The sequence below is a fragment of the Pinus tabuliformis genome, chromosome 7, assembly GCF_031772625.1.
Source record: "Pinus tabuliformis cultivar Carrire ecotype Pingquan chromosome 7, CPIR1, whole genome shotgun sequence".
NCBI classification, from domain to species: domain Eukaryota; kingdom Viridiplantae; phylum Streptophyta; class Pinopsida; order Pinales; family Pinaceae; genus Pinus; species Pinus tabuliformis.
The window spans coordinates 197,819,147-197,891,235 of NC_142293.1; positions in this window are offsets into that span (position 1 = coordinate 197,819,147).

The following is a 72,089-nucleotide window of genomic DNA, read 5'->3' on the forward strand; positions in this document are numbered from 1 at the left end:
CCGATCTGAAAAATGACGCAGCTAGGGCTACCGGAAACCTTTTCGCGTGAAATGAAGGGGTTCCTCACTAGAACAGATGCTCCGAACACAACAGAGCAGTCCTCTCGGCCCGAAAGCAGTCATAAACAGCAGATCTAGGGAACGACAGCCACATGCAGTTCTACTGGCTTCAGATTTGGATCACCAACGGACGCGGCCCTCAAATAGCTCTGATACCATGTAGGAATTTACAGGGTAAGTTCCTCAGAAATAACACCAAAGGGACACCGCTAACAACCAGATCTCAAATCAATACACCAGTATTTTTGACGTGGTTAAAACCTTCAAAGTGCTAGGAGGGAAACAGTCCACGGCCTGTCCCAACGTGGGTACTACAGGCAATTTATTAATCAAAGAATGAAAATTTACATAAGCTTCTCTCATGCATGTATTACCCGAACAATGACCCTCCATGCGCTTTAAATAGAACTCATGGACCAATCGGGTGTCAAGCCACGGATCAAGTTTCGGTAATACCGAGGTGAGAGTGAACCGTCGGATCACTACATATCGTGACCGTCGGATGGTAAGTTACAAAATGTACAACGGTAAAGAAAGACACTTTACCTAACTCTATACTAGACCAAGTTGAACTTAACTATATCCTATGTGTCGGAATATCCTAACACGGCCTCTACCTGAGTTTTTATCTTCTGTTGTGACAACGCACTTCTTAGGTGTGGTAGTAGCAAAGACAAAAACCACTCGCAATGCTTTCCAACTGTCAAATTTATGTTGGCTACATGGATCGTACATTTCAACCTCTGATCTAGTTCCCAAGGTGTCTCACCTGGTAGCATCGTGATCTCTTCGAATCCAACAATCGACTATGCTTCAGATTTAGGCCTAGTAAATTCCCTATTCAATGTTGCTTCGATGTCCGCTACTCTAGAATTCAGGTTATCGCTAGAGTACTTAATATCCCAGGTTAGCACGCGATCTCGTAGAGCACTAACCAATGTCTCTTTCTTTATATGGTCATCTACAACATCTTGAAATTCCCATACAACCCTCCCAACGAATGAGAATTGGTTCGGGTCCTCATTTCCCAAACCTCTAAACAAAGGAAACTTCACTGTGTTTGCCATATTGAATTCCGATGGAGGCAGAGGTGGTATGGGTGAATTTGAAGGTGATGGAGGTGAAGCTGGTGGTGGTGTGGGTGGAGGTTGAATTCATAGAAATACTTGTCTTATAAACTGAATAGCACTTCAAGGAGAGACCTTCACAATCCCTTCTTCGTCCCCTCATGGAGGTGAAATCAAGAGGCTATGCTCTAGACCCTTATTTCCTTCGTTTCTGTAAATTCTTCCACTTCTTGTAGACCCGAACATCAAGGTAGCTACATAACCCGCTTTTCACACAGCAACATTTTAATCCAAGTATTCAAAGATTTTACGTACTTACCTCGCGGTCCTTGGAAAAGCGTCGTTGTGCATCGCTATGGCTGACTAAGGTGTTAACCATGAACTCAGTCATAAATCCTCCTATAATGTGATCGAGCCAACGATCGATGATGCACACAATCTTATCCTCCGATGCTTCCATTCTTCACACTAGCTTTGGGGTCCACACAATAGGACCATCAAGTTTCCACCTTCCTTGGCTATCTGCTAGCTTCGTGACCCACTCATATAGCTCAGTAGGGAAGGACGCGAAAAAGATTTCGTAGATCTCCATATACATGTACCTATCTAGCCACTATTCTTTTAAGAGTTGTGAGTTTCTGTTTTCTTGTGCCATGAACTCATGAATCCTTCTATCCAACCTACCTTTGATTTCTTTCTTAGTTGGACTCCAATGATACGACATCACACATCTCCTATGCAAATTCCGGTCCCAGCAATGAAACCATTTGTTGGCTTGTGGGGGCCTGAGCCACATTCAATGTTAGTTAGCCAAAAAAATCCCTATACTACTGGCCCTTTCGGCATCGGCCCACAAAGCACAAACTAAAGTCTTGCCCGAAGCAGTATGGGGGGATGTTGGAACCAAGCTTCCGCACCCTTGAGATGGTTGTGATGTCAGTTTATTCTAACTACACATGCCTTTCCGTAGGTTGCTTATCCCTCTTCTCTACCATTCAGTACCTTCGCGAACTATTACGATCAGCTTCTGTGCACCCCTAATCAGGGGCTAAAGTCCTTTCCCACTGTTAGGGCAACAAACTGTGATATCTCCCAAACTAAGCTAAGTATCTTACTTATATTATTAATAGATCTTATTTTTTCCGCATAAATAGATGTTCTTCCTTGCGTTCACTTAGCCAATACAATTTTACACATTCGTGGATCATATAAGCATTAGAAGTGAAATTCATACGCAATATAATAGATTCATAAATAGGAAATAAAGACACATAAGTTATAGAATGCTTCTCTTTATTGCTAATTCGAGATCATTATAGACTCGAATCGTCTTGCGCCCTTAGTTCCAGGGGTCTGCACACTCAGCTGCAGAATTCTAGGCCTCTGCGCACTCAACAAGAGAGCCTCTACCTACGCTACAACCCAACCTAGACTTCTGCTCCAAAGATATGACTCAATTCTTCATCATTGATTAGTTTTTTTTAACTACTTAGAGTTTAGTTCTATTTATACAATCCCATGCTCTGTGGAGCATGGATATATTTTCTACAGCCGATGTTACATTTTCAAAATAAGGGCAGACAACCTTATGACTCTTTAAAAACTACGTGCTCCATGACCACAAAATGCAGAGTCTTTACATTTGAATTACAAAATTGCAACAAAATATGGGATATTAGCCCCAAAACTTCCTTTGGGAGATCCTGCGCCCAACAAAAGTTGAGGAAAACAATAGTTGATCTAAATGGTCAACAAGAAGAGGCTAGCATATTTAATGGAAGTTTAACCATTCAGCTAGATGAAAGACAAGCTCACTGTAAGAGACTAAAAGTTGTAGTAGTATCATTGAGACATGACTTAGAAAAGTCAAATAAAGAGTTATCTCATTACCATAAGCTTGAGGAGAGCACAAAGGCTTTGAATGATACGCTTGTGAAGTATAGATCTTCTCTCATTAAAGCTAGTTTAGGTTACAAAGAAAAAAATTCTCCAATGTTGTGAAGGTTGAAGGGTCAACTTCCCACGTAAAGGAAATTCAAGGTTCCAATAACAAAAAATCGAAAGAAGTTGTTGTCCAGCAATGATAAGGGAAGATAGGGGAACAAAAATTCATAAGAAGAAACAACAACAAGAACAACAGAAGACAACCAAGAAAGTGTTGATTTGGGGTAGCGTAGGATGTGATATAGCCACAAAAATTGGTGGACAGGCTAAGGATCATGAGATCTCCGATTCCCAGAAAGGTTTTGGTCAGATTCTAAATAGTTCATGAGATATTAAAATTCTTAATATTTTTAATGGAGTCCCTAAGTCTAAACTTAGGGAAAATAAAATATTAATGTGAATTAATATAAAACTTTGTTAGAATGGTCCAAAAGTCATGGATCAAGCCATATCTAAACTTAGCCTTTGATTAGGGACTTAATCTCGGTCGTTGATTTGTCAACGAGAAAAGTATAAGACGAGGGTTGAAGGTGACATGGAGAACACACGAAGAGATCAAGATTTTGACTTTTTGGGGCTTGGTTTGGTGAGATAGTTGAGAGAGTGATCATATTTGCAGCTCAGGGGCAGTGAATACATAATCAAAGTGGCAGAGATAGCACCGGGAGGATCACCGTAGTATCCACATAGATGGATGCAGAACCAGCCAAGGGTTCATGCAGAGCCTGCCAGGGCTCACATAGAGGCAGCCAGGAGCTTTGCAGTGCCTCAGAGGGCCAACATGGGTGACATAGATGGCGCAAGGACTGATACAGTGCCTCCAAAGGCTAACGCAGGCTAATCTAGAGTGACATTCGGCTAATGTTGGGTCAGAAAGAGCTGACGCAGTCCTTAGAGGCTGATGCTGGGGTTTTGTGGGGCAGATTGGAGCTGTGGAGCTGCCGAAGTGTTTATCCAGGGTTTTAGCCAGAATATGTACTTCCAAGTTGAGAGGTGCTACTACCGAGTTTTCTATTTATTGGGTGAGCCAGATTTGGCACCCAGATTGTATTCTGAAACTGCTTAATAAATCAAACCCTCAGATAGTTGCACCGATTTTCCTGCATTTTCTTTCTTTGGGGACATTAGTCCAGAAACAACGGTCTCACTTGTGTGCTTGTTTCTATTTCCTTTATTTGATGATCTGTAATGTGTTGAGCATGTACTTGTATTTATTTCAAGTATTTACATGGTAAATAACCTGTTAGTTAACAAAAAAAGTAGGTAGGAATAAATCAGTAAACTGCATGAAGGGTTTCTAACGTGTGAGACTTAGAAATTCCAATAGAAAGAACAAAGGGTAATGAAAGGAAGTAATGCAGAATGCCATGGAAGACACATGAGAAACTAGCAAAGCTCCTTTCCCATTCAAGGACAAAGCTATCAAAGAAAATGTTTCTTCAGTGCTCAAACTCGTTTTTATGGGTATTGTTTTTATTGCAATAATTTTGGGCATAAGCCATAGACTGTAGATGACATGGAAGAAAGTGGGATTCTTTGGCTAGACTCAACCTAACAATGCATAAAGATGATAAGAGAATGCATCTTAACAGTAATAGAAGTTTTGAAAAGAGTGTTGTCAAGAATAGTAACTTCTCTTCCTTGATATTAAGCCAAATCGAACACTACAACTATGGCAGCTTTGGACATGAGGCAACACACTTCATATATGGGGAGAAAAATAATTATTCTCAACATATGCATGCAAGTGTAATAGCTCGGGATTTGAAGACAAGAAGAAATAGTGGAGTAGAGGAATACAAGTTTATCTCTAGTGCTCAATATTAAAAGAGAAAGATGAATAAGAAGAAAACTAGGAAGAATGATCCTCTTACTCTTGTAGTAGAACCTTGTGTAAGAAAAAAAGGACGCAAGAAAATGTCGGTTAAGAAAGAGGAATTGAAGGAGAATTTTCCTCTAGCCATGTGCAGCCAAGAGAAATCCCAAGAATGGGAAAAGAAGAAGTTGAAAAGTAATTCTCCTCTCATGACTTGACCATTGAAGGTTTGGAAGAAGGAGGAAGATGATCTTCTTAGGTGGAGTAGATCCTATGTTTTTCTTGAGTAAATAAAGAGAATGGCCTCAAGGGAGGTCGAATAAGTCAGATGCATGATGCTAGAAAGAATAGACATAAGGTGCATCTGCTTATTTAAGGTATGGTCAAGTCCCCTTGCTGATTAGAGTAATGTACTTGTTTATTTCAAAAGTATAAATATTGAAAGATAGAGGAGGAGTGAAGCCCGCTAGGTTTGAGGGGGAATACACAACAAAATTTTATGTTGTGTAAAGAAAATTAGCTACCACATAAGGGTGGAATGACAAAAATTGCTAAAACAAGAAATGCCCACAAGATCAGTCCCCATGTAGATGCTCATGAGAAGTGAGCATAGAGGATGAATTAGTAGTGACAGTGAAAAACAATCTCAAATCATCACTAATGATTGGAATTTGTAGCGACAACCATAGTGAGAGTAATTTTAGTTGGTATCAATTTCTCTTTAATTGGTGAAAAAGATGGATTGGAAAAAATAGTATTTAGCCACCAACCATATTGTGTCAAAAACTATAGGAATTAAAAGCATAAGTCATATATGTTTAGCGGGAGCATATCACATATTTCTAGTTTTGGAGAAATAACATCTATTAACCCTTGAAGAGAAGTCTACAGAGCAGAATTCACAATAGAAGATAGACCCTCATCATCTATAGTCATTGATTAGATGGGTGAGAAGAAGTATCATGTATCCATTTTCCATTAATGTTAAAAGGGGGGAGAATCTTATTGGAGAACAAGTTGTGATGGCCCAAGAAGAGGATAAAAATCCAAGTATCATGTATCCCTTTTCCATTAATGTTAAAAGGGGGGAGAATCTTCTTGGAGAACAAGTTGTGATGGCCCAAGAAGAGGATAAAAATCCATTGGTGTCTCATGCAAGTAGATGTGTGGAAGTAGAATGATCATTGGCCTTCAATGTGGAGAAGTGAAGAGGTGTTTCCATCAATGCCAAAGGGGGAGATTGTTGAATAGTTGGCATTGCCTATCTGGCTAGTGGTAGTAAGTGTGTTGCCATTGATGTCAACAATCATGCTCGGAGATCAAGTTGGGAAGTTTATATTAGGAATTTCCTAACAATTAGCAAGTTTGTTGGCATTGATGTCAATTGAGATTAGCATGGATGTATGTGCTAGCATGATGTTAGGAAAAGCAACATTGATTTCCACCATGGGAGCTATGATAGTAGAAGATGCTAGCATATATGTTCTTGGTGTATCAAGCTCGTGGGGAGTCCCATGGTTGGTGCAGTGTTATGTAGAGACATCATAGTAAGAGGCCTATTGGAGTATCCACAAAATTATGACTATGGTGGTTGAGAGTCCCATGCTTTAGAAGATATTATACCTCACGAGAGAAAACTAAATACTCTTGGAGATAATATAGGTGGTTAATCCTCAGAAATAGATTCCCAACGGTACGTGGAAGTCCAGAAATGGATCTTGGGATCAAAATTTATTGATAACCAATGTAAGGAAATTTCAAAACTTTGGAACTATGGAGGGTCAGAGTCTTAGTCAATTGGAAGCAGGCTAAATATCAGATCCCTAAATCATGGAACCTTGGAACATCAGAGGGCTGGAATCTCAGAGGGTCAAAGTATTAGTAAATCAGAAGCATGCCAAATATTAGATCCCTGAATTTCGAAACCTTAGAAATTCTAAGTGTGAGAGTTTCAGAGGGTCACAATCTCGCGATGATGGAATTTGAGGATGTCAGAAGGGAAAAAAAAATTGATGTCAAAAGGTTGGAACATTGGAGCTTCAAATTTATATTTGAAAGAAACCAGAGATATCATTTTTTTTTCTAAATTTAGACTAATTCTATTGATAAAAAATATGGTACAATCAAGAGAGACAGAAAACCGGCAACCAGAAATGATAGGACTATCAACCTCGGTTCCAGAGAACGAGTGAAACAAGAAAGAAGCTCCAACAAAAGGCTGCAAACAAAAAACATAGGCTTCTCCCTAGAATGGGAAGAAGCCTCAACAGGAAGTTTTTTCCCTTTTCTTTTTTTGACTTCAACCCAACCATGCTGGGGTGAATGCGCAATAACAACTTGAAGATTGGGGATCTCCACAGGGAGGCCCTCCTTTTCTAAATCAGAGGACGAGGTCAAATGAATGTGCTTATGGGGAATGGCTGAATTGGAGGAATGTGACGGACCATTTGTGGAGGGGACCACCGAAGGAGGGGCTCGATCTATTTCTGCATAACTATCTTCATCTTGAGAGCTAGAGGAATTAGAATCCACAACTGGAGGTGGAGAGAAAGGAGCCCATCGTTTGTAGTTGGGCCTGGAGAGGTTATCCATATTATTTTTTGCCAACAGAGATGGCCATAAGTTATGCATATGCCATGAATGGTGGCAGTGGCGGCAACAGAATGCAATGTTTTTGTAATCCAGAGTCTGGGTCCAGACAAAGTCGTTTATCTTGAGATTGATTTTTTCTGGAAGTCCTTTGCTCAAATCTGGCTCCACACATATTCTGCCATATGTGTAGAGACCTTGACTCGACCTCCATGAATCTCCCATAAGGAAACTGCCCAAGGTATTTCATATCTCTTTATAGACTGCCCAGTGCCATAAGTGGGTAGGTAAGTTTGGAAGCCTGATCCATACAGGTGTCCTGGTAATGACAACGGTTGCTGGATCAAAATCTGGGAACCAAGGAGTCAAGAAGAGCCCTGCAGTTCCCATGAACCACGGGCCTTCTTCTAAAGCCTTTTCATAATGCTTATTGTTCTCAAATAGAACTATGAAGTATCCTTTTGAGCAGAAACTGATCTTACAATGATGAGTCCAATTTTCATGGATCCATGCATAGAGGTCCTGAGATCGCGGCCACAATCCGTTAAATCTGCAAATGATGGCTCTTTCTGCAAATTCTTGAAGCTGGTTTGCAAGACCTTCATGGGTGATTTCAATAGAGGCAACTTCCTCTATCTTGTCAACCAAAAAAGGCTTAGGTTTAAGGGCCTTTGGGGCTTTGGGATTCTCAGAGTGAACTGCATCTTTGTAAGAGAAAGGAGGAGCAAAGGATGACTGTCCCCCTGCACCTCCTCTCAAACGAAAGGTTAACACAAAAGAGATATTTCTGGTAATGCTGTAGTAAGAGAGGGGAAGAAGGTCTTCAAGTTGTTTACCTTGAAAAAGAAGTCTCTGAAGGCTTGAAGGGAGCCCAAACCTCCTTTCTAAATCTAGTTTGAGACCCTACACCAAATCTGAAGAACTCCCCATTGCATGATGGTTCTGCCAGTAGGATGAGAAATTTGGATCTGAAAGGAATATAAGAAGAGACTAGACACAGTGCCATTGATTAGTGGTGTTGTTTTCCTCCTTGTGGATTCTACAATCTCCTCTTTGATGTTCACATGGCCCTGAGGGAAAATATCAGTTTGACTGATTCCCGAGTGGTCGTTTCCCATAGTCCTTAGCCCGTAGAATTCTGAATGCCCCATGTACAAAGTGTGACTGGTGGCCACCTTACAGGGGAAAGCATCGCAGATAGGCAGGACGCCCATGCCATCACCCCTACAGAACCCCATTCGCTCGAAAAAATCATGGGAACTGGGATGTGCAGGTCCCTTCCAGCACTAGGAGTGAAGTTCGACAACTACCAACCCTAAGAGGAAAATCACAGGGGTGCCCATAAGGGCCTCCAGTGAAAATCCCACACCATCGGCCGCCTCGGTCCTATCACAGATCATTACCTCCACGACACAAGTCTTTAATAGGTCTTGAAATCTTGGAGGGAGTTCATGAACCGTCTTACACCTAGCCCAATGAGGGGCCACCACAAACATATGGGGATCTTGAGAATAGGGCGCCTGCAGCTTAACTGCTTCACCAGATCCAAAGCCTCTCTCTTTCATGGCCACCCCAACCAGGGCCCCAATCCTGGCGAAAAAACCTGCATCATGAAAAACCACACCTACAAGTTTCGGTGCCTAATCGAGAGTGTTGACTCTTTCATCAAGCCAACAATACGTAGACCCAGGCCAAAAAAAGATAGCAGAGTCTTGAAAGATGAAAGTAACGTCCAAGTTCTGTGTTCTTAGAAGTGAAGAAACCCTAATCACCATTTTCCCTTCCTCTTCGTCTCGAAACCCGAGATAGCATTGAATGAAGGAAGGATGTTGAATTTCAGACTGCAAACTTTGGAACCTTAAAACCAGGGAAGGTACGAATTTTAGAGCCTTGAAATTTTGGAACTTCAAATTTTAAAATTTCATAACTTCTTATAAATTGATTTTTTTGAAAATCATGGAGGGTTTTGGGGAGCAGAGATTTATAAAGGAAATCGTTTGAAAAATAAAGGATTGAGGTACCCTTTTCTCCCTCATGGCAGATGACACATGGCAGTTTTTGATTGGCCCTCAAGATCTAATGGTGGAAAATGACATCAGCATGGCATGAATGTAAGTAGGACAAATGGTAGTCAGTTTCAACATTATTGAGTGGCCTAATACAGAAAATAATGGTGACATGTTTTACCACTAAGGAGATGCCACATGGGGTTGATGACATGAGAATGATGTCACCCTTGAAGTATATTGTAGATGGAAGATTTCATAACTCCTTAGTAATTGCATTTTTTAGAAAGTTTCGATACATGGAGCTGTGATTTTATTGGTGTTTGGTCATGAAGCAAAAAGAACCAAGGGCATAGAGAAAGTCTTAGCACCTAAATTCGATAGAGATGCCATGTGTGAAGTATATTTTGGAGGTTGGAGTTTTTGTAACTCTTCTCTAATTGAAATATGAGAAATATCTGAAGCAAGGAGCTTCTGATGATGTTTTCATTTGGTCGTTGAGCAGAAAGAACCAACGATGTAGTGCAAGGCTTAGCACCTAAGTGTTTTGGAGATGCCACATGGGAAGTTATTTTAGAGGTCATATTTTTGTAACTCCTCTCTAATTGAAATTGAAAAATCTTTGATACAGGAAGCTTCTAATGTTGTTGGCACTGAGTCATGGAGACCAAAAAACCAAGGGCGTAGAGAAAGAAAAAAAGGAGATAAGCCCTTGATAGGATCCTAAATGACCTAACACCTAAGTTTTATGTCGTTGGCCACAAAACCCGGTCCTATGGTGGAAAAACAAGAAGAGGCAAAGAAAAATGGGCTAGAGGCCACGACCAGAATTTCAAAATCTCGAATTTTTGTAACATCATATTAATAAAGCTACGATATGTGGGGCTACTAAATTATAGCACAGAGGTGTCTAAAGGATGAATAAGTCAACAACTAAGATTAAATGGGCACAAAATATTTGGTCGTTGGAATAATGACAACTGCAAAAACTTCCGGCTTGAAGAACAGATAGATCCATGGTTGCACAAGATGAAATAATGGAATTTGTCATGAGCTAAGACAAGCCAGCCCTGAGCTTGCTCCGAGGCTATGAGGAATTCAAAGAATATCAGAGCCTGAGGGACAAGAGATTTACTCAGAGAAAGAACAAAAACCTTGTTGGACGGTGCAAGTTGACTTAGGATTTATGTTTCAGCATGCGAACACAGAGGTGCACGTTCTCATGTTCAATATGAAAACAATGAGTGAGAGAACAAAGCCCATTACTAGTAGTTAATGAGGCTGTAGTGAACATGTATTAGACAGAACAATAGGAAGGAGTGTTAAGTGCAGAAGTACACTTCGGTAGCATGAATGGAAAAATGATCACTCAGAGATAAAACATTGGTCATTTTGTTTTAGTGAAACAAAACCAAAGATTGCAGTTGAGCAAGAGTGGGGGAAGCAACATTTTTTCTAGTGAGCTATGTGGAGAGCTCTATTGGAATGTGTGCATGGATGAGAAGAGGCCAAGTCCACCAAATATAAAAAGAGAGGCTGAGAGTGCTTATGCAGAGGAAAAAGCTCCAGAGTGAGTCAGTGCTACTATGTGAGATGCGGAGAGAGCCTATAGAATAGAAGGGTTGACAGTTGAATGTATGTTGTTGAGAGAAACAGGCCAAGAGAAGAAGTATAATGTTGCAGTAAACACAAGGTATTGAGTGGGTTGTGTATTAGTGAATGATGTTGACTAGAACAATGGGTTGGTTCAGAGTTAGTAGAGGACATAAAATGTTGAGTGGGATGTGTATTAGTGAATGTTGTGGAGTATAATAATGGGTTGTTGAAGAGTGATCATAGGACATAGAATGATGAGTGGGTCAATACAAAAGAAGAAAAATAAGTTGGAAATAGCCACAAAGGCTACCAATTAGAGTGGCAAATAAGTTTTCTTTTGAGTGTGGGTTGGAGCATACATATAGGAAGTTGGTGGTTTCATCTCTAGTTGGTGCTTGAGAAGGCTTGGTAGTTGGTGCCTCCAGCAAGTTGGTGCTTGAAACAAACCCATGAATTTGGTGCTTCAATTGGTGTTTCTAATAGGTTGATCACGTGTCTGAAAAAGTAGGGATTTGGTGTTTTTTGCTAGTGGGCGGCAACAAATAATCAAAGGGAGTTGGTGCTTCCTTTGAGTGGTGGCTCACAAATAGATTGAAGTAATAGAGTAGGTGCTCTCATTTTAACATCAATAACAAGAGCAACCTTTGGTGGTTTTTTTCACGGAATTGTTTCCGTGTTAAACCTTCATGTCTCATTTGTTTGTTTCTCAGGATCTGTATGCTTGTATCGGTGGAAATGGTTGTTGTTATGGTTTTTTAATGGTTACTCTCATATAATAGATGCCATTTTTCAATGAGTAAATATAAGTTGGCATAAAATTTTAAATTAGCCCTAATACTCATTCACGCCCCTCTTAGTATTTAAATTATTTGCAAGATTTATAGGCTTGCATATTCCTTTGATGCTTTCTCAATTTTCCTATGTGCATGAATTTTACCTATTACTAGAGCTACGGTAGCACACGGAACAAGATCATGGATGGTGTCTCTACACTCAAATTTTATTCAAGGGTACAAGATGGGAACTTCACATTTGAACGTCAATATATCTCAAATGAAATTTCCACACTTAAGGGTCGAAATGAGGAAACATATCCCTACTTGGAGAAGTTTAAATTTCATGGTTTCTCCTATTCTAAAATCCCCACCAACAAAAGGCATCTTAATTGAAATTCTCGTATGGAGTTCTTATTTGGTCTAAGATTATGTATTTATAGGTCAAGTTATGCTACATGATGGTTGTTATCATGATGAAGAAAATTAACTTATTTCTAGAAATAGAATGTTCTTTAGTGAAGAAGTATTATATTCAAGAAGCTTAAGAAGCACCAAAGTGAGTTCAGTAGTTGGTTTGGAGAATGTCTTCAGGAGAAGAAAGAAATAGTAGTGCTTGAATGCAATATGTAAAGATTTTTTAAACATAAGGATGATCATTGTCTTTCTACAAGTTGAATTTATGACGAGTATATTTTAATTTGTGAGTAGTTCCTCTCGAGCCAAATTTCTATGTATTTTACAAATCTCTTATATTTTTTTCTTCTAAATATGTCTAAAATCTACTACTGTAACAAAATGATACATGGAGGCACTAGCCTCTATAGTTCTTAGCCGAGGTTCATGGCATATTGCATCCAAAACATAATGAAGACTTCCTAGAAGAGGGAAACCAGTCTAGTCCAAAATAGATTTGCTACTCTCATAGGGGAAACCAACATGTGTACATAGATTGATATTCTATTAAAAACTGCTTCAAAAGTAACTATTTTGTTCAAAAATGCAAAAATAAACCCATAGGACTAGGTGTCGGGAACCTGAAACTTGAAGAAACGTGCTAGTTTAATCGTCATTTGGTGTTGACAGGTGTTCTTGAAGAATTAGACACCTGTAGGCATCGAGGTCATCCGTGTCTTTTGGCTATTCACCCATGTTGTCCTTCGCTAGATTTTCTTGCTTCTACTCTGCTACAGAAGGCTTGCCCTGAGCATTATCCTTCTTCTTTATTGCATGAGTGGGACATGCTGCCAAAAGCTTTCCCTAAACAATATCCCTCTTCTCCATTGCGTGAGCGGAACGTCCTTCTTCGATGGAGGGTTCCTCCTGAAACATGACTGTAGTGGTGGCCTTGATAAGAGTTCAATCCAGAGAGTAGTGTTAAGTGAATTGAGCTATATAATTGGATTTCTGAGGGCTAGGAGAGAAGTAGCTGTAGGATAGGTTTGCGAAGGCTGGGAGTGAATAGTGCGAGTGTGACCTCTGCCACTGCGTGTATCACGATAACGAGCCGAGAGGTAATTTGATGAGGGGGAGGATGAGTCAAAGACCGTTGAGGGTGAAGAATGGGGCATTATACCTCTATTGTTGCCCCTCCTGCTACGCATTCGCTGGCACAGCCAAGGCATAATTGCGTAGGGTGAAAGGGATTGACTGTGAGGAGTAGGCACTGGGTAGAAAGGGTTCATTTGGGTGGTGTTATCAAAGGCGGAAGGCTCAGAAGTGATGGTTAGATCACATAGCAAGCTTTGAGAATAGTGGTTGCCCTTCCCAAAATCTAGACAATAAAGAATATTGCATCTCCTTCCTGTTTTCATGTGAGTGCTTGGCTCCACGACAGCCAGGGGGGCACTTTCAATTCAGAGGCGGAGGAGCATGAGCAGGCCGAAGAGCATCTGAGGCTTCCATTTTGCAGAGCCGAGGTGGAATGGCGTTGGTAGGTTGGTGTGTGTGCCTCATTGAATCGCATTTATGAATGTTGTAAACCATTTTTATTGCTCTTTGTGTGGGCTTATAGGTGGCCATGTGGCTATGCCACTTTCCATCCCTTATCTCAGTCGTCACATCATTCGTTGTGAACATCCACATCCGGGAGTTTTGCTTCTTTGTGCACCAGGGCAGTGCATTCCTGTAATTGAGTGATGTCATTAAGGATGGTGAGGGATCCTGATCTAAGTACTTGATCGTTGTCTACCCTTGTATTTTCCAAAAGATCAGCTACCTTGTTGCCTTCCCTCTTGACATGATTGAAGGTGATAGCTCTTCTATTTTTTAACCACTACTCAATGAGTTCTAAACGAGCCGCGAGTCTCCAACTCGTAGCCACTTTAGAAGCTGGGGTTCCCAGTTTAATATGACTAGCCATGTTGATGAGGATTTGGTAATCCCCTTCGATCACAACAGTGTGAAAGTTGTGTTGATGCGCCAAACAAATACCCTGCCATAGACCTTCCAGTTCTGCTGAGTTATTCGTATCCTAGCCAATTGATCCAAAATAAATTAGAAGAGGGGTGCCTTCATGATTCCTAAATATACCTCCATATCCTGCCTTTCCTAGTTTGCCTTTTAAGGCACCATCAAAGTTTAACTTGATCATAGCTATTGGAGGGGGATTCCATTAAGAGGAAGGGCTAGGAGTGGTGGTGGAGATGTTGAGATCATCCTAAACTGAGGAATCTGGATATTCCAATTCTCCCAAATATTATGTTCCTGTGCTTGAGTGGGGAGATCATCTACCTTCCACTTCTGGAGAGCCAAGGTTTCTTCAATATTCTGGCATAAATTTCTCCAAACAATGTCTAGGGGAGTGCATTGATTCTTTAAGATTCGCTTATTTCTTTCCTTCCAAATAGTCCAAAGAAGCAGTCCTCGGAGGATTTTCCATAGAGAATTTAGAAGCTTGCTGTTGTAGGCAGTGGAGACCCAGTTACAAATGGTGCTAATAATGTCCCCTCAAACTCTGCATGTTCTTTGACATTTGAAGCTGAGTTTTTCCCATAATTTGTTGGCCACGTTGCATGAATCCATAAAGTGCTTGTTTTAGGGAAAAGTGTATATTTATAACTGCTCTATCCCACTGAGGTGTGACAGCAGCCTTAGAAACAAATAGAGAAAACTATTTTGTATTTCCTTTATGAACTATAAACGAAGAGGAATAGGAAGAACCAACCTGTGTCTTGCACTAGTCCTTTGGTCCAATCTCTCTCCTCTTTGACAGTTTCCAACTACTTGCTCTCTTACTTGCCCAGCTTCACCAAGTACTTGTACGATCACAGAAGAAGAAAACTATACAAAGACATGGATTTATATTCATAAATAACATAGGATCAGATTTAAGTTAACCATACAAATGTAACAAGCATCAATGATACAAAGCATGGAGGAGAAACTCAAATAGTTTTATTGATATGCAAGAAGATCCAAGAGGAGATACAACCAATGATTCCTGACCCAGCATCAACCTCCCAGCAAAGAAGCCCCTCTTCACCTCCAACAAAGCATAGATAACCCAATAGTCTGATATGTATCTCAAAACCAACAGCAATTCCTTACAATGTGAAAAATTCCAGCCTCTGGATCTCTGGGATGAGGGATCCATATATAGAGGTATGCAAGGAGGATGAGTCAGCTTGTGATTTGATTAGTGGCTTCTCTCTGTCAGTTCTTGCTTCCACTTGGAGACTGAAAGCCTCTTACTCATCCTTGGTCGAACTCAGTGAGGCAAGTGTCATAGGAGAAGATTCTGGAAGCTTCCATTGTCTTTCCACCTTGCGGAATGACACTGCCATTTGTCATTTCCCGCTCAACACACCTTGGTAGTGCATTTAGGTGCATTGCAATGCACCTAGCTAGCGTATTTAGGTGCTCTGCAACGCACTTAGCTAGTGGAGCAGCTGAAATGATCCTGATTTGACTTATTCTAAGCAGTTTCTGGTGGAGAACTTCTGGGAGAAGCTGTAATTTGTTGACCTTGTTCCTTTAGGGGTTGGAACAACACTTTTAGGGACTCAGGATCCCTTGGTTTATGGACATTTCATGCTTAGAGCTGTAAGGCACAAAAATGTCTATAATAGTTGCCCCCTAACGTATGAGGCCATTTATCGGGTGAAATGCTTTATTAGGAGGATCTGAAGTTCTTTCAATGCTGGGAGGAGACCTGTAATAAGATACAATACAATACATTATCTTCATATTGTTTTCATGATCTAGTTGAGGCGGGCATTCCCATGCTCAGCTTTATAAATTTAGTTTCATGTACATAGGACAGACAATCGTCTGATGGTAGACTGATGATTCTGATAGAGCCATCATCCTTTTGGTAGGATGATTATCTGTGCTGCAATGTTGTACATTTCAATGTCTTTATTTTCCTGAATATATATCATAGCCCAGATGGATGAAACTAGATCCGGGGTCTTCAATCTCGTCCGATCTTCACTCGAAGTACAAGTCGATCCATGTGAGAAATATTTTTAAGTCGAACATGGAAAGACATCGCTTGATTACCAGTCAATGATGTAAACTGTTAACAAACGCGAGAGGAATCACCGATAATGATAATGATCCTCAAGGTACTGTAGTACAGTTCACGTGGTGTGAATAAAGGACTTGGCATCGAACACCACGCAAAATCTTTTGGTCGAAGGTCATTGATGTAAACCTATCGCCAGAAGTGAGAAACTTGCCATTGAGGCATGCAAGGTTCAAAGTACTGAATGGGGTGTTCCTAGATCAACTTCTTGGATAATGAGCTGATGTCGACAAGAAGTGATCCGTCATAGGAGGGCCTTAATGAATGCCACATCAATGACACGGAACGAGGCAAATGATTTTGATGGAGGTGAAAACAATCTGATGATATACGGTTCAGGGTGGCGGTCATGAAAGAATGGAGTATAATGTATGGTAGTGGGCAGTACACAGGTGGACTCTCTGGATGACTTCTCTTGAACATGTCGGCGACACTGTTGTGATGGATTGGTAGCATTACCCCAAATGTGGATGGTATGGCGTGACCATGGCGATGTGACTGGTGAATGAAACAACCCAACCCGACTCGGGCACGGAGTGGAAGTGTCATGTTCAAGAGCGACTTGCTACCAATAAAGATTATTTGAGTTTTTCCGCAATTTTTCCCCAGTCATTGCTGACCAGTACCTCTTTATTTTTGTCAAGATTGAGGAGGATAACATATGCTTGTTCTATAATTTGCCCTTCGGGAAAACCCATCGCTATGTTTTAACGAGCCTAGCGATAGTGAAACTCGTTCTCGTCTAAAGACAAGTTTGTCGCTATTAGTCTTTTTAATGAGTTTAACGACAAAGATAACTCAGTCCTTTTCATTTTTAGAGAGTCTGAAAAGGTACGTAAAGGTAACTCCAAAATTCCTTTTTCATCATCTAATCCCTTAAGTCCGAAAAAGTATAAAACAATAGAGAAGGGATGAATTTTCGATTAGCTTTAACGAGTCAAACAAAACAAGCGCTCGATCTTTTTGTGCAATGATCCCTCAGGTCCAAAAAGATTAAAATCTAGAGGAGGGATAGCAATTCCTGTCGCTTTAACGAGCTGGAAGGCCAAAACTCGACAATCTTTTCATATTTTACGAGTCAGTTGAAAAGAGCTTAAAGGAGACTCGTCTTTTGAGGAACGAGTGATAAAACAGGTAGCAGCTGATTCCAGGTAAGGTTTGGAATTTTCAAATCATGACATTGTCACACGGATGGCTAGTGAAATCACTCTTCGCAGCTGTTCCTCAAAATGGGTAAACAATCAAATGGAGGTGAATGATCGGCCAATGAAAAAGTGGAGGTGATGGTTCAAACATGACCAAGGCTTTAATGGCTGAAGTACTACATTCACGGTGGTTATTTACCAGGAATAGTTCATTTTTTAACGAGCTTAAACGCAGGTGGAAACATTTGCTCGGTCCGGGTTTATTTTTTAACGAGCTTGAACCTCGCGGTAAACATTTCTCGATTAATCCAGTCATATGATAAGAAAGTCTCATATAAAATTGGCAACTTTTAGATTTTTTCCCCACATCCTTTCTTTATGCAAGTTAGGAAATGACTAATCCTACGAGTTTAAAGGGTTAGAGGTCCTAAAAATTTTAAAAAACAAATAGTCGCTCTTCGCTTCCACGCCAAAAGGCTTGCATGCCCCCAGGTATAAATCAGAGTTTCAAGGTTACCTCTACTTCTATCCGCCAAAACAATTGTTTTACCGAGAGAGGCCTACCTCTGACAGGTTACCAAAGATTGTTCTATTAATCTTTCAAACAAAACACTTCTTCGGCGATGTCTACCGAGATAAACAAAGGTGAGTGGCGGCGCTCGCCAACTCACATAACTTTGACAAGAGAATCTTGTTCTAGAATAACCCCTCTTCCAATCACGGACGGGGTACAGACTAGTCATATTCTCCCGTGGAAACCTACTCTATACCTGAAGTTTTCCTACCGAAGCAGACCAGGATGCATGCCCCTGGGTTTCAGTCATGTCCCTCCGAATTAATCGCGCTCATCGGGAGGACGGACTGGATATTGAGATATTTCTTGCGTGAAAAGACCATTTAGGGACGGTATATGACTATTTGCTATGCGTGATCCGGGAAATGAAAGTTGGTCCACGAGCTTGACCACTCTTCCTTCGTGCGGAAAACACATTACTCTAAAGAGTGAGGAGACAATTGATCCCATGCAATAAATATAGTCTCGTCCAAGGAGTAGGTTATAATCCAAGGGTCCTTGAACTACCATTACATTCAGGCGAACTGTCTTCCCTCTCAATGTTATGGGCACATCGGGAAGGATCCCTAAAGGTCGACTGGTTCCTTTATCAAAGCCTGTCAGATTTCTCATCTCAGGCAAAAGCGATGGCGAACCAAGCGCTTTCCAAGCAGTCGAGGAAAGGATACTCACAGAAGCCCCCTCATCTATTATGGTACCATCCATGACCATTCTATATATTTGAACGATAATTCGGAATGGTATGCTTGCTGGTAAACGGGGTCTGCCTAGTTGATTCCAGTCGAAGGAGACAACTAGGTTTCTTGGAGGTGGGACCGAATAGACGGCCGGGTACAACTCTGACGAACTTCCTTCCTACGGTAAAGGAATGGGTAAATTGCCCCCATGTTCGTTGGAGTCTGTGCTTATGAAAAGAATTTGGATGGTTTCATCCTTGTTCTCTTCAGTGATTGTATCATCTGAAGATGGAACCTCTGAAGGCAAGACCGGGTCAACTGCCGCCTCGACCTTTTGAATTTTGTCTGGTATGGATTTAGATGGTTCATCCTCAATGATAGATGCTTTGGCTGACCACTTGAGCGGGCCAGCTGGATTTTCGACTAGTGACGGACTCGGGAAGAGTTTTTTATATCCAGGAGGAAGTCGTAATAGTGAAACCGGACGATCATCCAAAAATCTTTTAGCTTCATCTAAGAAGGGACAATGGTGGATGGCATGATCGCCTTAACATAGTTTACAAGGAAATCTATATTTTCCTTTTTGTCTTGGGGCTTCACTTTCACTAGTCGACGGTGTGTTTTCAACATGATCATCAAAGGTTGACGACACCGGGTTGTGCAAACGAGGAGACCAGTCCCTTAGTATCCGAGGGATGCAAGGCCAATATCTGTGAAAGTGGTCTCCTTTGAAAATGACACATGGTGATTTAGGCCTGGTCGGTGCAGTGTGTGGATTTTCGTTAGACAACACTCGTTTGCCCCCATTCGCTTTTGGCTCCTTCTTCTTCTTCTCTTTCTTCTTCTTTTCCTTCTTCTCCTTAGGAACTTGACTTTTGGCTTTACCAGCCCCATCAAGCAAAGAGGAAGGAGGAGAGGAAGAGTTAGAGGAAGTAGAAGGTTGGTGGGCAACTTTGGACTCGTCTAATTGCTAATTCGACTGTTCAGGAATAGTGGTGTGCTGAACAACAGAGGTTGAGAAGAGCCATACAGGAAAACCAATTGTCAGTCCTGGAAGCGAAAATGTGGTCATATGGGGTGCACCAACATCTCCCCAAGAGGAGAAGGGACTAGGATTTCCTCCAAGGGGAATTTCTTGGTTGGTTGACTCCATTTTCTCAACCCAAGATCAACGTAGGAAAGGGTAATGAATATCTCGCTTAAAAATAAATTTTAGACGCTTTGACACAACTTGTTTTTTCAGTTTTTAAGAGTCGAGAAAAAATAAAAGATGACTCTAGTCTCCTTCGATTTTTAATGAGCTTGAAGTGACAAGTGCTCAGATGGATCTTTTCCATTAAAGAGTTTGAAAAGGAACGAAAGGGACTGCTCTGGAGATCTAGGTGGAGGGAGTACCAAACCAATCGCAAAACTGCAGAATATTTTTTATGGTACGTCAGTCAATCTTCCCGAATGCTGTGTTCAGTGCATTACGATCGATAGGGCGGTCGACACGGCTTCCTATGGATAAAGGATTTAAGCCTATAGGGGTCTCCCAATATATACTCGACGGTACGTGGGAGCACAAGTTCGTACTGGCACTTATCGTCTCAAAGTGGAGGAATCACCCAACCATCAGTGAGGACAACAGTTACCAGGCTTTACAACGCCACAATACGGCTCTAACCTAGACCTCTAAATGTTGTGCGTTAAGTTCCAAAGCGTTGTTAGATTCAATGAATTTATTTTAAGTTGATCTTTCTTATGAAGTTTTCCTTTTGGGTTCAAGTTGGGTCCCTATAATACTAGTGATTACCCCATTACTATTGTAGTTATACCCCTTATTTATATTGTTGTGCCCCTATTACCCCCATATTTTTATTTTTGTGCCCCTTAGAATCCCTCTATTGTTATTTTTGTGGCTTTATATTATTATTGTTAGGTCGGCTGGATTATATTGTGACTCCTTAGACTCCTATATATAGAAAGCAGGTTTTGTCATTTGTATCATCCAAGAATTGTTCATTTATGTAATGTAAAGGAGGTTGCCCCCTCGAAGAGGCTGAATTATAAGGCGTGGATCTCTCTTTTCTATCTTTTTGTGAGCTGGTTTCATTACATTTGGTATCAGAGCTTTGGCTTCTAGGGTTTCGCTGCTCCAAACAGGTCATCGTGGAATTTTCACGATAACTTTTTTTCTATGACGTTTCAGAAGTCTCAAAAAAAACCCATTTGAGGAGAATTGGTGCTGAACCGTGGGTCCAAATTTCAGAGCTTGTCGCGCGACATTTTCGGAGATATGATCTGCGGAAGTTGGCCTTTTTGCAGACTCCTAAATTACATTCAAAACAGGTGACCTGGGGAAAATCGTCATAACTCTCTCTCTGAGGATCGGATTGAAATTTCGTAAAACGGTACAGAAAGAGGACGGACTTTAGTTTCTTTTATGTGTGTTTCAGATTCAAAGGTTGAAACAGTGACTCGTGGCACGTCGTACAAGTTCGCTCTACTGAACCAGTCTAAAAGCAAGTCACTGTGGTAGATTTCACATAACGCTTCCTTGGAGAATCTAATTTGGCTCAGACTTGTGGCATTGGAAAGAGGACAGAGAAGGCTACTGTAAGTAGCAATTTCAGAATTGGATGATTCGAAATTACAGAGGTACATCAGATTCAATATCAGGCTTCTATAAAGTGAAAAAAGGTGTGTAGTTTTTTTTTTAATTTTTTGTGTAAGCTTGGTTTAACGGAATTCAAAGGGCATAGTAAAGCATTATTATCGGTAACTGATGCCTTGAGGAAAGAAAATGCAAAAACCTAGTAAGGAACATGAAAGCTCTAACATGACCCATGAAGAAGAGGAAGAAATGCTACATGATATATCAAAATTACAAGAACAAGTGCAACAAATGTCACGCTCACAAAAGCTAACAGAACCTAAGATAAGTGGCGTGGAATCTAAGATAAATGGCGTGGAATCTAAGATAAAGGGCATGGAAGCTAAGATGGATGATTTGAAGACAGATTTGAAGAGAGACATGGCAGATTTGAAGATAGATATGAAGACAGACATGGAAGAATTGAAGAAGTTGCTACAAGAAAGTGTCACTAATGGTGAAAAGGTAGTAAAGGAAACTCATGATGAGAACAAAAGAAATGTTAATCATGATACCATAGACGCTAATTTTGGATTGAAGACTCACCATGTTCCAAAAATCGATATGAGGAAGTTTGATGGCAAGGATCCCGCCACATGGATATTACAGATGGAGCAATTCTTCGATCTTAATAATGTGCAAAACACACAAAAGGTACGTATGGCAACTTTATATTTGGAACCAAATCAATTTGTATGGTATCAATGGCTTTGTTCTCGTAAACAATTTATCACTTGGGCAATTTTTACGGAAGAATTGATAGCACATTATGAGGATACAAAAAGCAACACTTTTTTTAGCCAATTGATAAGTCTCAAACAAAAGGGTTCAATAATGGAGCACATTGAGGAGTTCCAAAAATTGAACATAAGGGTAAAAGATATTCCAGAGGAGCATAGGATTGATGTGTTCATAGGGTCTTTAAAGGATAATATCCAACATGATGTGCGCCTTTGGGAACCTGATTCATTAGAGAAGGCATTCGGGTTAGCAAGAAAAATGGAAAGCAAAATTATGGCAACTACGAAGCATACCATTCACAACTATAAAGACGGAAGTGTTGTTGCCCATAGTCTTCCACAACCTACAAGGTTGAAACCGCAACAATTGGAAGAAAAAAGAGCTAAAGGGCTTTGTTACAATTGTGATAGCAAATACACAAAAGGTCATAAGTGTGCTGAGAAGAAATTATTCTACATAGATTGTGAAGAGGAAGAAGAAAAGGAGCAAGAAAGGTCAAAAGAAGAGGATATATTCCAGGAACAAAGCCTATATGAAGAACAAATAAATCCGACCATACCTTTTAATGCATTGGCGGTAATTACCACTCCTCAAACCATCAAGATAGAAGGACAAATCAAGAAGAAAAAGGTAATAGTGTTGATTGATTCAGGAAGCACCCACAATTTTATTCATTGTAGGGTAGCAAAAGAATTGAATTGCTTCCTATATCCAGCACCAGAGTGTCAAGTGATGATTGCAAATGGAGGAACAATAAATTGTTCTAGGAAGTGCCATAATATCAAGCTATCCATGGGAGAATATGTATTGACTAGCCCAATGCTTTCCATTCCAATGGGAGGTGCTGATGTTGTACTAGGAGTCCAATGGCTACAATCCTTGGGTACAATAGCTTTTAATTTTCAAGAACTTTTCATGAAATTTTCTGTGGAAGGAAAGGAAGTTGAATTAAGGGGTATTGCAGGGAAACCAGGAAAGATAATCAACTCTAATGGCATGACAAAGCTTCTAAAAAAGGAGCAAAGAGGTGTCATTGCACAATTATGTTCGCTAGATGTTTCCACATTGGAATCATCTATTTCTCCAGATCTCAAAAAAGTCCTGGACAATCATTCCAAGGTATTTGAGACTCCCAAAGGTCTCCCACCTATGCGTGATCATGATCATGCTATTCATCTGATTCCAGGAAGTGTTCCTCCAAACATCAGGCCGTACAGATATCCATATGTCCAAAAAGGTGAAATTGAACATATGGTTGCAGAAATGCTAGAGGCTGGTATAATTCAACCGAGTCAAAGTTCTTTCTCAGCTCCAGTAGTATTGATGCACAAGAAGGATGGATCATGGAGCATGTGTCCAGATTATAGGGAGCTCAACAAGCTCACTATTAAAGATAAGTTCCCCATTCCTGTCATTGATGAATTACTGGATGAATTTCATGGATCAATTTACTTCACCAAGTTGGATCTTTGTTTGGGATATCATCAAATCAGAATGAAGATTGAAGACATTCCGAAAACGGCATTTAGAACTCTTGAGGGTCATTATGAACTTTTGGTCATGCCTTTTGGCCTTACCAATGCACCTTCAACATTTCAAGGTTTGATGAATTCAATTTTCAAACCATTCCTTAGAAAATTTGTGTTAATATTTTTTGATGATATACTAATCTACAGCAAGTCTTGGAAGGAGCATGTTGAACATGTTGACAAGGTGCTACAACTATTGGAGGAGAAACAGTTATATGCAAAAAGATCCAAATGTTTCTTTGGAGTCCAGGAGGTGGAATATTTGGGTCATATTGTATCTCATGAAGGAGTTAAGGTAGACCCTAACAAAATTAAAGCCATTAAGGAATGGAAAATTCCCACATCCATAAAGAATCTGCGAGGATTTCCTGGGTTTACAGGGTATTATCGCAAGTTCGTTAGGAATTATGGGAGAATAGCAGCACCTCTAGCTACATTATTGAAGAAAGATTCATTTTCATGGACTCCGGAAGCAAAAAAGGCCTTTAAACATCTTAAAGAGGGAATGTGCCAAGCACCAGTCTTAGCTACACCGGACTTCACAAAAACCTTTATTGTGGAATGTGATGCTTCAGGAAATGGAATTGGTGCTGTTTTAATGCAATATGAAAGACCCATTGCTTTTGAAAGTCGTCCAATCAAGGGAAAGATTTTGAGCAAAGCTATTTATGAGAAGGAAATGTTGGCAATACTCCATGCACTTAAGAAATGGCGACCCTACCTAATGGGAAGACACTTCAAGGTAAAAACGGATCATGATAGCCTTAAATACTTTTTAGAACAAAGATTATCCTCTGAAGAGCAACAAAAGTGGGTCACAAAGATGTTGGGTTATGACTTTGAAATCATCTACAAAAAAGGGAAGCAAAATGTGGTGGCAGATGCACTCTCAAGAAAGGATGAGGATATGGAAGCATTGTTGTGTGCCATCTCTATTATCCAACCAGATTGGATAAACGAAGCAAAGGAGGAATGGAAGAATGACGAAGAAGTGTGGGCACTTATTCAAAAGCTACAACAAGATTCCAGTACTTCTCATACATTTAGCTGGCAAAATGATTCGTTATGGTACAAAGATTGCTTATACCTCTGTAAGAATTCCCAGCTAAAACAAAAGATTCTTATGGAATTGCACACTTCTCCCTTAGGAGGGAACTCGGGATTTTTAAAAACTTACCACAGGGTTAAGAAGGAATTTTTTTGGGATGGCCTTAAATCAGATATTCAAAAGTTTGTGGCGGAATGTTTGGTTTGCCAACAAAATAAAGTTGAAACAATTAAGACACCGGGTCTATTACAACCTTTATCCATTCCAAGCCAACGTTGGGAGGATGTTTCAATGGATTTTATCACAGGTTTACCCAAATCTGAGGGAAAGAGTGTCATCATGGTGGTAGTTGACAGACTTACCATGTATGCACACTTTTGTGCATTATCACATCCATTTAAATCCAGTACAGTTTCTACTGCATTTATGGAAACAGTTCAAAAGTTACATGGAAACCCAAAGATTATTGTAAGTGACAGAGATCCCATTTTCACTGGAAATTTTTGGACGGAATTATTTTCTTGTCTTGGTACTCAGTTAGCTCATAGCTCATCTTATCATCCTCAATCTGATGGGCAAATTGAGATAGTAAAAAAATGTTTGGAAGGATATCTTCGTTGCTTTGTATCTGATAAACAAACACAATGGGTATCTTCGTTGCTTTGTATCTGATAAACAAACACAATGGGTCAAATGGTTGCCTCTGGCTGAATGGTGGTATAACACTTCCTTACATACAGCAACAAAAATGACCCCATTTATGGCACTTTATGGGTACCAACCACCATCAATCACATCATATTTAAGAGAAAATTCTAAGGTTCGGGGAGTGGAACACCACATCGAACATCAACAACAAGTCCTCCAACTCTTAAAGGATAACCTCGTGTTGGCACAAAATAGAATGAAACAACAGGCAAATCAACATCGCAGTGAAAGAAGTTTTGATGTAGGTGATTGGGTATTCCTACGGCTACAACCATATAAGCAAATGTACCTAAAGCAAGCTAAGAAAGATAATAAATTATCACCAAAGTATTATGGTCCGTACAAGGTGTTGGAAAAGATTGGTACCATGGCATACAAATTGGAGCTTCCTGCAGCTTCTCGATTGCACCCAGTTTTCCATGTTTCACGTTTAAAGAAGGTTATAGGTGACAAGCTCCCAGTTCAAACAATATTGCCAGAACTTGACGAGGAAGGAAAAATTATATTGGAACCGGAAGCAGTCACAGAAACAAGAACTCGACAGCTACGAAATCGATCAATTTCAGAGTATCTTGTTAAGTGGAAGAACTTATCTGTTGAAGATTCCACATGGGAGGATGAGAATTTTATGCAGAAGTATCCAGAACTGCTCAAGCGTTGAGGACAACACTTTTTTGAAGGAGAGGGGCATGTTGGGTCCCTATAATACTAGTGATTACCCCATTAATATTGTAGTTATACCCCTTATTTATATTGTTGTGTCCCTATTACCCCCATATTGTTATTTCTGTGCCCCTTAGAATCCCTCTATTGTTATTTTTGTGGCTTTATATTATTATTGTTAGGTCGGCTGGATTATATTGTGACTCATTAGACTCCTATATATAGAAAGGAGGTTTTGTCATTTGTATCATCCAAGAATTGTTCATTTATGTAATGTAAAGGAGGTTGCCCCCTCGAAGAGGCTGAATTCTAAGGCGTGGATCTCTCTTTTCTATCTTCTTGTGAGCTGGTTTCATTACAGTTCACCACAATATGTAGATGTAATTCCTAAAATGCAGTCTAAAGATGATAAACAAACTTCTATCTCTTTTCAGCAATGAAAATCCTAGCTACTAGGGAAAAGAAAGACACAATCTTTTCACAAAGAGCAAAGAGCACACTGTAAATGCACTTTCCTAAATCAAGCCAAACAGACTGTCTATATGCAAATGCACATGCATGTATTTGTTTTTCACTTTCTTAGTATTGACTCTAAAAAAAAAGTTGATGTACAAATCTGAATTTTGCTTTCAAGCGACAAACATAAACAAGCTTCTTTTCGAAATCAAAAGGTAGAGATGATTACGACACTTTATGATTTTGAAATAAATACTCGTTTCGACACTAGAAAGTCACAAATTCAAACCAAAGGCAATAGTAAAAGTATAATCGACCATCAACAGCAAACAAACTTTCTCCTATGATCGAAATCGACACTTGCGACAGATCTAAATCAAAGGATGACAGTATGACTATTATACTTTTTCAATGGAAAACTGTAAACGACTCAAAAAACACACAAAAACATCTACAGTTCTTTTGTACAAATGAGGCGGAATATCAGTAAGGAAAAGAGGTTTGAAACAATCATATACTGATCACAGGCTGCAAAATTCAAAGACAAAACTGGAATGAATGAAGCACAAGAACCTCAGCTGCACAAGGCTAGTCTGGTCAGCGCATCTGTAACACAGAGAAACTGGATTGCAGCGCAGGTTGCCCTCTCGGGAACTACGTTGAAATGCAGAGTCTCTTCACAGAGCCTGCGTTGGGGTAGAAATGAGAATTCTATCCGGGTTCTGGGTCACGGTTTGCAGTTTAATCTTTGGTTTTTGGCCGAGTAAAAGCAATCAGTAATGCACAATCAGGGGTATATCTAAGGAGGATCTAAGAGATATCACAGGGGCAATCAGAGAGTTTGTAAACCAGTTTTTTAAATCATAAACAGATCCCGGAGATCGACTGAAGTGGATTTTATCTACTTTGCATTTGCATAGAAAATGCAGTTCGAAAGCTACCTGGCACAGCTTCAGACTCCATCTGTAAGTTTATGAAAAAGACAACAAAGAAGATAAACAAACAAACTAACTCATCCCCAGCGGAGTCGCCATTTTGTTATAGGGAAAAGTGTCTATTTAGAACTGCTCTATCCCACTAAGGTGTGACAGCTGCCTTAGAAACAAACATAGAAAACTACTTTTGTATTTCCTTTACGAACTATAAACGAAGAGGAATAGGAAGAACCAACCTGTGTCTTGCGCTAGTCCTTTGGTCCAATCTCTCTCCTCTTTGACAGTTTCCAGCTACTTGCTCTCTTACATCCCCAACTTCACCAAGTACCTGTAAGATCACAGAAGAAGAAAACTATACAAAGACATGGATTTATATTCATAAATAACTTAGGATCAGATTTAAGTTAACCATACAAATGTAACAAGCATCAATGATACAAAGCATGGAGGAGAAACTCAAATAGTTTTATTGATATACAAGAAGATCGAGAAGGAGATACAACCAATGATTCCTTACCTAGCATCAACCTCCCAGGAAAGAAGCCCCTCTTCACCTCCAACAAAGCATAGATCACCCAATAGTCTGATATGTATCTCAAAACCAAAAACAATTCCTTACAATGTGCAAAATTCCAACCTCTGGATCTCTGGGATGAGGGATCCATATATAGATGTATGCAAGGAGGATGAGTCAGCTTGTGATTTGATTAGTGGCTTCTCTCTGTCAGTTCTTGCTTCCACTTGGAGACTGAAAGCCTCTTACTCATCCTTGGTCGAACTCAGTGAGGCAAGTGTCATAGGAGAAGATTTTGGAAGCTTCCATTGTCTTTCCACCTTGCGGAATGACACTGCCATTTGTCATTTCCCGCTCAACGCACCCTGGTAGTGCATTTAGGTGCATTGCAACGCACCTAGCTAGTGTATTTAGGTGCTCTGCAATGCACTTGGCTAGTGGAGCAGCTGAAATGATCTTGATTTGACTTATTCTGAGCAGTTTCTGGTGGAGAACTTCTGGGAGAAGCTGTAATTTGTTGACCTTGTTTCTTTAGGGGTTGGAACAACGCTTTTAGGGACTTAGGATCCCTTGGTTTATGGACATTTCATTCTTAGAGCTGTAAGGCACAAAAATGTCTATAACAGTGTTGAATGGTTTCATTTTCCTAATTGCAATTGGGGCGATATGAGGGTCCATGGAACCCTATTTTAATGAGATTATCCCATGTGATAATTCTTCTGTGACAAATCAACCATATCAAAGTGGATACTTTGGGCCATATTCCATGGGTCCACATATGTTCCCAGACTGGGTCCATGGGTTCCTGAGTTTAAATCATCAGACCATATGCCTCCTTAGTTGAAAAAAATTCCCCGCAGGGTATATCCCCATCATAAAATGTCCTTTTTAATAGAATATCTGATTTTCCTATTGTTGAGCTTTGTGTCCATTGCTTTGTAGAAGTCCTTCATTGCTTTTGAAATGATTTGTTCTGCCTTTTTCCATTGCTTGTATCCCTGGTTGTTGTGTTGAGTCTAGTGCTAAGAGATTTTGTCATTTTGATGAATGGTATTTTCCTCAAGATTTTAGGGATGGATGGCTTCTAATAATTTGGATCGTTGTTGCCATGAGTCAACCCAAAATCTAGTAGTGCCACCATCTTTAAATTCCCAAAAACTGTGATGTTGTATCATTGCCCTATGTTGTTTTGCCACATTCCAAATTAGAGAGCCTGCATCATTATTTATAAGTTGGACAAGCTCTTTCGGTGGTCGATTATTTGCATATTTTGCAGCCCACAATTTGGTCCATGGTGTGTGTGGGGATGATAACCATTGCCACCATAGTCTTGCCCCCATCATTGCATTACTATGATGAGGATCCCGCAATCCAAGGCCTCCCTGCTTTTTTGGTGTGCAAATAGTCGACCATTTAACTAGGACCCATTTGCAATTTTTCCCTGAGGATCCTCATAGAAAGTTGTGTTGTATGTCCTTGATATTTTTGAGCACCCATTTCGGCACTACGAGAATAGAGAAAAGGTATAGAGGCATATATTGTAGTACCTCTTTGACAAGAACGAGCCGAATTTCCATATTGAGGGCTCTGTAAGTCCATAGAGATAGGCGGCCTTCAAGTTTTTCTAGGAGTAGATGCCAAGATGTGTGCTTTATAGTAGAGTCAATCAATGGTGTGCCCAAGTATTTGGAGGGAAGATTGGCAACAATAAAACCTAGGATTCCTACTATATTTCTTTGTGTTACTGAGGGAGTATGAAAGAAGAAGATTTGAGACTTAACAGTGTTAATGGTAATTCTTGAAGCCTCAGAGAAGGTATCTAACAAGGATTTGAGTGTATGAGCTTCTTGGACTGAAGGGTGCCCAAACAACATATTATCATCCACGAATTGTTGATGAGTGATGGCAGAGGTTCCGTGGACAGAAATGCCTCTAAGGTTTTGAGTATGAAGAGCATGCTTTATAAGATGACCTAAGCCTTCTGCCATGAGGACAAAAAGAAAAGGGGAGAGGGGATCACCTTGACGAATGCCTCTAGAGGAGGAGAAGGGGTGAGAGGGGATTCCTACCAAGATGGAGAAAAAGGTGGATGATATGAGATTCATGACCCATCTCCCCATGTTGGGCTGAAGCCAAAGGCTGTAAGCATTTGTTTTATATATGTCCAGCTTAATTTGTCAAATGCTTTAGATAAGTCAATTTTGAGAATCATACTTGCCTATTTGTTGTGCTTTAGGGAGTGAATGATCTCATGCATCAGAATTAGATTTGACGCCCCTCCACATATCCTGATTGTTCTGTAGAGATGAGTATGGGGAGCAGCGGTTTGAGTCTATTGGTGATTACTTTCAAGATGATTTTGTATGTAACATTGCAAAGTGCTAGGGGCCTGAACTTCTCCAGAGCATTTGGCTGATCTTCTTTGGGGATGAGAGCTATGTGTTATAGACAATTTTGTGCCTTGCAGCATCAGGCATGAATTGTCAATAATCCAAGGGATCCAAAGTCCCTAAACATGATGTTCATACCCCTAGAGGAACAAGATCAGCAAACCAACAGCTCTCAGATCAGTTCTCCACCTGAAAACACTCAAAAACAAGCAATCCTGAAATCAAAGCAGGTGCTCCACTAGGCTTCTGTGTTGAAACTCAACTCCTCCATGGTGTACCTGCGTTGCAAAGCAGGTAGAACAAAGACCACCTGCACTGAGCGAGATGGGACAAGTGGCACACTGAGTCATTGCTCTGGAATCTTCCAAAAATGACACTTGGATCAGGGATTTCGCCTTGTGATGAGTCAGAGGCTCTGTTTCTCCAAGTGGAAGCAAGGTTCTCCAAGTGGACTCAAGAACTGAAGATCAACTGAAGAGAGAGAGGACACAAGGCAGCTACACATCAGTTGCAAGCTGACTCATCCTTTCTCAATTCATCTATATATTGAGCTCTCTCCTATGAGCTCAGGAGGCTGGAATTCTGTGCAAAGTAATGATATGCTGTTGGTTTCACTATAGAACTATTGGGTGATTGCTTGAAGGAGGTGAAGAGGAGAAATTCTTTCTGCTGGGAGGTGTTGCTGGATTGGGGCCTTCAATGGTTGTAACACTCTCAGAACTTTACTTCTTCCATTAATAAAAGCTATTGAGGTTCTTCTATATGCACTTGTTTCAATGATGTATTGTGATAATTGTATATTTGATTTATGCTAATCCTTGAATCAGTTATGATTGCATGCTTCTTGTAGTTTCCTTCTTTGTTATTTTACAGGATCTCATTGTAGCTGGGCCAGCAAAAGAGCAAGGAGCTGGGAGCAAGCAGCAAAGAGAAGAGTTTGGATTCGACATTAAGCGCAAGGCAACGGTTAGTGCATTTCTTCATTCTCTCTTGCTTTCGTAAAGAAGTAAACCTTAAGTAGTTTTCTTTACAGTTGTTGCTGAGGTACTATCACCCTTAGAGTGGGATAGGGTCATCCGAGTCAGATACTTTTCCCTACAACAAACTGGCGACTCCGTTGGGGATCGTATCTGTTTGATTGTTTGTAGTATTTTGCTATTCATTTCTTGAACAAAAGAGTACCAAATCGAAAAGCTTTTGACTATATCAAAAGCGAAGTAGAGGGCAGCTACTCTAGCTCATTTCTGAGCATGTTCATGATTTGAAGAGCTGATCTACAAGGATCCTTGTAAGCTCTTAGTGATATCTTTTCATCTTCCTTGTCATCCCTTAGTGTGTGCTTAACTGATAGCTTCTGATTTGAGCAAAAACTGTGAATTTTTTAGAAAATTGTGACTCGGAAACTGAGAAAACGTAACTTTCGTTTTCCAAAGCAGGTAGTACATAGGCTACCTACTTTGCAACGCAGGTCCCGAAGGGGCTACCTGCGCTGAGAGTCAGACTGGCTGTGCAGCACCTGCGTTGGCCCAATTTTGCCTTGTGCATTTGGGGTTTCCTCCCTTTTTCTTGCCTGTTTTCACTATAGATTTTGCAGCCAGTTACCAGTCTTGTACCTGTTCTGAAACCAACCTTACTTGCCATCATTCCGCCTCTGTTATATAACGAAATTGTACTTGTTCTTTTTGTATTTCTTACATCATTTACAATTTCCCATAACGAAAGTGAACTAGTCTTGCTTTGGCCTCTTAGATCTGAACCTGTGTTAGGCATTTTGCTGGTCTAAAGAGTTAGCTTGTTTGCTGTCCATAGCTGATTAGTCTTTTTACTTTCGTCATTATGGTTTGATTTCATGTATTTCCAGTGATTAAACAAGTAAATCTTAAGGTGTCTTTTGATTTTGGACAAACTTCTTTGTTTTCGCTTTAAATCGAAATCAAAGTTAAATAACAACTTTCTTTTTGTAATACATCAACATTAAGAAAGGGAAAAGAAAATACATGAATTGTGCATTTTGCATTTGAAAAAGTTTGCATGATGATTTAGGAGAAAGTGCATTAGTTTGTGCTGTATGAACTGTGTGAAAAGATATGCCTTTCTTCTCCCTCAGTAGTTAAGATTTTCATCAGTCAAAAAGATTTGAAAAAGCTTGCTTCTCATCTTAGGCTGCATTTAGGAATTTTTCATATACATCTCGTGGTGAACCTTGAAAGGCAAACTTTAAAAAGATCAACTTAAAATATACTGAATGAACCTAACAACGCATTGAAACATAACGCAAACACATAGAGGTCTAAGCTAGAGACGTGTTCCGGCGTCGTTAAACGTAGTGACTGTCGATCTCTACGAAGGTGGGTGATTCCTCCTGAGGGACGATAGCACTAATACGGACTTGTGCTCCCACGTACCGTCGCGTATATATTGGGAGACCCCTATAGGCATTTATCCTTTATCCTTAGGAAGCCGTGTCGGCCGCCCTACTGATCGCGATGCAGTGAACACAGCATTCACGAAGATCGACCACCCGTACCGTAAAACGTATTCTGTGGTTTCGCGAAAGGTTTGGCACACCCTCTACCTAGATCTCCAGAGCAGTTTCTTTTGGACCTTTTCAAACTCTATAACTAAAAAGGTCCAACCGAGCATTTGTCACTTCGGGCTCGTTAATACATCGAAGGAGACTAGAGTCATCTTTAGCTTTTTCTCGACTCTTAAAACATGAAAAAGCAAAGTTATGTCTAAAGGCGTCTAATAAAATTCATTCAAATCGGAAACACAAATTTTCCCCTTTATATTTTAGTTGATCGAGTAATCCGCAATCGTGGAAGAAAGTCAATTGAATATCCGTCATTCGCGGAGGCTTGCGAGTCAACCGTCTTTGTCTCCGGAGTCGAAAACAGTCCGGGCAAAGCGAGCTCGTCAAACCAGTTCAAAATCTCCTTTAAAAGTTAGAACAAGTGTTCCAACAACATCTGAGATTCTGGTTACTCCAAACATTTCCGGAAACCCTGCCTCTATAGAAGAAGTTCAACCGCCACAGAAGGACAGTAATACTGATCCTAGTCTGGGGGCAAATACTTGTATAACTGAACCAGTTCCATCTGTAACCGGTCCAGAGAGTTTTGTTCCTCAAACATCTGTCGCTGTCGATACAACCCCTTCTTCGGCACCAGAAATCTTTTACGGACTTGATGGTCTTCCTCTTCCACCTGGTCTGATTGCGATAGAGGAAATTATAGAGGAACCGCAAGTATCCACTCCAACTCATTTTGGAGTAGGGGTCACTCTATTTCCTGCTACAACAGAAGTTTGTCCATCACCAGTGGAAGTTCCTGTAGAATCACTAGGCAATCAATTGGATAGACTCAAAATGTCTGAACAACCGTCGACATCTAGGACTGTGTCAAATGACACGGCGACGGCAGAATTACCTGCTGCAAATCCAACAATGTTCGCCGGCATACCATCTGTCCCAACTAGCTCTCAATCGCTAGAAGGAGTCCACCAAGGGACTATCTCGGCAGTATGGTCTGTTCCTGTTTGTTCCGGAGTAATGTCTGGTAACTCTTATGGTGAAACTCATCAAATTGACCCTTTTGGGAATCAATTTAGGCCATCCAGTCCTCCAGGACAATCAATTGCCTTGAGTTCTGGATTACCACCGTATGGGGGGCAGTATGCCCTTTCATTACCCCCTCCGGGAGGGTACCCATACGGGAGTTCTCAACCTTATTCAAGTTATGGTGGAATTGCAACGAGTAGTTGGGTACCTATGCTATCCCAGCCACCAAGAGTTGTATATTCTATGCAACAGTGTGTACCTGTGACGAACATCCCAACTACACCGGCTATCGTAACCGTGTCGCAAGTTCAAACGATGCTTGTTGTATGTCAACCTCAGATTTCTCAGGTTCTCATGCAACAGCCCCTTGACCCTACAACCCAACCACAATCGCCTACTGGTGGGGCGACACAAGTACAATCGGGTACAATTACCCCACATCTTGGTCCAATGGTTAGTGTAGCGCAACAACCCATGGTATTGCAACCGTGAATAGTGCAATACCAACAGCCACAATTCCAACAAGTGTACCAAGGTTCTGAACAGCAAATCTTTGCGAATACTGGACAACCATATATCCAAAATGGCAAAAATCAACCACTTTATAGTGGTCAAGTCCATCAACCGTATCAATCATACCAACATCAACTCCATTATGCTGGTATGCAAAGACCAACTGTTCAGGCAATTCCATCGTACCCTGGTTACGCTTCCCCTAACTTGAATCAATAGTTACCATTCGTGGCGACTTTAGAGTTGCCTGATTTACATCGGTTAACCAATGATCCAATTGCTTACGCCCCATGGTGGCCAATGATCCCGCACAAACTTCCATCCGACATTCCTAAATTCAATGGAAATCCAGGTGAAGACCCGTCGAATCATGTGATGACATTTCATCTATGGTGTTCATCGAACACTTTAAATGATGATTCGATAAGGCTTCGCCTCTTTCAGAGGACATTGACAGGTCCAGCGGCGAAATGGTATATAGAATTTCCAAGAGCTTCGTTCGACAATTTTAGCTCCCTTGCCACGACATTCTTAACCCACTTTCAATTACCAATAAGGTATGAAACGAGAACAGAGATATTGACCAACTTCAAGCAGACAACCGCCACTCATATATCAGATCATATACATGAGTGGCGACGTCGACGAAGAATGGTTAAAACATACGTTCCTGATCAGCTTTTAGCTGAGTGGTTTATAAAGTCGTTACTTCCGGCCATAACGGAAGATGTGGCAAAGGGGGGAGTCGTAACAGAAGAGCAGGTTATTGCTCGTGCGCAATATTTGGACTTAGTATATACTCAGTCCGGCACGCTCTATGACAAAATACCAGATGCCCCTAGACTAGAGTTTTCAATCCCTCCTCCTCCTAAATCAAATAGTGACTCTCATGCCGACGATGGCGTGATTGGCACGACAAACACAAATCCAAAAAGGGCCAATCAAAAGAAGGCCCGTAAGGATTCGAATCAAAATGCGCATGAGGAAATTCTTGCTTCGGAAGTAAATGCCGTATCGACAGATAAAGGCAAAGAAACCAATCAACCAGGAAGCAAGAAGAAGCAAAACAAAGGGAAGAAGAAAGAACGAGGAGAGTCATCTCCCCGAAGAACTCCTTTCGGAGAAGGGAAACCACCTTCTGGGTGTCACATATGTGACGAGGATAACTAGACAACAGATTGTCCGTACAAAGCTGAGTTTAGAAGATTCTTGAAGAATTCGCATACTCCAGCTGTGTTAACTGATCCATTTCCCGATCCAAGTCAAAATCTGGTTGATAGTGGAAACACTTCCGGGTGCCAAGTTCTAATGTTGTCAAGTGCTAAGCGACCAAACAATGCTTTAACTTCGACAATGAACAAAAATTACGGGAACCCGCAATTGCTGAATAGCCAGGAAAAGGATCGATCAGGCAGTTCGATGACAACTTCGACAGAAGTTGTGCCGCTATTCACCACGGGAGGCATTCCAATGATCCATGAAGGAAATCATTCTCTCCAGAACATCGGAGTAATTTTCCTAAAACGCCCTACTTCAATGGGTACTTTTTCCCCACTACCGCCGAGTAATCTAGCGGAAATGGGTACAGTAGAATATGAAGCCTTCTATTTTTAATGGATCTAAAGCTACGAGGATAGTTCTTATATCATGTCAACCTCGTTAAAAAATGAAATAAGGAGTCAAGAGGATAGTTCTTTATGATGTCAACCTCATTAAAAAATGAAATGTCCCCTTAAAAGTTTAGGGGGCATACGCCCCATCTGCATTATTATGCTGGGGGCATCCATCATTGAGCAGGGTTTGGTCGCATTCAAGCTCGTTAAAAAATGAATCCATCATCGAGCAGTTTTAGCACACAGTTCATGCTCGTTAAAAAATAAATGCAAGATCCGAGCAGTTTTAGCACATAGTTCATGCTCGTTAAAAAATAAACATAAGTTGTGAGCAATCTTCCCCTAGAGTTCAAGCTCACCCAGAAAAAATGAACCGGTAAATAACCTTGGTAAATGTAACCTTTGACAGCCATATTAAAGCCCTTGGTCGTGTTCTTGCAGTCTCACCTCCATCCGTTCATTTGGCCAATCGTTCATCTTCATATGTTTGTTTACCCATTTTGAGGAACAGCTGCGAAGAGTGATTTCACTTAGCCATCCTTGTGACACTACCGTGATTGGAAAATTCCAACCTATACCTGGAATCTGCTGCTATCCCTGTTTATCACTCGTTCCTCAAAAGACGAGTCTTCTTTGAGCTCTTTTCTCCTGACTCGTAAAATATGAAAAGTTTGCCGAGTTTTGGCCTTCCAGCTCGTTAAACGACCGGAAGAGTTGTCCCTCCTCTATATTTTAATCTTTTTGGACCTGATGGATTATTGCACAAAAAGATCGAGCGCTTGTTTTGTTCGGCTCTTTAAAGCAATCGAAAATTCATCCCTTCTGTATTGTTTTATACTTTTTCGGACTTAAGGGATTAGATGACGAAAAAGGAATTCTAGAGTTGACTTTATGTACCTTTTCAGACTCTCTAAAAATGAAAAGGACCGAGTTATCCTTGTTGTTAGACTCGTTAAATTCATTAAATAGCGACAAACTTGTCTTTAGACGAGAACGCGTTTCCCTATCGCTAGGCTCGTTAAAACATAGCGATGGGCTTGCCCGAAGGGCAGGTTATAGAACAAGCATATGTTATCCTCCTCAAGCTTGATAAAAATAAAGAGGTACTGGTCAGCAATGACTGGGGAAAAATTGGGAGAACCTCACAGCTTTAATGGTAGCAAGTCGCTCTTGAACATGACACTTTGTCCTCCGTATCACATCGGGTTGGGTTGTTTCATTCACCGGTCTCATCACCATGGTCCTCGCCACACCATCCACATTTGGGGTAATGCTACCAATCCATCACATCAATGTCATTATATGTTCAAGAGATGTTGTTCTGCAAAGAGTCAACCGTGTCCCATCCACTGCCATACATTGTCCTTCATCCATTTCATGACCGCCACCCTGAATCATACATCACAGTTTTTTTTCACCTCATCACAATCACTAGCTCCGTTCCGTGTCATTGATGTGGGATTCATTAAGGCCCTCCTTTGACGGATCGCTCCTTGTCGACATCAGCTCATTATCCAAGGAGTTGATCTAGGAACACCCCCTTCAGTACTTTGAAGCTTGCATGCCTCAATGGCAAGTTTCTCACTTCCGGCAACAGGTATACATCAATGACCTTCGACCAGAAGATTTTGCATAGTGGTCGACGCCAAGTCCCTTTTTCCCACCATGTGAATTGTACTGCTGTACCTTGAGGGTCATCATCCTTATCGGTGATTCCTCTCGCACTTGTTAATGGTTTACATCATTGACCGGTAATCAAGCGATGTCTTTCCATGTTTGACTTCAAGAAATTCTCACATGGATCGACTTGTACATTGAGTGAAGATCGGAAGAGATTGAAGACCCTGGATCTAGTTTCATCCATCCGGGCTGCGATATATATTCAGGATATAAAGACATTTGATATGTACATCATTGCAGCAGATGATCATCCTTCTCAAAGGATGATAATTTTAGCAGAGAATTATCAGTCTATCATCAGACGATCGTCTGTGCTATGTACCAAAATGAATTTATAAAGTTGAGCATGGGAATGCCCGCCTCAGCTAGATCATGAAAAAGAATGAAAAATAATGTATTGTATTGTATCTTATTACAGGACACTTCTCAGCAGATTGAATGAACTTCGGATCCTCCTAATAAAGCATTTCACCCGATAAACGACCTCATACTTTGGGGGGCATCTGTTATAGACAATTTTGTGCCTTGCAGCATCAGGCATGAATTGTCAATAATCCAAGGGATCCAAAGTCCCTAAACATGATGTTCCTACCCCTAGAGGAACAAGATCAGCAAACCAACAGCTCTCAGATCAGTTCTCCACCTGAAAACACTCAAAAACAAGCAATCCTGAAATCAAAGCAGGTGCTCCACTAGGCTTCTGCGCTGAAACTCAACTCCTCCATGGTGTACCTGCGTTTCAAAGCAGGTAGAACAAAGACCACCTGCGCTGAGCGAGATGGGACAAGTGGCACACTGAGTCATTGCTCTGGAATCTTCCAAAAATGACACTTGGATGAGGGATTTCGCCTTGTGATGAGTCAGAGGCTCTGTTTCTCCAAGTGGAAGCAAGGTTCTCCAAGTGGACTCAAGAACTGAAGATCAACTAAAGAGAGAGAGGACACAAGGCAGCTACACATCTGTTGCAAGCTGACTCATCCTTTCTCAATTCATCTATATATTGAGCTCTCTCCTATGAGCTCAGGAGGCTGGAATTCTGTGCAAAGTAATGATATGCTGTTGGTTTCACTATAGAACTATTGGGTGATTGCTTGAAGGAGGTGAAGAGGAGAAATTCTTTCTGCTGGGAGGTGTTGCTGGATTGGGGCCTTCAATGGTTGTAACACTCTCAGAACTTTACTTCTTCAATTAATAAAAGCTATTGAGGTTCTTCTATATGCACTTGTTTCAATGATGTATTGTGATAATTGTATATTTGATTTATGCTAATCCTTGAATCAGTTATGATTGCATGCTTCTTGTAGTTTCCTTCTTTGTTATTTTGCAGGATCTCATTGTAGCTGGGCCAGCAAAAGAGCAAGGAGCTGGGAGCAAGCAGCAAAGAGAAGAGTTTGGATTCGACATTAAGCGCAAGGCAACGGTTAGTGCATTTCTTCATTCTCTCTTGCTTTCGTAAAGAAGTAAACCTTAAGTAGTTTTCTTTACAATTGTTGCTGAGGTACTATCACCCTTAGAGTGGGATAGGGTCATCCGAGTCGGATACTTTTCCCTACAACACTATGAAGGTTTCTTTTAGAGATAGGAGAAGCCAATGCATATTCTGAGATTCTTCAACAACTTTCCAGACCTCCAAGTTGATGAGATCCCAAAAGTGATGGAAAAAGTTGGAGGTGAATCCGTCAGGTCCAGGGGCTTTCCCATGTTTCAGTTGAGCTGTTGCTAACTCGAATTCTAGAAGAGTGATTGGTCGAAGTAATAGGTGATTGTGCTCTTCTGTTATAATTTCTGGCACATGTTGAAGAATTCTCTTTATGGCCAGTTGCCTGTTTACTTGAGGCTCTTGATGTACATATTTAAAATGGGTGAGGAGTTCCCTCTCAATGTCATCATGTTCCTCCATTCTTTCTCCCTACTCATTCTGAAGTTGTTCAATGTTATTACGCATTCTTCTCTAGATGGTGGTGCGATGAAAGAATTTGGTATTCCTTTCCCCCTCTTTTAACTATCTGGTTCTCGATTTTTGTTTCCAAAGTACCTCCTCTTGCTTCCTTCTGTCTTCTAGCTGAGTAAGAAGATCTTGTTCTTGTTTTGCTAGTGTTTCAGTTCTCCCTTACTCGATAATTCTCTGTTGGAGCTCAATCATGCTTTGCTTAAGTGTTTTTTGAGCTTGAAAAATATTTCCAAAGGTGGAATGATTCCATTGCTTGATTTTCCATTTGAGATTCTTTAGTCGTTGTTGGCATTGATACATGATTGATCCTTCAGGAGGAATGAAATTTTCCCAAGCTATTTTGACTATATTTTTGAAGTATAGATGAGAGAGAGAGAAGGCTTCAAATTGGAAAGGCCTTCCGGTAGAGTCTCTTGGTATTTGCCACTAAAGTGAAATAGGCCAGTGGTTTGAGCGTGACAGAGGCATCATTGAGGCTGTGATGTCTCCACCCAGGTGAATGGCATTGTATGAAATAAGAAATCTATCTAGCCGAGATGCAATTTGTTGGGATCCTGACCTTTTTTAATTCCAAGTAAATATTCCATTATTGAATGGCAAATCTATTAGCGAGTTGTTTTGTATATAGTCTCTAAAACAACTTCTTTCATTATCTTGTTTGAATCTCCCTCCTTTTTTTTCTTCCACTTTAGTAATCATGTTGAAATCCCCACCTATGATCCATAGTGGGTGTGTTCTGGTGGAATTTAGAGCTTCCAATGTGTTTAGTAGCACAATATTTTGCAATGAGTCGTGAGGAAAATAAACACTTGATAGATGACCATGTATATTAATTCCTATGATATGGAAAGTGGCATGTATGAGATGATGGGAGGCATGAAAATCTGTGAGTGAGATATCCTGCATATTCCATGCGATGGCAAGTCCTCCCGAGGCACCAGAAGCATCCATCGCAACTAAGTGACATCTTGGCCAAGCTCTGGATAGAATAGAACCCAATGTATTACTATTGAATTTTGTTTCTTGCATGAAGAATATTTGTGGTTTTTCATGATGTATCATGTTTTTTATCATTTTGTATTTCCCAGGGCTGTTGAGCCCTCTTAAATTCCATGATATGAGCTTCATGGCTAACCAATGGGTAATGGCCTATAGTACTTAGTTAACTTGGAGTATCTTCCTCACTCCACCAACATTTCCCCAATGATGATGATTCTTTGTAGATCTTTCTTTCTTCCCCTTTTCTTGCCATCTTTGTGGATATTTTTCCCGTCACAGCTGCTACCTGGTTGTATGCCTAAGGTTCTCTGCTGATGCACTCTTGAAAGGACTACTTCCAAATTTACGAGCTCCCTATCCGGAATTTTGTCAAACTCTTTCTTTCTGAAAGCTTGTTCAAGACCGAAGATGTCTATGTCTTCGGGGTCAAATCTCTCCAGTTCCTCATCCATGTGGCTATGTTGGTTGCTCTAAGACATTGAGTTAGTTGTCTTGGTTGGATCTAATAAAAAATTGTCGATTTCCATTCTTTTCTCTTGCCATAGGACTATATTTGTCTCCTAGATGGGGATGGATGGAGAGGCTTCTCTCTTTTGATCAATTTTCTGATCATGAAAAGGTATACTAGACTCATTAAGTTGAGGTGAGGTGGATGTCATGGTGGATTGTTCAATAGGTTTGGATAGATCTCCTTTAGGCATGGAATGTTGTGACAAAATATCAAAGTTATTACTTGTGGAGGGTTCAGAGGAAGTGGGAAAGGGGTTTTTTAGGATAGGTTGGGGACTTTGGCATGCTTCTTTCGATTGGTGACATTGGTGAATCCTTTAGAGTTAGACTTCTCCGAGTTATCAATGGTTTTGGGGGAAGTGTTTAAAGGACAGTGGCAAAATTAATGGCCATGAGCATGGAATTTTCTACATCTGAAGGGAATATTTTCATAATCTATAGGCTCAATCCATTCAAAATCATCATGAAAAAGGATTACCGAATCCGTGAGGGCTTTTCCAAGCCACATGTAAAGGCATATGCGACCATACAAGGTATACCTTCGGAGCTTTGCTTCCTCTGCAATATTGATGAATTATCTTAGCCCATTGCCAATGGCCTTTAGTGATTCTTCATCCCAATATTCCAAGGGAAATGAGTACATTCGAATCCAAACTAGCACCCAGCTAAAGTCCTCTTTATCTGAATTAAATCTTTCAATCCAATCCCTTAAATACAAACGCGTTGCATTGAAGAAATAATGGCCGTCGTCTAAGATTCTATTCCTATCTTCTATGTAGTTGAATATAGCATTGAAGAAACATTTTGGCCCTAGCTATAGGGTAACATGTCCTTTTGGTTTCCATTTTGAAGCAATCCATCCCTACAAGGCTTTCTCGGTTGCCTAGAAACCAATGAATTTACCTATAAGTGCATGATCCTTCGTAAACTGTATTTTGGCATTGATTTTATGGCTTCGTAAGTCGATCTTGGGGCGCTTTGCTGCTATGGGCTTGCATGTGGATGATGTCGATTTCATGGGTTCTTCATTTCCTGTGGAGGCTTTCTCTTTCCCTTTGTTCAAATCTTCCTCCTACTACTTGGCAGATTGATTCTATGGATGTACGACTATTCCAGACGATGTCTTTTAATTTTCATTGGTGTTCAAGTTGGGATTTCGACTGTCATTGTTACCGGTGGGGGGAGGCCCCATGGCCTCCCCCATGTGAGTATTCATTTCGTAGACTTCGTCAGTGTGTCTGAACTAGCGCTCGAGAGACTACGTCATTGCACTAGAGGCATGCCACGGTTGTACTCGTGCCATGGTAAGCTTTATCAGAAACCCTAGACTACCATGGTTCACGAGCTCTCAAAAAATTCGCTACCCTCTTGTTTCTACAAATCCCTTATATTAACATAAGGAGTTAGTGGAAATATTGATTATGAAGATTGTTATGGAGAATTTTGTTAGGGTTCGACCCTAGCCCCCTTTATTGAAATAATAGGCCCAAGGGGCCATGCAAGTGTCATGATTAGTTATATCAAAAAATAAATCACATCACCATTATGTGTGGTTGACTCACATTCTAAAAAGGGGACCAAAATTAGCTATATGAGACCATAATTAATAAATAAAACGGTTAAACTACATTATGCAAGGGACCACGAGTATTTAGGGATTTAGATCTCATGAATCTATATATTGTCAAAGATAGTAAGGGAAGTCTTATATTTTTTGTGTTATTGAGATTTTCTCTTTTTGAGGTTCCCCCCTTGAAGAGGCAAGTGCATGATATTGTTGCAGATCTTAAGAGAATATTTCCATTTTCTATCATCTCAATGTGTTAACTATTTTCTTTGGTATCTCTCGCATATTTTTCACTTCTCACATTTTCTACAATTCAAGCATACTAAAAGTCATATCAAATCAATTTTGTTGGGCCAACCTCGCCACCAACTTTAACAAAACTTTTTGTAGGCTAGAGATGTATTCTGACATCTTTAAACTATATATATCTTTCGTTACATGCATCAACCTCCAATGTGGGAAACATTCATGTAAGAACTATAAGAGGTGGTCATGTCTATTGGACTCCCTTATAACCCTCGTTGGTACCCCTTTGAGAAGTAGTGCATCAAATAACACCTTTATGTGAGCCGCACTTCCACGTACCTTTGGTATATAGGAAGCCCCGTACGATTACCTAGAAGCCAACCCCAGAGAAGCATCAATTATCTTGCTTCTCTAGTACACTGCGAACAACCCTTGAGGAGATTACTTGCACATATCAAGGCTAGTTGGTTAGTACAATTAAGGGAATAGTCTATCTTCCTTGGCGATGAATGTGAAATATTTGGTCGAGAATTGTTGTAGGACACATGACGTATATTGTAATCTATATCACCTATCACTCCTTTAATACTACACTTAACTCACTTCTTGTTGATTAACACTCACATTCCTACACATTATGTAGTATGCAAAAGATAGGTTATCTATTGCCATAGTATTCATTAGAAGCAAATGTTGAGTTCCTAGACATTTTTCACTATTAAGAAGTTGGGGTTTTTGTCACCCCAATATTGACCAATTTGGACCAACAAGTTCCTACACATTTTTTAGTATCGATATTTTGGGATCTTGGTTGCCACAATATTAATCAACCCAGAGAAATACTACTATCGTAGTAGATAAAAACAAGCTTGTGGTCCCAAAATTGAACTTGCAAGAGACCTATCCCATAAGATTTAGGATGACAAGCTTATCGTAGTGGTACCATCAATAGAAACCTTGCCTCATACCCATTGCAACCATAGTAATCATAACTAAACCCAATTTTTCAGTCAATTTTATGATAACTATGAGGGCTCAAGCTATGGAAAACCTCGAGAAATGAATTAAAAAAATAGAAACAAGCCTCACCTCCAAAATATGAGATGTAGTTTAAAAGGCCTTAGAAACACTAACGCAACATATCAAAGTTATTTCATGGGGAAGGGGACCCATGATTATTCCTTCCTAGAAGGAGAATCTAGCCATCATAAATATGAAGGGTAGCATCATTTCCATTATCAATATTCTAGGAATAAGACATGGAAGATTAGCATGCACAAATTTGATGTTTCTAAGTGAATAGTGTGTGTGGCACAAGTGGAATGATATTTTCATCACACCAATATATGGGATGATGGAACTAATCTACAGGTGAGTTCTCTTTGAACAAGAACATTGGCAATGGTTGCAATGGCATCATAAATTTAGTAAGTAGGAAAGCCAACTTGGAATATGTTTTCTAGAGCTATTTGTGCTCATTTTTTATAACGAATCTCACTTTCTTCGTCACCTCACGAAGTTGGAACAAGCTAATGCAATACAAGGCCTCATCACAACATTTGAACAACTTTCCATATCAATCTAGGGCCACACTATGCCCTATATATGGAATGTTTCATCATTGGCCTCAAGGAAGCTACCAAGGCCCATGTTAGAATGCATCAACCCTCTAGTTGGTTGGAAGCTTACGACAAAGCTTAGATGCAAAAGGTGCTATTAATTCCCAATGCTATAATCTCTCATTCACCTCAAAGCCACATCCCACCCTTACTAGTGGCCCCACCCAAACCTTTAAGGTTTAAAGGTATTGCCAACATAAATGGCTGAAAAGAGAAGATAAGGACCACGTTGCTATTGTGATGATAAATATTCAACATGCCATAAATGCAAGGAACAAATTTTTTTTGAAATTGATGATATTGAAAATTAGCCATTAGAGGAGGTGTTACACTAAAAAATGTCACCATGGTTATATAAAGTTAGTATGGCTCTATCAACAGTCATGCTATCCTCCTGGGCAAGTCTTGTGCCTCTGCTTGCCATGTCAAACTCCAAAAAGAGAGAAAGTCTTTGTAAATGTGTTTATCTCTCGGTACACAGGTTCTCTCAGCCTTGCCTGCGGGTACGCACCCAATGTTCACAAAAGTTGCGTACTTGTACGCTCTGTATGTAAAGGGGCAGGTGCGTACCCCTGTAAAGGTCAAAATGCGCAAGTTTCATCTTTGAAAAGTTACTTGTGGTCATTTCTAGAGCATTCTAGAAGGTTGTTCGACGTGTATTGAGCGCCTCCAGATGGTTCATGTACCCCTATGAAAGAGGAACTTATCCCATCAAGAGGGGAACTATCCCATCCAAAAATGGACTTATCCCATTGATGGTGGACCTGAATAACTTCCTCTTGAGCACTATAAATACAGGCATTGGGCCAGAAGGAGGGGAGGTTGAAAGCTAAACATTTCTAAGGGTAGATGCTGCTGGAATTAGGACTCCCATTTAGAAGCTTGTGAGGAGAGATTCCCATCTTTACTTGTTCTATTTGGAAGTGGGTGAGCTTTGTAAAAGTAAAGGAGAACTCTTGAAGGAGCCTAGGAGGGACTTGCACAACACCAAGGCTCAGGTTGTAATTGTTCCTTTTGTTACCTCTTAATTCAAATAAACTTATTTTTCTCAACAGATTGTTATTCATGGTTTGTTTCATATACTCCTTGGTCAATATGATGGATATGTATTGTTTTATAAGTTTATCAGGTGCTATTTAATCTTTTGGCTTGTTAGTGAATGCAGGTTTCGAAGATAAGGAGGAGCTCATCCGGATCGGCGAGAATAGACTACTACGAAGCGTTGGACTAAAGGTATGTTAAAGATCCCCTGATTACTTGTATTTGCAATGCACATTTAGAGAAAAGTAGTGTTTATTTGTCTTGTTTGTCACTAGAGAGTCTTAGGCTCCTAGGGAGGTTGGTTGTGTCCGCACTATCAACTCTTTCCGCCTGACAAAATGGCGACTCCGCTGGGGACTCCATGAATGAGAATGACTTTTCCTTTGTATGAACTTTGCTCTGAGAAAATTGGTTTATTTTTCTGGTTTTTGGCTGTGTGAATTTGTATTTGGGTGGATTAGCTTAGGATTAAATTAGATTTAGTTTTTCTTGGTTTTTCCAGTAGTACGCACCCTCTGAGTATTGCACAGTGCGTACCTATACGCACTGTCGCTGTGTGCACAGAGCGGGCCCGCACCTGTCCTAACGGGTTGCCTGCGTACCCTGCTAAAAATTAAGAAAATTCCATTTTTTACATTTTTCCTCTTAGATTTTGCTTTTTCTTAGTTTTTACTGCCCAGATCCATTAGTATCCTGTCAAAGATCTTCACCTGAACTTGTTTCGATAGCATTGAGTGTTTTAGTGGATTTCATTGAAATTTAAGCCCTAGGGTTTGATTTTTGAGTAGGTCCTGTAGTGAATTTAATGGTATAAGTTGTCAAGCCTTAGATCTCTCTGGTTTTGTCAACCTTCTTAGGAGTCGGACCTGTCGTAAGTCTACCCGTGTGAGCAACCTACCTGTTGAGTTGTCTCTTTGGTCAAATTTCGAAGTGCTTGTTGATTGAGTGTTGATTTCCATTTTACAAAAAGAACAAAAAGATTTGAGTTTTGTTTTGACTAGTTCTTGATTCTGCATTAGCTGGTCCTTGGCTTGATTGTGGCCAAGTAAAACAACCTAGAATCATCCTTGTAGGCTTTTGCCTCGTTAGGTTTGCTTTAGAGTAAATTTCCTTTTTGGTTTGCTTGTGAGTAAATTTTCGTAGATTTTATAGTTTTTAAGATCGATTTCTGTTAAAGTAGATTTATTTGTTTTGTTAAAAGAAAAAATACAAAAACATCTCCTTTGGAAAGTCTTGTTTCCAGTAGCTTTTGGAATTTTTGAAAGAGAAAGGAATTTTTCGTGCATGTATTAAGTGGTCATGTTTGTATGCTTGGAAAGATTAAGAGTTTTATTTCTTTGATTTTCATTGCCAAGAGAGTTGTTTTATATAAATTTGCATTCTCTAAAATTTCTTACCTAAGAATTTCATTGAAAAAAGAGAAAGTAGAGTAAATCATCCTAAGTGCATCTTTGTAGTGGTTTGAGTTGAGTCTACACACCACTAGTTTCATCTCCGCCACCCTTTGTGTTAAAGAAAAACCATAAAAAATTAACGCTTAAAGTAAAATTAACATAGTAACTTTTCTTTTACTAGGGCTCTGAAGCACCAACATAACTTAGGCTAGTGTCTTGGAGTAGGAGAGTAATTAACTCTCCAAGACAGTAAAACCAAACAAGTAGCTTATCTTGTGGTAGGATAAATCCAGTTGTTACATTTACACTCTGGGAAAGCTCCTCTTAAAGGAGAAGCACGAGCTCATGTCCGAACCAGTGAGGGGATCAATCCTCCCTCGTTGGGAACAACGCCAGACACGCACGTATTACAAACGGTCAACCTCGGATTAACCATTGTCGAGGAGCCAGGGGTCACTTATCGGTAAACCTTGGATTATTGTCAAGGAGCCGGTAAGGAGATTGAACTTGATACTCTGCCCTTGCGTGCTGTCGGAGTTTAGACTGTTCCCCCAGGTGTACTTGTTGCCGTTGGTAACCTTAGTGACCATTATCTTTAGGATTCTACCCAAGGTGACGGTGGAGGGAAGATCCCACTGTACCTGGAGCAGACATCGGTTATACTCACTTGGATTTTCCGGGGAGTTCACTTCACTCGAGACGGTTAAAGTGGAGGAACTTGTGCCGGTCTATTCATTAAGCAGGTTTCCGGGGTAACTGTTCCACCCTCCACTTCTGTACTGAATTCGGCGATGTTGGGCTTCATCACCAACTAGTGTTTTCGGTCCGGAAGGCTACTGTTTGTGTATGGTTTGACGCCCTAGATTCTTTAGGCGTGTGCTTCAAAATTTGATTGGTTCTTTAGCGACTTTAGGTGGTTTGATTTGAAATTTTTACTTTGTTTTCGTGTGTAGTAGTTAAAAGTTTTAACTGTGGTGGAATTACCGAGACAGTCCCGTAGACTTCGGGGCCAGTCACCTGAGATTGTTACCGTGGCAGATTTGTTGAGGAAATCCCGTAGATTGCGGGGTGAACCTCCTGAAGACGTCCCGGGTCATTACGAAGGTTTGAAAGTCCTTGTAACTCCTCCTAGTGGCAGTAGAGTAGGTTCACCTGAAGAAGGAGAACCTTCGTTGGTAGTCCATCCAGATTACCAAAGTCTAGAGACAGGTTATAATCCTGAAGCTGTTACAGTTTCCGAACTTGCTGGTAGTTTTTCATCTACTAGTGATTTAGGTGAGGAACCTGAAATATCTGAACCTATTACTCCGACTTCTAGTGTTCCAGATTCACCAAGAGTAGAACGAATTATCACTGAAAATCTCCCTACTGGTTTGATTGCTATTGAAGAACTTGCTCCAGAGGAAGACATAGGTATCTCTAATCTTGAAGGTCAACTTACTATTGATCTGAGGGAGCGTGAATCCATATTTTACAGTCCTCCTAGAAGTACTACTTGGTACCTTTCGTTAACTAATTATTTAGACAACTCAGGGTTAGGTTTTTCTCCACCTCGTACTCCTTTTCCACTCGGAGGTTTCACTACTCCTGTAAATATGTTTGGTCAGTCGTCAATGTTTACTCAATCGCCTGAATCATTCTTGCACGGCGGTCCGTCTATTCCTGCTGGGTATCAGTCTTTGTCTGGTACTTTTGCAGGGGCATCTCCCCAACCCATTGAACATGGGTTATTTGCTAGAAACAATGGTAATCAACCATTGGGTGTAGGAGACATTTATATGATGTCAGGTTCAAATCCCAGTTCTCAACCTCAAGGTGGTCAATTACCGCCTGGGGGGCAGCCTCAAGTAATGCCTGGGGGGCAACATCAAGGTACTCCAGTTGTGGTTGGGGGGCAGCCTCAAGGACAGTATGTGCCCATGGTACAATACGTTCCTCAAGGTCAACCCCAACCTCAATATGTACCTCAGGGTCAACCTCAGTATCAATTTGTCCAAGGCCAACCCCAGTATTAGTATTTACCTCAAGGCTATCTCCCTCAAGGTCAATACTTGAATCAAGGTTATCAACCACCCCAAGGTCAATCTTAAGTTCAAGGTATGGGAAATGTGCCTTTCAATTATCAATCCTATCCTCAATACGGTTATGGATCTCAATATCCTCAACCTATTATGGGTCAAATGGGTCAATACCCCGGAATGCCTGTAGTGTGGGATCCTTCGCAAGGTCAACAAGTGTTGCAACCGAATGTACAGTTGTCACCTCAAGCTGGACAACCTTTAGTTTCTGGTTCACCCCAGCAACCAGTCCAGTCAAATGTTCAAACTTCTGTACCTCTGGTAGTTACTCAGTCGGGGCCCATCGCGCCTAGTACTCCATCTCAAACGACTGCTGCAACTACTGCAACATCTGTTTCATCTACCGCACTAACTTCTGGAGTATCGACAACTTCTGTTTCTACTGTCTTTGCTACCACTCCTCAGACATCTTTACCTCCGTCTGGATCTACGATTCAAACTACGGTTCAGATGCCTGTAGGTCAGCTTGGTATAATTGTGGTTGTCACTACTCAACCTCAATTTGCTTATCAACCGTACCAGGGACAGTACCAATATGGGCAAGCTGTCCAGCAGCCGGCTTATTAGTATCAACCATATCCTGGGTACACTTATCAACAACCTCAACAACCCCAGTACGGTCCGGTTAATCCTGGTTTTCCAGGAGGATATAATATCCCGAATGCAATGCCTATTCCAAGTTATCCTGGATATCCTCCTCCTGGGGCTGGTGTAATGACACAGAGTTTTAGGGATCCGAACCGGCGATTGCCGTTTATCGCAACTTTGGATTTACCAGACTTGTCGCGCCTAATGAACGATCCAATCAACTATCAGCCGTTTTGGCCAACAATGCCGAATAAGTTGCCCATCGATATACCCAAGTTTGAAGGTAAGCCTGGAGAGGATCCGTCAAATCATGTGATGACTTACCACCTCTGGTGTGCTTCAAATTCTATCTCGGATGATTCAATCCGCTTACGTCTTTTCCAGCGTACACTCATTGGTCTCGCGGCCAAGTGGTACATTGAGTTGCCACGGGCCACTTTTTACAGTTTTAGCCAGTTAGCTACCTCGTCCTTAACTCACTTTTAGTTGCCGGTCAGATACGATAACGGCACGGAATTATTAACTTCACTAAAACAATCAACGTCCACGTATATTTCTGATCACATTCATGAGTGGAGACATCGAAGAAGGTTAGTGAAAGTTTTTATTCCAGACCAAATCTTAGCTGAATGGTTTGTCAAATCATTGTTACCGAAGATTACTGAAGATGTAGCTAAGGCCGGCGTAGTTACTGAGGAGCAAGTCATTGCTCAAGCGCAGTACCTTGATTTAGTTTACACTCAGTCAGGTACGTTCCACGAGAAGATCCCAGATCTTCCAAAATCGAATCAAATCGCTGCTGCTCCTTGGGGATCTCATGCCGCTGATGGTATGATTGGTACAGTGAATACAAATAGCAAGAAGAAATCTTCCAAGAATTCTACTACTCCTATAATCACCCTACCTGATTCCCCGACAGGAGAGTCTTCTCCTGAAATTTCCGCCGATATTCACGTTGTAGAGTCATCTACGGCCAAATCAAAAAATGGTGGAAAGAAGAAGGGTAAGAAGAAGGCTAAAGCAAACAAGACTCCGAAGGAGAAAACAGAAAAGTCGGAAACCAATGACGAAAAGCGCAAACCTCGATATCCTTGTCTTATTTGTGAAGAAGATCATTTTACAAGGGATTGCCCCCATCGGGCCGCGGTTGTGAAAATAGTCAAAGGTTCTCCCACTCCTGCTGTATTGCAAGATCCATTTCCAAAGCAGGAGAGTAAGATGATAGGTTCTTCCTGAAATGCTAGTGAAGAACCCATTTTGATGATGTCTCATGTAAGGATTGCGACTCGATCGCAAGATTATGGTAGTAAGGCTCCTGTTGATGGTAGGGAATTAGAATCTTATCATTCTATTCCATCAACCTCATCTCCCGGTTCCGATCCACTACAGATCGAGAAACCTAACCCGGATCTAGTAATCAAACCGCCCGCCAAGGGTGTACTTCGAAGGTCTGCTTTCAATCCACATGCGAGAGCGGCCCAGAATTACAACATTGTTGAGGACTTAGATGTTTCACCCTCAGCAATTTCGGCTTTAGAAGTGCTGCAATCATGTCCAGCACAACGAAAATTACTTTTGTCGGCTATCGGAGCTGTTGATGTTCAGGACCCGAATCTGATAATCTTCGATCTAGAAAATAGTACACCGCGCTTACCCCATCAAATGGCTTTCCAGATCCCAGTGATAGTCAAAGGCAGGCCTATTCATTGGACTGTAATTGATGAGGGAGCTTCCACGTGTATTATGTCAATTCAGTGTTGGAGATTGCTTGGTTCTCCTTCGCTGAACCAATCCCCCACCATCCTTAAGGCCTTTGATGGCCGTGGGTTCCGTCCGTTTGGTATTCTACAGGAATTACCTATAGGGGTAGAAGGCAAAACCATTAGTCTGGATGTGGAGGTGGTTGATGCCCCTCTAGACTACAACCTTCTTTTTGGGTCTTCAGAGTAATAAAATTTCCATATAATGGCAAGATTGTGACAATTGATCAGCTGACATACTTTTCATCCAACCCAGCCTCTTCAGAGAGTATCCAGCATGTCGGTAAAATGACAATCCCTTATAGGGACGTTGGTGTAGGTCTAGTTAAAGATTCCGGTTTACTGGGAACTTTTCCTTTTCCTCCAGTCAACGCAGACCCTTCATTCGCATCTATTCATATGATAACATCGGACATCATTATTTACGACGATCCTTGGATTGTCCCATCTGAATCTAAGATAGACTCATTTGGTGACTCTATGCCTTTGAGTCCATATGAAATTGCTTATGAAGTCGTCGTGTCTTTTACCGACCCGTGTTCAACCCAAATCGACCATATAAATGTGGTCAGTGAGGAATCACTTTTCACATCAACCTCAGAATGGATAGCATTTCCCGAAGTCGTGTCATCTGACGAGCAACTTCGCGAAATCCTAAGTGTAGATGATCTACCATGGGAAGATCTCCATCATAGATCTTCGTTTTTACCTGAGGGCGATGCTTTTGAAAATGATTTTTCATCTATCTTTACCGTTGAATATGTCAAAGACGCTCAGATTCCAACGAAACATCTTGACTCAGAGTTGAATTTAGGGAATATTTCTCGAATTGTTCCCATTGACATTTCAGTGAAGCCCGGAATTGTTGAGAACATTCATATAGGTGCCTCGTGTACAGAAAAAGAAATTCAAACTTACAAGGCCCTATTCCAAGAATTCCGCGATGTGTTTGCCTGGTCTTACGAACAAATGCTAGGAATCGATCCCGCCATTGTTGTTCATGAGATCAAGACCTACCCAGATGCTAAACCCGTCCGGCAACGGTTGCGTCAGATTCACCCTAGAAACGCGGCTGCGATTAAAGCAGAAGTCGAAAAGCTGTTGAAAGCAGGTTTCATTTATCTAATCCCGTTAACGGATTGGGTATCGAATATTGTTCCGGTTAACAAGAAACAAGGAACAATAAGAATCTGTATCGACTATAGGGATATAAATCGAGCTTGTCCAAAAGACAACTATCCTATGCCCTATATCGATCAAATAATTGATGATTGTGCCGGAAGTGAAATGTTCTCCTTTATGGATGGTTTTTCGGGCTATAATCAACTCAATAATCTACCTACCGATCAACCAAATACGGCATTCATTTGTCCATGGGGGAAATTTGCTTATTGCAAATTACCTTTTGGGCTTAAGAATGCCGGAGCCACTTTTCAACGGGCCATGTCTTACGCCTTTCATGACATCAAGCACATTGTGCAACCATACCTCGATGATTTTCCTGCTCATTCTTTACGTCGAGCTCATCACCTTGTCCATTTACGAGCAATCTTTATGAGGTGTAGGCATTATCGTATTCGATTGAATCCGCACAAGTGTGTATTCTGTATAGAAGCGGGTCGATTGCTGGGATTTTTTGTTTCAAAAGCCGGCATTTGCGTCGATCCCTCGAAGGTCGAAGCTATCATCAAATTGCCTCCTCCTTCGAGTTTGCACCAACTCCAAAGTTTGCAAGGGAAAGCAAACTTTTTACGCCGATTCATTCCGAACTACGCCGAGGTCACTATGGGTTTTACCCGGTTGTTGAAACAGAATGCTCAATTCCTTTGGGACGAGATTTCTCAACAATCTTTTGATGCGCTCAAGCACGCGTTGACCCATGCACCGTTGCTGGATCCTCCCAACTACAACCAGGACTACTTCTTATACCTCGCAGCTTCGCATTCCACTATTGGGATGGTGTTAGTCCAGGAAGACGAATTCGGAACGGAACATGTGATATATTATCTTAGTAGGACGTTAAATCCCACTGAGCTTAAATATTCGCATGTGGAGAAATTGGCCCTGGCAACCGTTCAAGTTGTCCAGCGTTTTCGTCACTACATTCTTCTCCGTAAGACTACAGTTATTTCGGATTGCAACCCTATGATTTATATTTTGACGAGAGAACTGCTAGGGGGCAAGTACTCTAAATGGATCGTGATCCTGCAAGAGTTCGATTTGGAGTTCGAGAAGTCCAAGTCTAAGAAATCCTTAGTTTTTGCGGAATTAATGTGTGATTTCCCGCGTGCTGACACAGAGACTGTGGCAGAGGAATCCATTGCGGATGAATCTTTGTTTCTTATCAGTACTTTAGATCCGTGGTATGGGGATATAATCATCTATCTCCAAACCCAAACCTTTCGGCCTGAAGCTTCAAAGTCAGAGCGTCGAAAAATTCGGTTTCAGTCCCAGCAATACAAAATTATTGGAGATACTCTTTATCGCCGGGGGGCAGACTTAGTTTTTCGACGTTGTTTAACTCATGAAGAGGCTGAGAGGGTTCTGAATGACTGTCACTCTGGAGCGTGTGGCGGTCATATGTCTGGGTATGCCACAGCTCAGAAGGTGTTGCGTGCTGGCTATTTCTGGCCATCCATGTTTAAAGATTATATCATTGCGGTCCGAAAATGCCACAACTGTCAAGTGTTTGATCGCAAGATGCGCGCACCACCTGCTCCTCTCCACCCTATAATTGCCGTTGGTCCTTTCGCCAAATGGGGTATTGATTTTATTACTTTTAACCCTCACTCGGCCGGGGGGCATGCGTATATCATCCTCGCGGTTGATTATTTTACTAAATGGGCCGAGGCGATGCCTACATTCGACGCAAGCGGCAAAACAGCTGCAGTTTTCGTATTCAATCACATTATAACTAGGTTTGGTGTCCTGCAAGCGATCATCACAGACCATGGGAGCCATTTTCGAAACATCATGATGACTGAGCTTACAAGCCAGCTTGGTTTACGCCACGATAGCTCTACTCCTTATTATCCACAAGTCAACGGTTTGGTTGAGTCTATGAACAAAGTTCTTGTTATCATGATCCGACGAATCATCGGCATTCATCGGTCGAATTGGCATAACATGTTATTTTCAGCGCTATGGGCATACTGAACTTCAGTGAAAACTTCAACAGGGTTCACTCCTTTCCAGCTAGTTTCTGGCTTGGAAGCTGTGTTGCCCATTGAATGCGAAATCCCATCACTTCAAATGGCTGTCAAATTACTTCCAGCTACTTCCGAAGAGGAGAAGCGTTTATTATACTTAGCTAAATTAGATGAGACTCGACGTGACGCTGCATTGGCAATCGAGACTCACGCGAAGTGAATGAAAGCTCAGTATGATAGAAATGTGACCCCTCAAAGTTTTTCGGAGGGAGACCTAGTGCTATTATATGATCAAGCTAACGATAAGCTAGGTGTTGGAAAATTCATTCCCATGTGGCATGGGCCCTATATTGTCAAGTGAAAGCTAGCAAAAGGGGCCTATGAGCTAGTTGATTTTGATGGGGACTCTTTGGGTAAACCCAGAAATGGACTTTACCTAAAGAGGTATTACGCTTAAATGATGGGTATGGAGAATTTTTAGTTAGGTTAGGTTTTCTTTCTAGCTAGTGTGTTTGTTAGTTTAGACAGTGTGCTTAGCTTAGAAAGTGTGTTTCTCGTCGTTATTTTGGCTTATCTTGGTTTTACTCTTGATATTGCAGATGTCGACGCCTCTCCAAACATACATTGGATTCGCTGATGGTGCTTGTCGTAGTACACGGAATATCTCTTCCATAGCTTGGGTTATTTATTTGCCCTCTGACGAGTTAGTTTCTATGCATGGGGCGAGCCTCGGTCAAACAACGAACAACATTGCAGAATACAATGCAGTGGTTGAATTATTGTCTGAATCTATTTCATTTGGAATTCGACGTTTGATAGTGAGGTTAGATTCTGAACTCGTTGTATTACAGCTTAATAGAGTATATGCCATTAGAAATCCTGTGTTATTAAGATTGTTTTTGAGAGTGCGTCTCTTGGAACGTGAATTTGATTACATTGAATATCAGCATATTCCAAGGTCTCTAAATACATTAGCAGATGCAATTGCTTCTCGAATGTTGGATAGACATTTACGATAATCATACAAGTAAATTTAAAAACATTTCATCACACATGTTTAACAAGATAAGCCGGTAATAATGATATATATATAGATAGGAGTGTGTCAAAAATATACATCGTCTTCGATCATAGGTTGAAAAACACCTTATGATCAGCAAAAATGATAAGTACAAAAAGTCAAAAATGTCACATGTGTCTACAAAGTGACCATCCAATCACTGGTGGTGCTCCCTATACGACACCACTGCGCGGGCTACCCTACACAAGAACCTCCTAAAAGGTCCAGGGACTACGACTACATAGCCCTGAAGTCTGATAGGAATATCATCTATGGTAGTCTCAGGAATATCCGTTGTCAGACGCTCTAGATCCTGCTCCAACTCAGCTAGTGTCTCTACAGCCGCGTCCTGTGGAGCCGGTACCGGTGCAACTAGATGTCTCCTCTCAAAAGGCCAGAGGTTGGCTGGACGCTGTGGACCAACATCTGCATTTTGAAAATTTTTACTGTCAGTTCTGAGACGATATATAAAAAGCAAAAAAAATAGATAAATTAAAACTTGTGAAAAATGAAGTACCTCTATCGTCCCATTGTTCTCCCTGTGGAAGAAACATGTCCGGATCACCTCGAAAATCTACTCCGGCATACGGAAAGTCCCGGATCGCAAAAACCTGGTCCTCTAACCAGTGAAAATAACCAGCAGGGAATCGAACTACTGCCGCTCCCTCGTCAGGATGCCGGGCCATGACCGTAACCCATCGTATCAACTTTGGCTCCCGAGGACCCAAGATATCAATAGTGAGATTCTGAGGGATCAGCATCGGAACTCTCTCTAGGGAAAAGCTCACAACTAGAGGCCCATATCCAAAGGTCTTCGGTTGTCCGTTCTTTGCCCTAGTCAGTTGGCCCTTCATATTGGCTGACACAGCATCACACCAGTTGAAGATGGTGCCTCGGAAACAGCCAATCGCCATCCGCATTTGGGACCCGGTGGCGATATGTAAAGTGGCTACGCCGCAGATTCTGGTAACCGTGAAAGCTATCACCATGAGTTCACGCCGAGAGATGTATTTTACTTCTATGCCTTTCGCATGGTTTTGATTGTTGCACCACTCTGCCCAGAGACTAGCAAGGGATTGGGCACCCGGCCTGGTCCCGGATAGAGAGAGTTGCTCGCCCCTATTTGGCAAGCCAGTGAGAAAGTATATGTCAGAGGGCTCTATCTCGAGCTGGTGCCCTCCGATGTAAAAGCATTTCTCATGAATGTTCCATCTCTCAACTAGCCACTCCAAGAATCTCACCTGAGCCCTCATGCCAGGTATGGCCCAGTATTTGTATAGTCCGCATGCTTTTAGGGCATCAATGCAAGGTTGGTGACTTATTGCAGCTAAATCAACGTCCTCGTGCTCTCTTTCTCTCCAATCCAACATGAGGAGGATGTTGTGAAATACCTGGAAGAGACGGCGTTCGATTCTGACGGTCGGATTCTCTGCAATGACCACGGGAAGTTCCTTGCCAAAAGCCCTTTTCTCAACATCAACAGTAAAATGGTAAAAGTGACATGGTAAAAAGTCTTTTTATAGGTTTTTTGGATGAATGAATGCTAGGTTTGTTTATTTTTCACCATGGAAAGATATTTTTCGATGCATTTTTTCCTATCTTAAACAGGTATGAGTAATGTGTCGTTTTTGTGCAGGACAAAGGGATTTAGAAGGAAAATTGTCATTTTTCATGAACCAAAATATCAGAGTCATCTTTTTAGCCCTTTTCTGACTCCTAAAATATGAGAAGATTGCCTAGCGTTTCTTTTACACTCATTAAAACGAAATTAAAAGACGGTCCCCTTATAGCCCTTTTCTGACCATAAAAACAGGAAAAGATTGCCGGGTTTTTGTCATTTCAAACTCGATATTGGAAATAAAACGACGTGTCCTTGATCGCTTTTTACTTTTCAGGTCAGTGGCACTAATTATGAAAGTACTCCTTGGTCGCAAGATCAAGCGGTTCCCCCAGGTATTATTTTATACTTTTTCGGGCTTGAGGGACACAAATTTACGAAAAAGTTCAACGTGGAGTCTTCTTAAGTTTTTTCAGACTCTCTAAACATGAAAAACGCCGAGTTTCTCCTATACTGGACTCGTTAAAACTTCACAGTAAAGGGCCTGTTCAATTACAAACAGGAACGAACCTCTCCTTCCTAGGGTTTGAATCAAAACTAGGTTGGAGTCATCCGAAGGATGAGCTTATAATCAAGCATATGTTATCCTCCTCAAGCTTGTAAAAAAATAAAGAGGTACTTGCCAGAAATGGTGGGGGAAAAGAGAGAAGAATAAGCCTATTTGTTATCTTGTCACAAAAGAAACCTTATAACCACTCTTGAACACGACACTTTTCATTCACCTGGGTTGGGAAATCCTTTGCCTCATAGTTGATTAAGCCACATTGAAAGTCTTTAACCGGGTTCCGGGGATTAACGTTGAGTCATTCATCACCAAACCATCTGTTGTGTCGTTATGTGTTCAAGAGTTCTACAAACAAAACTTTCATCTGCAAAATACCTTGTCATCCATTTTGACCATCCCTGAGTCAGTCCTTACAGCAACATTTTCTCCAACTTGAACTATAATTTCGTGTTGTGGGCTTGCCTACAACGGGTCGCTTTCTATCGACATCAGCACATTATCTAGAGAGATGACTTAGAAATCATCAGTACCTTGAAGTCTGTATGAATTAATGGCAGGTTTCTCGCCTTTGACGTCATTTTACATCATTGACTTTCGATCGAAGGACTCCGTGAAATGTTCGACATCAACTCATCTATTCACATCTCATGGATTGTATTGGGTACTTTGGGAACCATTGACATTACTGGTGGTCTCTCTCACACTTGTTAACAGTTTACATCATCGACTGGTAATCAAGTGGTTTCTACCATGTTCGACATCAACTCATTTATTCGCATGGCTAGAATCGTACCAATTCGGGAAGTAGAAATGAAGACCCTGGATCTAGTTTCTACCATCCAGGCTGCGAGGAGTTTTGTATTCATTATATAGTAGACCAATTAAAAACAGATGGCTGCGTCCATACTGTGTCTACGCAAGTCTATGATTATGATGTACTGCAAAATCATTCCTGTATCAGAGTAGTTAGTCTGTTAGTTAAAGTTTTTGATCTGAGTATGGGAATGCCTACCTCAGCGATGATATAATCTTATACATGTATCTTGTGTTGAAAATTGCAGGTTCTGACCAGGCTCTCCATGAGATAATCCTTGAAATGATAAAGCGCTTCACCCTTCCTAGATAAAACAAAACCCTAATCTACTACAGGCTTCGCACTTTAGGGGGAAATCTGTTACACTAAAAAATGTCACCATGGTTATATACAGTTAGTATGGCTCTATCAACAGTCATGCTATCCTCCTGGGCAAGTCTTGTGCCTCTACTTGCCATGTCAAACTCCAAAAAGAGAGAAAGTCTTTGTAAATGTGTTTATCTCTGGGTACGCAGGTTCTCTTAGCCTTGCCTGCAGGTACGCACCCAATGTTCACAAAAGTTGCGTACTTGTACGCTCTGTATGTAAAGGGGCAGGTGCGTACCCCTGTAAAGGTCAAAATGCGCAAGTTTCATCTTTGAAAAGTTACTTGTGGTCATTTCTAGAGCATTCTAGAAGGTTGTTCGACGTGTATTGAGCGCCTCCAGATGGTTCATGTACCCCTATGAAAGAGGAACTTATCCCATCATGAGGGGAACTATCCCATCCAAAAAGGGACTTATCCCATTGATGGTGGACCTGAATAACTTCCTCTTGAGCACTATAAATACAAGCATTGGGCCAGAAGGAGGGGAGGTTGAAAGCTAAACATTTCTAAGGGTAGATGTTGCTGGAATTAGGACTCCCATTTAGAAGCTTGTGAGGAGAGATTCCCATCTTTACTTGTTCTATTTGGAAGTGGGTGAGCTTTGTCAAAGTAAAGGAGAACTCTTGAAGGACCCTGGGAGGGACTTGCACAACACCAAGGCTCAGGTTGTAATTGTTCCTTTTGTTACCTCTTAATGCAAATAAACTTATTTTTCTCAACAGATTGTTATTCATGGTTTGTTTCATATACTCCTTGGTCAATATGATGGATATGTATTGTTTTATAAGTTTATTAGGTGCTATTTAATCTTTTGGCTTGTTAGTGAATGCAGGTTTCGAAGATAAGGAGGAGCTCATCCGGATCGGCGAGACTAGACTACTACGAAGCGTTGGACTAAAGGTATGTTAAAGATCCCCTGATTACTTGTATTTGCAATGCACGTTTAGAGAAAAGTAGTGTTTATTTGTCTTGTTTGTCACTAGAGAGTCTTAGGCTCCTAGGGAGGTTGGTTGTGTCCGCACTATCAACTCTTTCCGCCTGACAGGAGGTCCCTTTACATGGCATGTCTCATGAAGAGGATGCAATACCATGTCTCAAGGATAGGATGAAATACCACAAATGGCCACCGAAGAAGTGAAAATTACTAAAACAACATGAGATGAACTCATTATCTCCCTCTATACATTAACCACCATTTATTCTCCACAAATGATTAAAATGGAATGACTAAGCATCAACTAGTGGTGGTATTTATTTACACTTGTAACATGCATAATTTTTTCCCTAAACGAGTAGTTGAGGTATTTCATGATTTTTTTGTAGGTGCTGAAGGATCCAAATTCTCTCCCTACAACATTATAAATAGCACCACCCTCTCACCACTTTAGAACAACTTCTTTTATGTTGAAATGTCAATTAGGACTAGGTCTAGTTACTTTCTCTCCATCTCTAGTGGCTTGAAGTATGACTTTCATCTACTAATAGAGAAGAGACATGGAGTCAACCCTTTTGATCATCAAGAAATATTGTGATCCTTAAGTTGAGGGAAGCCACAAATAAAGTTTGGCTCTTTGATAAGAGGAGTTCTATAAATATAGAATTAAATCTAAATACTAATTAATGGTAAAAAGGACAAACTATTTAAATGATTTGGATTTAGATATGTATGGCTTATAATGAATATCAAGCTAATGAAGAAGTTCAATTAATTGATATTATGAATACCTAAAAATATTTTGTTGAGATATTTATTTATAGAAATAATTAATCAACAACATACATTTAGGAAGTAGTTCAGAAAATGATGATGATTATTAAATCAATAACTTGAATGATTAAACAATAATATAAGGATATAACAAAATAATTAGAATATTACTATTTTTTATATTAGAATTAAAAAGACAAAGAGAAATCAGAATTCAACCCACAAGATGAGAGATAAATAATAACATATTATTGAGGAAAATTAATCACATTGAAAATAGTGCACAAATTTATGAATAAAATGACACATTTCTTAAATGATAAAATGAAACAAAATAGTATTAGAAATACCAATTTATTGAATTTAGTCTCCAAGAGTCCTTTACAATGCTTTGACTTATGTTGTTAAAACAGTAGTTGCAATAGTGCAAGTTGTGCCCTTCATACATAATTCAACATGAAAAGAAAATTCTTCAATAATCCCCAAGACCTTAGATTTTCTCTCCTCTCAACTACAACTCTAAATACTCATTACAATAATTCTTTTAATAATTCCAGAAGCCACAAAATACATTCTACAATCCACTATTTATAATTTTACAAAAAGAATTCCCAACACTAAAGTTATTGGAGAATAGTTCTTGTCAATCAATTTTCATTGGCCCAAATTTCTATTCTTCTATTGTTGGAGGAATGACATTGATTGGAACATTATTATCCTCATCTCTTCAACTCTTTCACTGCAAAAAATCAATCAAAATTTAATTAAATTGAAAATTAAAATCAAAATCAAAATACTAAATCAAATCAATCAAAATTTAATTAAATTGAAAATTAAAATGGAAATACTAAATCCCAATCAAAAGTCAATTACATAATTATATAAAAAGAAATAGGAGCTTTCTATTGATGAGTGTGAAGATACAATTGGTAATTGTGAACATATATGAATGAATTTTTACTCACTAGAAGGCAAATGAAAATAAAATAAAAAATAAAATGAGAAAATGGTGAAGATTTTTCCATATTTTTTTATTGTCTTATCACAAGACATATTGAAGTTCTTTATTGTCTTGTCACAATGTATATTGATGTATACATTCCTAGGATGCTAGATTTTAACAATGACATTTCTGAACATCAATTTGGAGGTTGGGTTTCTCTAAATATTGATAATAGTAGTTGTTAAGAAATAAAAACAACAAAAAAGAGAGTGAAACCATAAAATATCTGATGTCAGATTTTATGCTTCTGTGATTCATGATATTATGCTCATATTTTCAGTAGAAATCACATAGAGAACAAAGGGTCCACCTGTTTAGAACCTAGACCTAAGTTCATCATGAGGAACCTAGATCTAGATTCGAAACCTTTGAAGCTTTGTTCTCTATGTGATTTCTCTCTGAAATCTTAACAGAAAATATTTTATATTGTAATCAACACAAAAGTCTGCTCACTATGACTTTGCATCTTAGTTGTTGTTTCATAGACTAGTGGGAGTTCTTCCTATTGGCAATCCTCAATTATATTCAAGTCATTAACATCCTAAATTTGGGACACATATATGGTAACCTCTATGAAGCCTGCATTTTTTATATAAGAGATAAAGGTGCTGAAGTATTTAAGCATTGATCAGAGGTGACAGGCTCTATTGATAATGGAGTGCTTTAATACTTCCCTTGCATTTATCCCTGCTAGCAAATGCATAATTCAATATAAAGGGAAAGGTGAAGCTTTTCTTTCTTTGCATGTGTAATTTTCTCCCTCCCTCCCTCTTTTTCACCGTGGTAGTCTAATTTTCTTCCTCCCTCCTTTTTTCAGGGATACCTTGCCAATGAAGGTTGCATACTCACTTTGTGATCTTCCAGTCTCCCCAAACTAATCCGCTAAAGGATACCACTTTGTTCTTGATGGAGGTAGGGTTTGAACTGTAGCCAGCTTGGGGTGAAAAAGACGAAAAAGTATTAGCATGATGTGACAATTTTCCCTGCAATAGGCCAAAAAAACATGTGGTGTTGTGTTTTCAGAGAGTTCAGGGCTTAGACTAGAGTTCTAATAACAACAATGGTGAAGTCTGCGAAGACAAAACAGGTGTTGCAATGTTGCACCCTAAAAGGTAAGACAAGGACATTAACAGTATGCAGTAGCTAAAAGCATAACGATTGTTTTCTGTCAAATTATGCCTTCAGGTATCATATACCCTAAACTAAAATCCACCTGGTCTGCCATCGTTTTTTTTAACAGTGAGAGACTCAGTGCTCATGCGCGCTCAGTATCCGAACCAGCCGCCTTACGTAGCGTGGGTTGAACAAATGGAAGGGGGGAAGAGAAAGAATGTGTAGGTCCCAGTCAGCTGGTTTTATCGAGCAGGACTCAAAACATGGGCCGTGCCTATTCCATCGCGCCAAGGAGCTTTTCTTGTCGGACCATTACGACACCAGTCACCATTGAGGATATGTGTGTAGTCCACAGTTTCAAGAATTATGTGAAGCTCGAAAGCGTGAACACAGAAGACTATTTTTGATGCTTTGAATACAAAGCGTCAAGAATAGTCTCCACTGTTCATGCTTTCGATCTTCACATAATTCTTGAAACTGTGGACTACACAAATGGTGGCCAAGCTTGGGTTTCGTAGTGGTCCCACAAGAAAGGGTCTTTGGCGCCATGGAATAGGAGCCGCCCATGTTTTGAGACCTCTGGTCAATAAAACCAGCGGGCTCGGACTTTAACATTCTTTCTCTCGCCGTGTTCAATTTGTTCAACCCGTAATAAGTAAGGTGGCTCGTTCCCATGCTGAGCACGCATGAGCTTGAGTCTCCCAGTGGATTTTAGTTTAGGGTATATGATACCTGAAGGCATAATTTGACAGAAAATAATAGTTATGTTCTTTTTAGCTACTGCATACCTTTAATGACCTTGTCGTTACTTTTCAGGGCGCAGCATGGCAACAGCTCCTTTGTCTTCGTAGACTTCAGCATTGCGGTTATTCAAACTCTAATATAAGCCCTGAACACTGAAAACACAACATAACATAGGTTTTTTGGCCTATTGCACGGAAAATTGTCAAGGTTGGTGGCTGCAATTCTCTGGAGTTGGAGAAGTCCAGAGGGAGAGTGAAGCTATTACAAACCCGAAGCGCAGCTATTCTCTGGTGCGAAAGATCACGTGCACCATCCCCAAGAATGTATTAATTAAATTTAGGAGGAAAAAACATCTCTCTTTACGTATATATAGCTTCACGATATTCTTCGGTTATTTAAGATGAACCGAATGCATTTCAAATTTCTATTTCTAATGGCATGCAAGAAAAGCGAATCTCTTTCCGGTTATGTCAAAATATCAATCAGGCCAAGTCACAAGCATAAATTTCTTTTGGACATCACAAGGATAAATTTCTTTTGGACATCGATTTTTTCATTGAGGTTCAGGTAAGTTACAAGGATAAAGTTCGTTTCCGATAATTTGTCAATAACCTTCATATATGCTTCGAATTATGGAAATAAAGAATATGAAAGAATAACAATAATTTAATTCCATAATAACAGAGCAAATAATGGAAAATGAATATAGAAAATAATAATCATCTAATTTAATAATAACACAGAAACAGATTGAATTTCTTTTTATCCTAACAACAGCAATGAAAAGAGATTTCATACTGTTAAACACACATACAGCTCCAACATAAAGATAAGCAGGAGAGTACATCTATTATTAACAAATGATATAAATTTATAGTACATTTGTGTGATTGTTGGGTTCCACATGCCAATGTCTTGTTGAAATTTGGTACTGGAGGACAGGTGGTTCCCTAAGGCTTTGATCTTTGGCCTAGGGAAAAGTGTCCAAAAGAATTTAATTTTTCTCCTAAAGTAACTTTATAATTTTTTATAAAGTTAAATCTAATTTGAAAGTGACTTTAAGTGATAAAGTTACTAAGTCTAATTTTAAAGTGACTTTTATAAAGTAAATGAAAAATTAGAAAGGAAAAGTGACTTTGGAAATAAATGACTAAATGGGTCTTTATTAAAGTGGGGTGAATTAAAAAATAGAAAGTGAGATTTAAATGAGCATTTAATCTCAGCCATTGATCTAAATCTATTTCAGCCATTGGATTTAGGGATCACCCAAAAGTCACTTGGAGTTATATTAAAGGAGGAAAAGGAGGAAAAGGTCATTCATTCTTTCATGAGTAGATTGGGAGAAGGAGAGCAAGAGAGCAAGAGAGATTTCTGAGCAGGGAGGAGAAGGAGACAGCAGCTTGGCACTCATTCCAAGGCAACAGTTGAGCAGATTTGTACAGCTGATTCAACACATAGTGAAAGGCAAATTTTTGCACAAAAATCGAGGAGCAGTTTGCTGATTTTTTTGCACACAAAACGGAGGTCGTACATCATTTATTGCTATCCTGTTTGCTGTAGCTTCCAGATTGCTGTGAGGCACGGGAAAGGAGATAAGTTGTAAATTTTCTTGCTGATTTTTTGCTGAATAATTCTCACTGTAAAAAGGCAATTTTCAGAAATAAAGAAGAGCTCTCAAACTGGTTTTCCCCAAGAGTTGTAGGGGGTTTTTCCAGGGTCAAGTTGACCAAAAATATCAGTGTTTTAATGTGTTTTAATGGCTGTTTTTAATTGCTGATTTTTATTTCTGCAATTTCCAACATTCTGAAAAATTTCCAGAATTTGTGTTTTCAGCCATATTTATTTTTTTCAGTCTGTTAAATGTATGGTTATGGGAATGGGCATTTAACTACATGGGAGAAATAAGGTGAAACTGAAAACTGGGGTGGGAAAATAGAAATTTTTACATGGTATCGGAGCTTGAGTGTTGAAGGGCAGTTTGGGACAGCAAAATAAAAAAAAATACAGCTGCTGATTTTTCATAAACAACAGTTGTATCTTTACCACAACAGTGCTATTTTTCAGTTTTAGGACAGCAAGATGTCATTGGGATTGAGGGTGGAGGATAGGTTGGATGGGCATACAAATTACAGCGTTTGGAAGGAGAGAATGTAGAGTATCTTTGAGGAGGCAGAAGTCTGGGATATCATGGTGCATACAGCACAACACCCTGTTGTTGTGCCTACTGATGCTACTCAGTTGAAAGCTTATAATAGAAAGAACAACAAGGGTAAGAGGCTGATTCTAGACGAAATCAAAGACCATTGCATTCCTCATGTGAGAGGAAAGAGCAATGCCCATAAGATGTGGACAACATTGTCCAATCTCTACCAGAGTACCAATGAGAACTTGAAGATGGTCCTGAAGGAGAAGCTGAAGAACATTAAGATGGGTAATGATAGTGCAGCTAGATATCTCACAAAGATTACTAATGTGAGATATGAGTTGGCAGCGATTGGGGAGGCCATTCCACCTACTGAGTTGGTGTGGATTGCAGTGAATGGCCTCCCCCGTTCATGGTTGAACTTTGCTGATGAGGTTTGTGCATGTGAGACCCTTCCCACATGGGAGAGGTTTTGGGATGATTGCATTCAGATAGAGATCAGGAAAGGTCAGCTTGGGGCAGCCAAGCTAGTTGAGCAGGATGAGGACGTAGCACTGGTGGTAGGAGGCAAGAAAGGCAAAGGGAAGAAGCATGCTTCCACAAGCAGTGGTGGGGGAAAAGGTAAAGGTAAAGGTAAACAGGGGAACACACAGAAGGACTATTCCAAGGTGAAGTGTTGGAATTGTCAGAAGATGGGACACTATGGAGTTGTGTGTCCAGAGAAGAAGAAGAAGAAGGGGAAGAACCAGGACATGGCAGCTCCAGCAGAGATTGAGGACTTTGTAGGTCGTTTTGACCGGGAGTTTGCGTTCACTACATGTGAGTCCTCTAGTGCAGGATCACCAGCCACACAGGTTCAGAGGGAGCATGCTTTTCCCTCGATTAGCGGAGCATCTACAGGTATCTGGTATGTAGACGTTGGGGCTTCATGTCACATGACAAGAGTCCGAGAGTACTTCTCAGAGCTTTCAGAAAGTGGCACTGATATTGAGGTAGTACTCGGTGATGACAGAGTTGTTAGAGCAGTCAATGTGGGGACAGTGACATTTCAGAGGGAGTCCAAACCTCCCTTGAAGGTGTCAGAGGTTCTTTATGTGCCAGGGATGAGGAAGAACCTCATATCCGTCTCAGATTTGGAGGACAGAGGATATGAGGTACTGTTCAGGGGAGGACAGGTGTTCATGTATCCCAGGGGCTCTCCAGCTGATTCAGCTAGAGTGATAGGTGTACACCATGCAAAGGTGTACAAGTTTGCATTCCAGCCCCCTTTGGCATTGAGCTGTAGTACCAACAACAGAGCTAGCAGTTCTGAGCTGTGTGAGATTTGGCACCGCAGGATGGGACACATGTATCATGGAGCCTTGAGGACATTGCGGGAGATCACCACAGGTGTGCCAGATTTCAGTACTGATCACTTTGATACTTGCAGAGGTTGTGCGATGGGCAAGTTTGCCAAATCCCCTTTTCCCAGCAGTGACAGCAGAGCGACGGGGATACTTGATTTGATTCATTCCGATGTGAGTGGTCGGATGTCTCATGTTTCCTTGAGTGGATATAAGTACTATGTATTTCATTGATGATCACTCCAGGAGGACCTGGATTTATTTCTTGAAGACCAAGAGTGAGGTTTTCAAGCGGTTTCAGGAGTTCAGAGCTCTTGTGGAGACTCAGACAGGTCGAAAGATCAAGTCCTTGAGGTCGGACAATGGAGGAGAGTACACCCTTAGAGAGCTTGTTGACTATTGTGTGGAGGCAGGCATTAGGAGGGAGTTCACTGTTCCTTACAACCCCCAGCAAAACGGGGTTGCGGAGACGAAGAACACATCCATCATAGGGGCTGCCAAATCCATGATACATGATCAGGGGTTGCCATTGTTACTGTGGGAAGAGGCCTGCAACACAGCTGTTTACTTGCAGAACAGGAGTCTGCATCATGCCTTGGGGCACATGACTCCTGAGGAGGCTTTCTCTGGGAAGAAGCCTGATCTTGGTCATCTTCATATCTTTGGATGCATTACATACTCCTATATACCCAAGGAGAAGAGGACCAAACTAGAGCCCACCGCAGAGAAGGGTATCTTTGTGGGCTACAGTGAGACCTCAAAGGCCTTTCGGATTTACATTCCTGCATAGAGGAGAGTTGTTTTCAGATGGGATGTGAAGTTCGAGGAGGACAGGGCCTTTAGGAGGTCATGAGAGTTAGAGTATCTGGATCAGCCAGACCCTCAGCAGCAGTTGAGTCAGTCACAGGGATCCAGTGGGCAGGGATCAGGAGGATCTGGAGGTACATATATGAGGATGTCAGGTCAATCAGTAAGCAGTGGCTCGCCGAGCTAGAGGGGTGGTGCTCCAGGCAGCATGGAGAGCAGTTCACAGAGCAGTTCACTAGGGAGTCCACTGATGGAAAGTTCACACGGTACCTCAGCTTCTACAGGTTCAGGTGCAGGCGGGAGGACAACAGACAGATAGTCAAGAGTTCAGGCTACTGATGGTGATGAGGAGGAGGAGTTTCATTCTCCTATGGGAGAAGCATGCTCAGGGAAGAGGAAGCCCAAGTGGCTTCAGTACACCTTGAGAGATGCCACATTTGTTGCTAAGCCGAAGAGGCCGGTCACAGAGAGTAGACCACCTAAGAGGTTCTGTAGCTATATGGCAATGGTTACCAGCATCCTTGACTCTGAGCCTTCTAGCTATGAGGAGGCAGCTAGCCAGCAGGTCTGGAGAGAGGCCATGCAGGAGGAGTATTCTTCTATCATGAAGAATGATGTTTGGGAGGTGGTGCCGAGGCCTGAGGGCAAATCCGTGGTTACTTCCAGATGGCTTTACAAGGTAAAGCATGCTGCAGATGGCAGCATTGAGAAATTCAAAGCGAGGTTTGTGGCTAGAGGGTTCTCCCAAGTAGAGGGAGTTGATTATAAGGAGACCTTCGCTCCCATGCCTCGATATACTTCAATCCACTCCATTATATCGATAGTAGTAGAGTTGGGTTGGAAGATCCACTAGATGGATGTGAGGACCGCATTTCTCAATGGCTTCATACAGGAGGAGGTGTACATTGAGCAGCCACAGGGCTTTGAGGTGCATGGGAAGGAGTCCCATGTGTGCAGATTGAAGAAGGCCCTTTATGGCCTGAAGCAAGCTCCCAGAGCTTGGTACTCCAGGATAGATACATATTTGCAGGGGATGGGTTTCACAAAGAGTGAGGCAGATCCGAACCTTTACTTTATTGTGATTGGTGACGAGCCTCTCATTCTAGTGTTGTATGTGGATGACTTGATCATTACAGGTGCAGAGAGACTCATAGAGCACTGCAAGAGAGATCTTGCGGCGGAGTTTGAGATGAAGGACATTGGCTTGATGCATTACTTTTTGGGTTTGGAGGTGTGGCAGGAGGAGGGGCATTTCTTCCTGGGGCAGGGGAAGTATATTGTGGACATCCTTAGCAGATTCCACATGGAGGATTGTAGACCCATGTCGACACCGATGATCACCAACTGGAAGAAGCTTCATGCTTCGGATTTTGAGTTGGTGGATCCCACATTGTACAGGCAGCTGATTGGTTCCTTGATGTATTTGGTCAACACTAGACCAGATATCTGTTTTGCAGTCAACACGATGAGTCAGTTTATTTGTGAGCCTAGGAAGGTTCACTGGGTGGCTGCAAAACACATTTTGCGGTACTTGCAGGGGATAGTGGATTATGGTCTAGACTACAGGCAGGGAGATGGAGTGAGATTGGCAGGATACACTGATTCTGATTGGGTAGGTTGTGCTTCTGATAGGAAGAGCACTTCAGGGTGTTGTTTTGGGTTGGGTTCAGCAGTAGTGTCATGGTTCAGCCGGAAGCAGCAGTCAGTAGCACTGAGTTCAGCGGAAGCAGAGTATATGGCAGCCAGTCTAGCTAGTTGTGAGGCCATCTGGCTTCGCAAGATGTTGTTTGGCTTATTTGGTCAGCCGTTGAGACCTTCAGTGATTTACTGTGATAATCAAAGTTGCATTAAACTCACGGAGAATCCAGTATTTCATGACAGGTCAAAACATATCGGGATCAGATATCATCTCATCAGAGACTATGTTCAGAAGGGAGCTGTGAAGCTTGAGTATATTTCCACTGATGAGCAGGTTGCAGATATTCTTACCAAAGATTTACCACGGGCAAGCATGTCTACTTCAGAGACAAGATGGGTGTGGTGAGGAACACCTTCCTCGGTAAGAGGGAGTGTTGAAGTTTGGTACCGGAGGACAGGTGGTTCCCTAAGGCTTTGATCTTTGGCCTAGGGAAAAGTGTCCAAAAGAATTTAATTTTTCTCCTAAAGTAACTTTATAATTTTTTATAAAGTTAAATCTAATTTGAAAGTGACTTTAAGTGATAAAGTTACTAAGTCTAATTTTAAAGTGACTTTTATAAAGTAAATGAAAAATTAGAAAGGAAAAGTGACTTTGGAAATAAATGACTAAGTGGGTCTTTATTAAAGTGGGGTGAATTAAAAAATAGAAAGTGAGATTTAAATGAGCATTTAATCTCAGCCATTGATCTAAATCTATTTCAGCCATTGGATTTAGGGATCACCCAAAAGTCACTTGGAGTTATATTAAAGGAGGAAAAGGAGGAAAAGGTCATTCATTCTTTCATGAGTAGATTGGGAGAAGGAGAGCAAGAGAGCAAGAGAGATTTCTGAGCAGGGAGGAGAAGGAGACAGCAGCTTGGCACTCATTCCAAGGCAACAGTTGAGCAGATTTGTACAGCTGATTCAACACATAGTGAAAGGCAGATTTTTGCACAAAAATCGAGGAGCAGTTTGCTGATTTTTCTGCACACAAAACGGAGGTCGTACAACATTTATTGCTATCCTGTTTGCTGTAGCTTCCAGATTGCTGTGAGGCACGGGAAAGGAGATAAGTTGTAAATTTTCTTGCTGATTTTTTGCTGAATAATTCTCACTGTAAAAAGGCAATTTTCAGAAATAAAGAAGAGCTCTCAAACTGGTTTTCCCCAAGAGTTGTAGGGGGTTTTTCCAGGGTCAAGTTGACAAAAAATGTCAGTGTTTTAATGTGTTTTAATGGCTGTTTTTAATTGTTGATTTTTATTTCTGCAATTTCCAACATTCTGAAAAATTTCCAGAATTTGTGTTTTCAGCCATATTTATTTTTTTCAGTCTGTTAAATGTATGGTTATGGGAATGGGCATTTAACTACATGGGAGAAATAAGGTGAAACTGAAAACTGGGGTGGGAAAACAGAAATTTTTACATGGTATCGGAGCTTGAGTGCTGAAGGGCAGTTTGGGACAGCAAAAGAAAAAAAATACAGCTGCTGATTTTTCATAAACAACAGTTGTATCTTTACCACAACAGTGCTATTTTTCAGTTTTAGGACAGCAAGATGTCATTGGGATTGAGGGTGGAGGATAGGTTGGATGGGCATACAAATTACAGCGTTTGGAAGGAGAGAATGCAGAGTATCTTTGAGGAGGCAGAAGTCTGGGATATCATGGTGCATACAACACAGCACCCTGTTGTTGTGCCTACTGATGCTACTCAGTTGAAAGCTTATAATAGAAAGAACAACAAGGGTAAGAGGCTGATTCTAGATGAAATCAAAGACCATTGCATTCCTCATGTGAGAGGAAAGAGCAATGCCCATAAGATGTGGACAACATTGTCCAATCTCTACCAGAGTACCAATGAGAACTTGAAGATGGTCCTGAAGGAGAAGCTGAAGAACATTAAGATGGGTAATGATAGTGCAGCTGGATATCTCACAAAGATTACTAATGTGAGATATGAGTTGGCAGCGATTGGAGAGGCCATTCCACCTACTGAGTTGGTGTGGATTGCAGTGAATGGCCTCCCCCGTTCATGGTTGAACTTTGCTGATGAGGTTTGTGCACGTGAGACCCTTCCCACATGGGAGAGGTTTTGGGATGATTGCATTCAGACAGAGATCAGGAAAGGTCAGCTTGGGGCAGCCAAGCTAGTTGAGTAGGATGAGGACGTAGCACTGGTGGCAGGAGGCAAGAAAGGCAAAGGGAAGAAGCATGCTTCCACAAGCAGTGGTGGGGGCAAAGGCAAAGGTAAAGGTAAACAGGGGAACACACAGAAGGACTATTCCAAGGTGAAGTGTTGGAATTGTCAGAAGATGGGACACTATGGAGTTGTGTGTCCAGAGAAGAAGAAGAAGAAGGGGAAGAACCAGGACATGGCAGCTCCAGCAGAGATTGAGGACTTTGTAGGTCGTTTTGACCGGGAGTTTGCGTTCACTACATGTGAGTCCTCTAGTGCAGGATCACCAGCCACACAGGTTCAGAGGGAGCATGCTTTTCCCTCGATTAGCGGAGCATCTACAGGTATCTG